Source organism: Helianthus annuus, chromosome 15, assembly GCF_002127325.2.
Source record: "Helianthus annuus cultivar XRQ/B chromosome 15, HanXRQr2.0-SUNRISE, whole genome shotgun sequence".
NCBI lineage: Eukaryota > Viridiplantae > Streptophyta > Magnoliopsida > Asterales > Asteraceae > Helianthus > Helianthus annuus.
Window position 1 is genome coordinate 154475479 of NC_035447.2, and position 72089 is coordinate 154547567.

At 36.6% G+C, this 72089-nt stretch overlaps 1 protein-coding gene and 2 long non-coding RNA genes across 10 annotated transcripts; all 3 read left to right on the plus strand.

The window, feature by feature from the left end:
• The first annotated feature begins 28748 nt into the window (after positions 1-28748).
• On the plus strand, positions 28749-31122 carry LOC110912828. 4 transcript variants are annotated; one of them, XR_002578177.2, is made up of 6 exons: positions 28749-29022; positions 29106-29181; positions 29382-29860; positions 29976-30061; positions 30165-30231; positions 30910-31122. It is a non-coding gene; the product is annotated as an uncharacterized LOC110912828 (long non-coding RNA). The 4 variants fall into 4 exon arrangements; XR_002578175.2 differs by lacking the exon at positions 29106-29181 and having other exon boundaries at positions 28754-29022; positions 29382-29611; positions 29758-29860; XR_002578176.2 differs by lacking the exon at positions 29106-29181 and having other exon boundaries at positions 28756-29022; positions 29382-29468; positions 29758-29860.
• A 4968-nt stretch (positions 31123-36090) lies between these two features.
• LOC110914431 lies at positions 36091-47505 on the plus strand. Of its 5 annotated transcripts, none has more exons than XR_004881203.1 (8): positions 36091-36404; positions 42562-43868; positions 44561-44828; positions 44895-45547; positions 45633-45833; positions 46380-46471; positions 46560-46741; positions 46916-47505. It is a non-coding gene; the product is annotated as an uncharacterized LOC110914431 (long non-coding RNA). The 5 variants fall into 5 exon arrangements; XR_004881201.1 differs by having other exon boundaries at positions 36092-36404; positions 42562-43947; XR_004881202.1 differs by having other exon boundaries at positions 36092-36404; positions 42562-43947; positions 44258-45547.
• Positions 47506-68633: 21128 nt separating this feature from the next.
• Positions 68634-69128, plus strand: LOC110914432 (uncharacterized mitochondrial protein AtMg00810-like). Its single transcript, XM_022159225.1, has one exon. It carries the CDS (start codon positions 68634-68636, stop codon positions 69126-69128), a length of 495 nt encoding a protein of 164 aa, XP_022014917.1.
• The last annotated feature ends 2961 nt before the right edge of the window (positions 69129-72089 follow it).

Consider the following 72089-nt stretch of genomic DNA (forward strand, 5'->3'; position numbering starts at 1 on the left):
GATGGAAGTGATATATGTATCACAGCCGCCCGGTTTCATTAATAAACAATGTCCTTGTCATGTTTATAAGCTTGACAAAGCCTTGTACGAGTTGCACCAAGCTCCTCGTGCATGGTATGCTACACTGACGGAGCATCTCCTCACACATGGATACACTCGTGGTATCATAGATCAAACATTGTTTATTCGAAAGGTGGGCGATGATCAAATCTTAGTGCATATCTATGTGGACGACATCATCTTTGGATCCACTAGTGAAGCACTGTGCAAGGAGTTCGAGGAAGTGATGAAGAAGCAATTTGAAATGAGTGCATTGGGAGAGCTGAATTCCTTTTTGGGTTTACAAGTTCGTAAAGATCCAAAGGAATTCTCATTCATCAAGGAAAGTATGTTGACGACATTATTTCAAAGTTCAAACTTGAGGATGCGAAACCTGCAAATACTCCTATGGCAGAAAGACCAGTGCTGACTGAAGATCTGGAAGGGGAAGCTGTTAACGAGATACTGTACCGATCGATGATTGGATCGTTAATGTACTTGACGGCCAGTAGACCAGACATCATGTTTGATGTGTGTCAGTGTGCATGTTATCTGGCTGCTCCTAAACTTTCTCATTTAAATGCTGTTAAGAGAATCTTTCGATATCTCAAGGACAGGCCTCAGCTTGGACTTTTGTACCGAAGGGAATCTCCATTTGACTTGTGTGCTTTCTCTGACAGCAATTTTGGAGGTACAGGTAGGGACATGAAGTCCACATCAGCTGGATGCCAGTTTCTGGGGGATCGCGTCATCTCCTAGCAATGTAGAAAGCAGAAGACTGTCTCACTGTCGACTGCAGAAGCCGAGTATGTAGCCGCTTTAGCCTGTTGTTCTCAGGTTATATGTATCCAACACCAGCTGGTAGATCACGGTTTGAATTTCTCCCAAACTCCCATTTATTGTGACAATGATGCAGCTATCCAAATAGTGAAAAATCCGGTATATTTTTCAAAAACCAAGCACATTGCCATAAAAATTCATTTCATACGTGACTCTTTCAACCAGGGACTTATTACTATGGATCAAATACATACTGACGACAATGTCGCATATATTTTTACAAAACCGGTTGATAAAGCACGTTTTCTTGCTCTTCTTGCACTTCTAAAAATGGTCGATTTTGAGGATTGAACTTGGTCACACAAAAATATTTTTCTTCGTTTTAGTAAATTTATTTCTTAAAATTGTTTTTCGTTTATTATTTTTATTTTCAATATTAAGCACAAATTTAAGGGGATGTAGTGTGACACCACACGAAAACGCTCAACAGAACTAGCTTCTTCGGTGACTGCTCGCTAAATTTTGGGACGAAATTTCTTTCAACTTGGGGATAATGTGACAACCCGGAATTTCAAGGTTAGCACCGTTCATTATTCGCCATTATAAATTCCGTTTTGTCATGTTTTACTTCTCGAGTCACACGAATAATTTAGATTAATTTATTTATTAAAAAGAAACCTTGATTAATATAAATACGTTAAGTTTAATCGCGAACGACTTAACTAGGTTCCGTCACCCGACTCGAAACTCTCGTGACCAAGCCCCAAACCCGACAACCTTGGGCCCAAGACATTTAATTATCCCAAGCCCAAGCCGCCCCCTTGTGTTTTCGGCCCAAACCCATACAAAACCCCAAGATCCTTATATGTTTTATTTTGTGAATGTGTGAGTATGTTATTTTAAAAAAAATAGCAAACCCTAATCATCTTTCTCCCACCCCTTGGTGCGACGGCTGAGGATTAAGCCCCCACCCTCTTAATCATGTGTTTTGATTTGAGTTCTTCGATGTCTTGGTTGCGTTTTTGTATGATGATTCATATTTGGTGTTTATGAAAATAATTATGATCTAGGGCTTGCTAGAAATTGTTGGTGCAAATGTCTGTCAACTTCTTCTTGTATCGAGGCTTGTATTTAGAATGATAGATCAGGGCACGATATTCGAGAAAAGTGAGAAAAATATAAGAAGTATCCATTTCACACGAAATGGATGTTGTGTCCATTTAGCACAAAATGGCACAAGCCATTTTGTGCGAGTCCATCTCGTACGGAATGGGATGACTATAAATGCGTGCCTTGTCCATTTCATTTGTAACGTTCTGATTCCGATGCCGAAGTGCTGCCGAAGTGTCTACAGGCTGTAAATCGTTGTTATATCAATAAACAAGACAATTAGAGTGTATATCAAGCTGTTTTAAGTCAATACGTTTGTTTTCGCCTCTCGTATTGATTAGAACTCTTCTGAACGACTCGTTTTGGTCGTGCAAACGATCCTACAAGTGGTATCAGAGCTCAGGAGGAAGAGTTCTTACCGAATTCAGCTTGATTTCATCAAAATTCTGATTTCTACACCTTTTTTTTCAAAATTAAACAAGAGTTTACGGTTAAAATGGGCTAATTTTCACATATAACGTGCGAAACACTGTTTTAACAAACCCTTGAAAGGATCAGACTTAAAATCAACCTAAAACCTGATCAATTTGTCAAAAACATGGCCAATTGTATGACATCAGCACCATTTCGCCCGGAATGAACCTAACATTTCGCACGGATTGAACATTGTGGTTCATTTCGCTTGAATTTCACCATTTCGCACCAAATTGCCTCCATTTCGCACGGATTGGTCATAGTAGCCTCCATTTCGCACGATTTTGATAACAGGATCCAATTCGTCTGAAAGTTTACCATTTTCGCACGAAATCATCCAGTTCGCTTGAAACATCATTCCATTTCTCACCAGAGTGTCCAATTCGTTTGAGACTTGATTCCACTTCGTTTGAAAGGCCGAGTTTGTGAAATCTTAGACCAAAACATGGAAGAAGAGTTTTACAACGCGTTTGCTACTGCGCCGGGTACTCCTGTTACCATTGCTCAGAGTGTGAACATGGAAAATGAAACAGGAACATTACAGAAACCTCCGAAACTAATGGGTATTGAAGAATACTATTGTTGGAAAGACCGGTTCGAAAATTGGGTTCAAGCAAATCATTTGAGGTCTTGGGAATGTATTGAAAAGAAGTATGTTAAACCTCGTACAGATGTGGGAGTTATCAAAACTATTTCTGAATTGTCGGATAAAGAGAGAGACATGTACAAGGCAGAAAAAATGATGATTAGCTTACTTCAGCAAGCTGTAAAAGAAGACATCTTCATATTACTTCAGCACGATGGTACTTCACGTTCGATTTGGGGAACACTTCGAATTAAATTTAAAGGAAGTACGGATATGATCAGGAGTAAAAAATCATTACTTAAGAAAGAATTTGATTTGTTTACTAGCTTGCAGGGTGAATCTACAAAGAAGCTGATATCGAGATATTGTCATTTAGTGCGTTCAATGTCATTGTTAGATATAAACAAAGATCGAGAAGAATGGGTTGACAAATTGGCTGATGCTTTACCTCAGAAAGAATGGGGTACATATCTGATGATCTTAAAGAACATTGGAGAATATGATAAATTGACAATTTCTCAGTTTATTGAAAAACTTGAAGGACAAGATCTTGAACAACAAAAGATTGCTAGAAAGAACAATCCAAGTGGTCAGCAAGACATCATGATGTATTACAAAGGGAATGTTCAGAATGTTGAAGCAAGTCCGAAGGTCCAAACCGCTTTCAGTGCAGAGAACTCATCTGGATCAGTTAATCAAAGTTCAAGTAACACTAGTGGTTTTTCTTCATATCCAAGTGTCAATCCGAGTGTCCAAAGCTCAAACAACAGTAATGGTCATGTGTTACATTGCAACATTGCGTTGCATCTTCAGAACGGTCAAAATTTCTCTGAAGAAGTCGCTAAAGGTCATATGGCGTTACTAGCTACAGTATTAGAATCATATGAGGGTTTGGTTGCATGAAGGATCGGAAATCCTATGCTAACAAAAGAGGATTACGATAAGATTGATGTTGAGGAAATGGAGCTTATGGATATTAAGTGGTGTTTAGCGAGTGTGTTGAGGAGAGCTGAGAAATTTAAGATGATTACAGGAAGAGATGACTTTCGTGATGCTAATGTTTCTACTTTAGGTTTTGATAAATCTAAAGTACTTGTTTTCGATGCAGGGAAAAAGGACATTTCAAGAGGGAATGTACCAATCGAGAAGCAGGTGGAGCTCAGAATCCGTTTGGGAATAATGATTATTATCGCAAAGCTATATATCAACAAGTTGCTCAACAACCGTTATCATCCCATGCTATTGAAGATGGAAAGAAGAAAGCTTACCTGGTTAATCAAGATGATGAAAAAATGCCAGAAGGTTTTAGCTGGGACAAATACATTCCGGCTGATTCAAAATTTGGAGCTTTCATTGCACAAATAGTTCAAGAACCAGATTTGATGAAAGAGTGGATGAATGTGTTTGTCAATAATGAGAAAAGTCAAGATGGAGAGTCTGTCTCTTCAGGAGAAAACTCAGAAAAGACACCAGTCTTTGATCAATCATCAACTGATAGCAGTGATGAAGAAGAAGAAATACAAATAAACATTGGAAAAACTCAATTATCTCCTGAAAGTTTTAAATTTTATTTTGCAGATAGATTGGAGAAGCTAAAGGAGAAACGAGCAGCAAAAGATCAGAAAAAGGTAAAATGTGAGAATGTTGCTCAGGAAGAGAAGTCTGAACAATGTGAAGAAGTTAAGGTTGCTGAGAAGGTGGTTGAAGTTGAAAAGATAGTTGAAGTTGAAAAGATAGTCGAAGTTGAAAAAATTGTTGAGATCACGAAACCTTGTCTAAAATGTTTGGAACCTTGCAAACAGTGTGAAGAAAAAGATGAGAAGTTTAGTGAGCTTGACAAGATGAAAGAAAAATTATTGTTCGATGTCAAGTATGTGAAAGAATCCTATGATGTGTTGAACAGAATGGTGAATAGTTTGCAAAAGACAAACTCAAAAAGAGAAGATGCCTTAACATGATGAATGCAGTGATGATGTCTAAGCAGAAGGCTATCAATCACTATATTGAAGAATGTGCAAAGTTGAAGCAGGAGTTGGAGACAGAAAAGATAGAAAATGAAAGAATCAGAAGATTGTTGCAAAGTTATTCAAGTTCTGATTATTTGATTGACAGAATTTATCCAACCGTTGCAGGTTTTGAAGCATTTCAAGATAAGAAGACCGAAGAGAAGGATACTGGTAAGAAACAAAGTGCAAATTATAACAAGTGTCCGCCTCCGATCTGGGAAGGTTATTCTCCCATAAAACCAAATGAGGATCAAGTCAAAAAGGCAGTCAATATAAAATTGAAGTCTGAAACAACTGATGAATTACCAGAAAACATTGACATCACGTTCACATCGTCTGACACCGATCATGAGTCTGAGTTAATAAAGAAAGTGGTCGATCAGGTGTTGGATAAAGATGAGGAGTCAGAGTCAAAGTCCGAATCCGAGAGTTCGAGTTCATCATCAGTTGACAGTCCAAAATCATCGGTCAAAAGGGTTTACAATAAAGAATTTCTGTTATCAAAATCTAATTTGAATGACGAACCAATCAAAGTGGCATATACTTTGAATGATTCTGACAAATTATATTCTGATGAAGAATTTCCAATAAGAAGTGTTCAAATTGAAAAGATAAAAAAGGTTTTCAAATTAACAGAAATTAATATTTCTGAAATAAAAGATGTAAATCTTAATGAAAAACCTAAAAAATACACTTCAAGAGTTCAATAAAGATTGAACAAGAAAAAAGGTTACAGTTCTGGTTCTGGTTTCCAAAAGAAACCAAACGATAACAGTAATTTCAAAAAGAAAGGTTTAGGTTTTACTTAACCCGAAAATCATAAAAATGAGAAAATTTCTAAAACAAAAACAGTATTTGTTTCAGGGTCCAGTTCTGAAGAAGAAAAGAAAAGCTCATTCTGGAAGCAGTCAAACAAAGCATTTCTTCCAGAAAAACAGAAGAATGAGAAGAATGGAGTTCCTCAGAGAAAGGAGACAAGAACCTGTTATAGATGTCAAGAATTTGGTCACATCGCCTGGAATTGTCCAAAGGCAACCAAAACAAAACAGGGAGTCTCTTATAAACTCAAAGAAAAAGTTGTTGACAAAACTGAACCACCAACTGAAAAATCCAAAGTGTTTAAAAATTCAAAATATGAAGTTGGTGAATGTTCAAGAAGGTTTTACAAGAGAAAAGTGAATCTTAACAACCGAACATGGGTTGTTAAGAAATCAGATGTGAAATCTGGCAATGAATCTGACTCGTCAAAGTGATAATTTAGTTCCGCCAATGGATGGTATCAACTTTCCACCATTGCGGGCTGAAAATTTAAAATCAAAAGTTGGTAAAGTGGAGATTTTGAATCAATTCTATTCTGAAAAGAAAGAATTTGATGTCGAAAAGGCTTTTAATGGAAAAGTGAAACATAGATTTGGGAAAATGGTCGGGGGTAAGGCCAAAGGGGTGAAAGATTTTTATGAATAAAAAAGAAATGTTCAAACCCCAGGAGAAACTGAAAAGGTCACACCCAAAGCTAGTCAGGCTTAGGTGTCTGTTTTCCATATGTAAAAATCCTGACTTCCCGGAGCTCCCAAGTTGGTAATCGTGGAGCAGGAATCGGCATCTTTCTCAAAACTAAAAAAATTGTCATATTTTGTTTTACAAGTGGTAATGTTGATATGTTCCTGCAAGTGAACCTTCAAGTGGTTAATCAAGGTCATTAAGTTGAACTTGATGTAACTCTCATATAAGTGGTTGAAAGAGCAAAGTGATGAATTAAACCCCGATATTACAAGTGAAATCAACAAAAAAAAATTTCCGAAAGAAAAACTATTTTGATTAAAACAAACTTAAGTGTTTTGAAATCATAATGGAAAAATAGTTTGTTGTCAGGGGGAGTTCTGATTGTTTAAGCCAAGTGGATGGAGATTTGAAGCAATTCAAAATATGTTTGTCACTTTATTTGTACAGTTTATTTTCAAATTTTCCTTGAAAATCAAAAATTGAAACATATTTTTGATTTTAGGGGGAGTAAAAATTTTAGAAATTTCGAAAATTTGAAAAATTCAAAAACATGATAAAATCTAAAAATCCAAAAACATCGAAAATTCAAAAACGAGTATTGTTGGAAAAAGATGAAATGATAGTATATCAGTGGACTATCACAACACGCTAAAGAATTGGAAAGTCAAATGTAATAAACGGTATCACTAAGGATATGCCAGTAGGTTTTTACTCATTCAGTAGATTGTTTTCGAGATATAAACGTAAATATCATAACTTACTTATTTCATGGGGAACATCTCTCGGATATATGGGTAACCCCCGAAATCTTGTTTGAAAGACTTTATATTTCTGACATACTAGGTCTTTGTGCGTGATGAGATCTGGGGTATTATACCTGGACTTTTGATTTTGCGGAAGCAATAGCCTAGTCCTCGTAATTCTCTTTATAAAGCCATGATTAGCATTTTTCAATGTTTCATCATTTTTTATGCTGAGGGTGGGCTTTATGATTAAAGCAGTGCAGAGTATTATACGAGGACTAGGCTATTGCTTCCGCAAAATCAGAAGTCCTGGTATAATACCCTAGATATCATCACGCACAAAGACCTAGTATGTCAGAAATATGCAATCTCTCAAACAAGATTTCGGGGGTTACCCATATATCCGAGAGATGTTCCATACGAGATAAGTAAGTATTTATATTTAGATTTATATCTCGAAAATAATCTACTAAGCGTGTAAAAATCTACTGGCATATCATCAGTGAGACCGTTTATCACATTTGACTTTCCATTTCTTTAGCGTGTTGTGATAGTCCACTGATGTACTATCATTTCCTCTTATTCACAACAAAACTCATTTTTGATGTTTTCAATGTATTTGGCTTTTTGATTTTATCATGTTTTTGGATTTTTCAAATTTTCAAAATTTCTAAATGTTTTACTCCCCCTAAAATCAAAAATATGTTTCAATTTTTGATTTTTCGTGAAAATTTGAAACTAAACGTAATAAACTATACAAATAAAATGACAAACTGATGTAAATTGCTTCAATTCTCCATTCACTTGGCTTAAACTATCAGAACTACCCTTGTCAACAAACTATTTTCCCATTATGATTTCAAAACACTTAAGTTTGTTTTAATCAAAGTGGTTTTTCCAGAAAATTAGTTTTGTTGATTTCACATATCATGGGGTTTCATCACATTGTTCTCCAATTACCACTTGTAAAATTTAACACTTGAAGGTTTTTCACAAACACATTTTTCAAGAATGATGCCGATTCATGCTCCACGATTACCAACTTGGGAGCTCCGGCAAGTCAGGATTTTATTTTTTAAAGAATCTCACCCATGCCTGATCAATCATGGGTGAACCATCCTCATTTGGTTTAACAATTTTTGATTCATAAAATTCTTTCACTCCTTTCACCTTCCCATCAGTCATCTTTCCAAAAATATGTAACACTTTGCCATTAAATGCTTTTTCAGCATCAAATTCTTCCTTATCAGAGAAGAATTGATCTGAAATCTCAATCTTATCAACTTTTGACTTCAAGTTTCCGTTTGACAATGGTGGAAAATTTTCATCATCCATTGATGGAACGTAATTCTCATCTTTTAGCACAACAGATGACTCCTTTGACTTTGACGAGTCAGATTCATTGCCAGAAACAACCTCTGATTTTTTAACAACCCATTTTTGTTTGTTTAAATTTGCTCTTCTTTTGTAAAAATGTTTCAAACTTTCACCAACTTCGAAAGTCGAATTTTTGAACTCTTTAAATTTTTCTATTGGTTGTTCCTTTTTATCAACACATTTCTCTTTCATTTTAGAGTTAGAAGAAACTCCCTGTTTTGTGTTGGTGGATTTTGAGCAATTCCAAGCAATATGTCCACCTTCTTGACATTTGAAACAGGTTCTTCTTTCAACTCTCGATTCAGATTCTTTCAAGATATTCTTTTTCCTTTCAGCGAGAAACTCCTTGTTCGACTGTCTCCAGAATGGTTTCTCCTTTTCTTCTTCTGAACTTGCACCTGAAACAAATTTGGTTTTTGGTTTATAAATTTTCTCATTTTTATGATTTTCGGGTGGAATAAAACCTAAACCCTTCTTTTTGAAATTATTGTTATGGTTTGGTTTCTTTCGATAACCCGAACCAGAACTGTAACCCTTTTTCTTGTTCAATCTTTGTTGAACTCTTGAAGTGTATTTTTTAGGTTTTTCAGTAAGATTTACATCTTTTATTTCAGAAATATTAATTTCTGTTAATTTGAAAACCTTATTAATCATTTCAGTTTTAACACTTCTTATTGGAAATTCTTCATCAGAATATAATTTGTCGGAATCATTCAAAGTATATGCTACTTTGAATGTTTCGTCATTCAAATTATTTTGTGACAACAGAAAATCTTTATTGTAAACCCTTTTGACTGGTGAACTCGAGCTTTTGTCTGATGAACTCGAGTTTTCAGATTTAGACTCTGACTTTGACTCTTCATCTTTATCCAACACCTGATCGACCACATTCTTAATTATCTCGGACTCATGATCAGTGTCAGACGCTGTGAAGGTGACATCAATATCATCTGGTAGTCCATTGATAGACTCGGATTTCAGATTCAGATTGAGTGCTTCAGCCACCTTTTCAAAGTCTCGGGGGGTATAACCATCCCACATTGGATTTGGTACTCTGTGATAATTCAAACCAGTTTTCTTACCAGAATTTTCTTCATTTTCTGTAAACTTTTGAGCTGCAATGGTAGGATAGATGCAATCAATAACATAATCTGAACTTTGATAACTTCGAAGTAAAGTATTCACTCTTTCGGTTTCGATCGTCATCGCCGCCAATTCTTGTTTCAGCCCAGCAATAGTCTCAATATATTTGTTGATTGCCGTTTGCTTTTGAAGAACAGTTGCTTTTAGAAGATCCTTCATCTGGATATCCTCATCAGTAGCTCTTTTGTACAAGTTCACTTTGCTACTTAGGAGATCATATGATTCCTTTCTCACATTGTGCAGCAAATTCTCTTTGAGCTTCTCCAATTCAGCAAGCTTTGTATCTTTTTCAGCACAATCGTTGCAAGGTTTTAAACACTTTGTACAAGGTTTTTCTACCTTTACAATCTTTTCCAGTTCAACAATTTTTTCAACTTCAACTATTTTCTCCACCACCTTTTCAAAAACAATCGGTTCTTTATCAAATTCTATCTTCACTTCATTCTCTTCAACCTCGACCTTCTCTGTCGGTTTTTCTTCAACTTTTGCCTTATCAGCTTCCATCTGAACTTTAGTATGTTCTTCAGCAACCTTTTTTGCTTCCATTTCTCTCTTCAGTCTAGCAGCCCTTTTCTCTTTCAACATCTCGATTTTATCTGCAAAAAACAAATTAATACTATAAGAATCCAATTGTTTTCTAGCTTTATTAATATACTCTTACTCATCATCAGTGTCTGTATCACTTCCTACTGACTTAAAAATCGGCTGTCTTCTCGGACAGTTCTTAGATTTGACTGATTCTTCTTCAAACATTCAAGCAACAAATGCTTTAGAAACTGAAGGTCTAGAAGGATCATAATCATCCCAATTGAAATCTTTCGGAATCCTTTCATCTTCTTGGTCTACCAAACCATAACAAGCTTTGCCCTTTGATTCTTCAATAGTACGTGAGTGTGAAGATTGTTGTTGATATGGTTGTTGAGCAACCTGATGATAAATTGCTTTTCTATGTTAATCGTTGTTTCCGAAAGGATCTTATCTTCTGGTTGCTTCTCTGTTTGTACATTCTCGTTTAAAATGCCCTTTTTTCTCGGCAACGAAAACATGTAACCTTCGATTTGTCAAAACCTAGCAGAGATGTTGCAGCTTCACGAAGATCATCTCTACCGGTGATCTGTTTGAACTTTTCTGGTCTTCTCAAAACACTAGCTAAACACCACTTGATATCCATCAACTCAAGTTCCTTAGAATCAATCTGATCATAATCCTCTTTGGTAAGCATCAGATTTCTGATTCGTCCAACAACTAAGCTTTCATACGATTCTAACATAGTGACAAGAGATTCCATGTGTTTCTTTGCAATATCTGGAGAAAAATTTTGACCATTTTGAATATTCAATGTAACATTACATTGCAATACTTGACCGGTACCATTTGTTGAATTTTGTTGTTGAGAACTTGGTGTTGAGAAATTTGGTTCAAAACTTGTATAAGACGAAGAATATCCACTGCTCTGATTTGTATTGTTTGTATTTGTTCCGGAAGTACCATCAGCACTGAACGCAGTCTGAATCTTCGGACTCGGAGTAGTCTCAACTTTGCTTCCTCGATAGTATAGACTAACATCTTGTTGAGCACCCGGACTTCTCATTGTAGCAGTTTTTCGAATTGCTAGCTCATGTTCTTCCAACTTCTGGATAAACATACTCAAATTCATATCTTCAAATTGTCGATTATGCTTTAAAATCAACAGGTATATTCCCCATTCATTCTGTGGTAACGCATCGGCTAGCTTATCAACCCATTCATCATCTTCTTTCTTGATGTCCAATCTTTTCATTTCCATGACAAGATGACAATATCTCTCAATAATCGTTCTTGTTGTTTCACCTTCAAGAGCTGTAAACATATCAAAAGATTTCTTTAGTAATGCATGTTTATTTTTTATCATATCAGCACTACCCTTAAACTTTTTAGTCAACGCTCTCCAAATTGATCTAGCAGTTCCCTCATGTTGAAGCAAAACGAAAATATCTTCTTTTACCGCTTGTTGGAGAATGCTAATAATCATTTTCTCACTTGTGTATTTTAATTTTTCATCCGGTAAAAATTGACTAAATTGTTTTTCAATTCCATGTTCATCTTTCGGTTTAGTGTAATCTTTCTCTAAAGAACACCATGCATCAAACTTGTTCGCTTGCACCCAGTTTTCAAAACGATCTTGCCATCCTTTAAAGTCCTCAATGTACATAAGCTGTAGGATCGTGTTCTGAACCGAATGAGTCGTTCAGAGGCGTTCTTCTCTGTTTCAGGTGCGGAATAACAAGAAACGGAGATAGAAATAGCTTGATCTTCACTTTAACTACTGATTTTATTGATTTGACAATGTTTACAGCTTAAACCTCACACCGGCAGCACTTCGGCATGGAATTCTCGAAAAGTTACAAATGAGATCCGCTTATGATGTATATATAGTGTTGGTAGGTCCCCACATATGGACATGTACGTATAAGCGGACCTAACCAAATAGGTTCCCATATACGGACATGTACGAATAAGCGGACCTAACTAAGTAGGTTCCCATATACGAACATGACACATAAGCGGACCTAACTAAGTAGGTTCCCATATACGGACATGACACATAAGCGGACCTAACTAAGTAGGTTCCCATATACGGACATGACACATAAGCGGACCTACTCTCTAAAACACATATACACTCCAGTTTTCTCGTAAAACGCGCCCTGATCTAACAATCTAAAACTAAGACTCGATCCAAGACGAAGTCGACAGATGTAGTGCACCAACAAACTTCCCCTCAGATGTTGACGGAGTCGTTCATCGAGTCTTTGACAATGTCGTATCTTCGCACCTTCAGTCTTGATCAGTCTTTGGGCTTCTCTCTCTCTTTCTTCATCTCTTACTCTTAAATCACCAACAAACTTCTTCTCTTGGATGTTGACATCTTTAAGTTCCTCATCTCCAACATGCACTCCCCCTCACATTCTGATTCTTCCTGCACAACAACTCTACCACAAACATAAGTTTTATGATAAACATTTAAGCATATAGACATCACTAATCACAAACTAATCAACCAATCAGATACTGATGAACCACTTGGAATTGTAACATTTTTCTTATCAAAACAAACACAATCTCCCAAACCAACTGTTCATCATGTTTAGCACTTAGAATTTTGAAAATCAGCTTTTCAATATCAGTCGTCGAAAATCTTTTGACTTTTCAAAAATTCATGCTAAAACACACCAAAAATCTTTTTGGATTTTCTGAAAGAAAATACATGCAGAAATGAACTATTTACAGACAATATTTTTGTGAGTTTGTGCTAGAGGATCATATCAGTTTTAAGACAAATCACTAACACCGTTAAGCTTTAAACATTCTCAGTTCTAAACAATTTACCTAGATTGTCAGTATATTGGTCCACTTTAAATTTTCACACAAATTTCAATCGAATCGAGATACTATATTAATGTCTTTAGAAACTTAAACTTAATTGTGTATCACTCCACTTGAATATACTCCTGTATCCAGATCCCAATGTTCAGTCTCTTACAGGTGAGTATACCACAGATGATATCTGTAAAGGGGTTATGTGCGAGGGCCGTGAGAGCTCAGGTCGATACTTCCGTATACGCAGAGAGATGACGGCTTCGACTTTTCGGTGTGTCCCCTTTAGAGGATCTTTTATTACAACAGCAGCGACTATCAATTTTATTGTTTCATCAGCTTGCTGAGGGCGATGTTATATTTCAAGCATTTTGCAGAAAGCATTATCCGGGGACTAGGTCAGAACTTCCATTCAGCAGAAGTCCCGGGATAATACCCCAGATATCACTGAGTATAAAGACCTAGTATCTCAGAAAGAGGGACCTTTCAAGCAAGATTCCGGGGGTTACCCATATATCCAAGAATAGTTACCCACAAATCAAGTAAGTTTGAATTTAGGTTTATATCTCGTTTCAATTTACTAAATGTGTGAAAATCTATTGACACATCCGTAGTAAGATCGTTTATCACATTTTGACTTTCCAATTCTTTAGCATGTTGTGATAGTCCACTGATGTACTATCATTTCCTCTTTTATGCAACAAAAACTCATTTTAAATTTTATCATGTTTTTTACTTTTTTCAAATTTTCTAATGTTTTTGGATTTTCTGAAATTTTCTACTCCCCCTAAAATGCAAACACATTAAAGAAATTTGAAAACTATCTAAGCTCTTGACCCACTAGAAACATGAAAGTAAACCAAACTATACAGAAATATGACAACTGATATCAAAACACATCAAATCGCCATTCATTTGGCATAAACAATCAGACCTCCCCCTATCAACAAACTATTTTCCCATTTAGATTTTAAAACACTTAAGTTTGTTTTAATCAAAATGATTTTTCCGGAAAATAAGTTTGATTGATTTTACCACTTGTAGGAACGGGGATGTGGTTCATCATATTGTCTCTCAACAACTTGTAGGAAAATGCATGTACAAATTAATGTCCTTGATTTACCATATGCAATCAAGCACCATCAACTCTCCTAACCACTTGAAATTATAACCAACAAATACCACTAGAAAGCAAACACAAACAAACATTTTACCTTTTGAATGATTGACATTACCGAATAAAACTCAAGAAAGATGCCGATACCTGCTTCTCGCTTACAAACCTAGGAGCTCCGGCAAGTCCTGAGACTTACTGTTCATAATATGTACCATTCCAGTCACAAACCAGGGATGGTTCAACCTTTTCTTTCTTTGTTTTCTTCTCATAAAATTCTTTAACCCCTTTGACTTTTCGATCAATCATCTTTCCAAAGATATGTTTTACCTTGGGGTTAATGACCTTCTCAGCATCAAGTTCCTGTTTATCATTATAAAATTGGTTAGAAATTTCTGTTTTACCAATTTTCTTTTTATAATTCTCAGCTCGAAGTGATGGAAACTCCTCATCATTCACAATCGGAACTGGTTTTTCATCTTTTAAAACAGCTTCACATTTTGAAACATCATGTGGCTCAACTGATTTTATGGAATCAGTTTCATCGCCAGAAGATAGCTCCTCTGATTTTGACCTATCAGAATCATCGCTAGAGCTTTCATCAACCTTCTTAACAACCCATTTTTGGTTGTCAGATTTAGCTCTCTTCTTGTAAAATTTGTTCGAACTCTCACCAATTTCAAATGTAGAATCTTGAAACAATTTTGTTCTATCAATTGGTGGTTCGAACTCAACTACTCTCTTTTTGAGTTTACAAGATACTCCCTGTTTTGATTGTATTGCCTTAGAACAATCTCGGGCAATATGTCCAACAGTGTTGCACCGGAAACAGGTTCTCGTATCCGTATTCTCCTCAGCCATCTTCTTCAATCCATCTTGCTTCTTTGCAAGGAACTCACTATTTGATTCCCTCCAGAAACTTGTCTTTTCTTCTTCATCAGTTGATGTGCCTGAAACAAAAGACATCACGAACATATTTTTCATTTTCTGTTTTTCTGTAGGAGTAAAACCTAACCCTTTCTTTTTGAAATTACCGTTATGGTTTGATTTCTTTTGGAAACCTGAACCAGAACTGTAATTCTTTTTCTTGTTCAATCTTTGTTGCACTCTTGAGGTGTACTGTCTTGGTTTTTCATTAAGACATAAGTCTTTTATTTCAGAAATATTAATTTATGTGAGTTTAAAAACCTTGTTTATCAATTCAGTTTTGACACCTCTTATTGGAAATTCTTAATCAGAATATAATTTGTCAGAATCATTCAAAGTGTATGCAACCTTGAATAATCAATCATTCAAATTAGATTTTGATAGCAAAAATTTTCTATCATAAACTATTTTGTCCTGTTTTTCTGTTTGACATGGAGTGCTTGACCCAGACTTTGACTCTGACGCAAACTTCGACTTTGACTCCTCTATGTCATCGTTTTCTAACACATGATCCACGACTTTCTTCATCAATTGAGACTGTTGATCAGTGCCAGTCGATGTAAACACAACATCAATACTATCTGGTAGATTGACTGACGACTCCGACTCCCACTGTAAATTTGTTGCCTTTTTGACTCTTTCATCGTTTGGGTACCTTGGCAAATATCCATTTTCCACTGGAGGTGGACACTTGTTATAACTGACACCTTGTTTCTTACCAGAATCTTTCTTGTCAGTCTTTTTCTTCGTGTCATTCTTCTTCTTTTCAGTAATCTTTTCATCAGCAATTTTTCCAGCTTCCTTCTCTTCAATTATCTCATCATCTTTCCATGCCTTCATACTTTCAACTGTCGGATAAATCCTGTCAATGACATAAGAAGTACATGAGTAACTTTTTAACAAACGGTTAACTCTTTCAGTTTCAATTCTTTGCAACTCAAGCTTTTGTTCCAAAGCAGCACACTTCTCGATGTAATTATTCACAACTTTCTGTTTGATCATGAATGCTCCCTGAAGTGTCTTCATTGCTGTTGCTTGTTCTTCACTTGATTGATTGTATTGATTTATGGACTTGTTCAGAACATCATAAGATTCCTTTAACTGATTTATGTTATTAATCAGTTCACTGTTTTTCTTCTTGAAAATCTCACAGTTTTCACACATCACAGGAATCTTTTTAGCATTAACTTCAGCATCAACTTTAAACTTTGGAACCTCTTTCATCTTATGCCTTCTATTTACAAAAATATCTTCATCATCACTGCTCACCGGTGTTTTGACCTTTTTCTTTTTCTTTTTAACTTTTTCATCATCACTATCACTTTCAGCGATCAGCTTCATATCAGCTTTGAATTTTCTTGCCCAATACTCAGTATCATCATCACTATCACTTTCAGCCTTTGCCATAAAAGCAGTATAAGCTCTAGTTTGATCAGGAATATAATCATCCCAAGTAAAATTTTCCCAGCTAAAACCCTCTGGTAGCTTTTCATCTTCTTGATCAATCAAACAAGCTTTTGCATTATCTGGAATATATTTATCCCAGTTGAATGACTTCTTTTCATCTTGATTAACCACACATGCTCTCTTTCCAGTATCTTCAATTATGGGTCTTCCATGTGCAGTTTGTGCTTGATGTTGATGTTGTTGTGATGGTGATTGAGCAACTTGATGGTAGATGGCTTTTCTGTAATAATCATTGTTGTTGTTGAAAGGATTTTGAGCTCCACTTGCTTCACGGTTAATGCACTCCCTCTTGAAGTGACCTTTTTCCCTGCAACGAAAACAAGTGACTTTAGATTTATCAAAACCTAAAGTAGAAACATTAGCATCACGAAGATCATCTCTCTCCCCGTTATCTGCTTAAATTTCTCAGCTCTCCTTAGTACGCTAGCCAAACACCATTTAATATCCATCAACTCCATCTCTTCAGCATCTATCTAGTCGTAGTCTTCCTTGGTTAACATTGGATTCCCGATACGGCCTGCAACAAAACAAGTATAAGATTCCAAAACCATTCCTAATAAAGACATTTGACTTTTGGCAACTTCTACAGAATAATCTTGATCATTTTCAAGATTTAAAACAATGTTACACTGAAGTTTTCTCCCATTTTTCGTAGCAGAAATGTTTGGATCAAAAGATGGAAATGATGTAAAACTTGTTTTACTGCTTGATCCTTTAGATGAGCTTTCAGATGATTTTTTTACACTGTAGGCAGTTTCAACTTTCGGAGATAGATTTGATGATTTCTCATTCACCCCTGCTTTATAGTATAATCCGATATCCTGTTCACCATCAAAATCCTTCATTCGAATAATTTTTCGTTGTTCCATTTCTTGAGCTTCGATCTTTTCAATGAACTTGCTGAGTGTCAAATTGCTAAAACCTTTCTTGTTTCTGAGCATCATAAGATATGTGCCCCAAGTCTCATATGGTAAAGCATCAACAAGTTTTTCGATCAACTCTTCATTGTTTTTCTCAATACTCAATCTCTTCTTGTTAGCAAGCAAATTGCAGTATCTTTCGATAATCTCTCTTGTGCTTTCATTCTTTAACCCACAAAACAAATCAAACTCTTTCTTTAGAAGCGAGTTCTTGCTTTTGACCATTTCTTCACTACCATGAAACTTTGACCTTAAAGCTTTCCAAATCGAATATGAAGTTCCATTGTGTTGCAAAAGCACCATAATATCCTCTTTCACTGCTTGTTGAAGAAGACTTAACATCATTTTCTCATCTTTGTATTTCTTTCTAGCATCAGCACCTAGATCTTTTATCGGAACAGGCTCTTCATCATCATTCATCGGTCGAACATATTTTGTCTTGACACATTCCTATGCATCAAGATAATTAGCTTGTACCCAATTCTCAAAACGACCTTCCCAACCTTTAAATTCTTCTATGTTCAACAGTTTGGGTGGTTTTTGCATTGTTCCCGTTTCGTTTTAGAACATTGTGTTTTGAGCAACAGTGATTGGGGTACTCGGAGTAGCGAATGCGTTGTAGAATTCCTCGTCCATGTTTCACACCTGTATCACCTGACGTACACAAACAAACAAAACACAATCAGTTTAAAAAAACACTTATCAAACCAACTGAATCAAACTGATACTCCGTGCGAAATGAATCACTCGAACTGATGAATATTCTGTGCGGACTGCTATGACCCGGATCAAAATCAAACGACCAAACTCACTACGTACGAACTGATGGACTTTCGAACAACCTGATAGACTTTTGACAATTTGAAATCCAAACCGTATGAACTGGAACTAACTTCCAAGCGAAATAATGACTTTCAAATGAATTGGATCCTTTTCACGCAACTTGACCACACTAAACGACCTCGTGAATAGTACGCGTGAAGTGAATAACCTGTTTGGGCCTTCAAATCTTATGCTGAAATACTGTTAAAAACAATTTGGCTTAACAAAATCAATTTTCACATGGGCCGAAAACAACATATAATTTCTTTTAGTGATAATAACAATGGCAACAGACAACACGATTTTTGTGATTGGGCCGACCAAAGAAATGTATCACATGTGCCGACAATTTTTTAAACAATTAAGTAGTAATTGGGCCTTTAAATGTGTCAAATCTTATTGGACCGTTATTTGAATGTTATAATATGATAGAGCCTTTCATTTGATGTTTAACAATATTCACTTTTTTGGTTAAAGTGGCCGACAAAAACCTTAGTTGATAGGGCCGCACTTAACAAAGGCCGCTTATATTGAATTTTATGTCAGACACTTTTAAAACTCAAAATATTCCTATTGGGCCTTCAATATGTAACTTGATAGTGATTGGGCCGTAACCTATTAATCACGTGATGATATGATGTCCTTAAAAGCGAACCTGCTGATATTGGGCCTTTGGAGCGGACCTATCAAATTAAGTGAACCATTGAAGCGGACCTATCAAATTAAATGAACCATTGAAGCGGACCTATCACATTAAATGAACCAATGAAGCGGACTTGACTTTGACAAATAAGCGAACTTCAATGATTTTATAAGCAATTTGGAGCGGACCTGCAATTTGGAGCAAACCTACTACAATTTGGAGCGGACCTATTACAATTTGGAGCGGACCTACTACAATTTGGAGCGGACCTACTACTTGTTCGAAAAAGTGGACCTTATTCGGAAGATGATTTCACCCATTTTTAGTCCGAATTTCAAACTCAAACTTTCAAGGGTTTATCTATGAACAATTACCTACAACCTGTGAAATTTTGAGCGGATTCCGACCGTTAAATCTCGTTCTGATGAAGAAAGAAGGTGTAGAAGTGAGAAATGATGATGAATTCCAGCTATTCTCTGTAGAAAACCTCCTCCCAAGCTCTGATACCACTTGTAGGATCGTGTTCTGACCCGAATGAGTCGTTCAGAGGCGTTCTTCTCTGTTTCAGGTGCGGAATAACAAGAAACGGAGATAGAAATAGCTTGATCTTCACTTAAACTACTGATTTTATTGATTTGACAATGTTTACAGCTTAAACCTCACACCGGCAGCACTTCGGCATGGGATTCTCGAAAAGTTACAAATGAGATCCGCTTATGAGGTATATATAGTGTTGGTAGGTCCCCACATACGGACATGTACGTATAAGCGGACCTAACCAAATAGGTTCCCATATACGGACATGTACGAATAAGCGGACCTAACTAAGTAGGTTCCCATATACGGACATGACACATAAGCGGACCTAACTAAGTAGGTTCCCATATACGGACATGACACATAAGCGGACCTAACTAAGTAGGTTCCCATATACGGACATGACACATAAGTGGACCTACTCTCTAAAACACATATACACTCCAGTTTTCTCGTAAAACGCGCCCTGATCTAACAATCTAAAACTAAGACTCGATCCAAGACGAAGTCGACAGATGTAGTGCCAACATAAGCTTTGGATGCTTTTGGAAAGTTCCCGTTTCATTCCCAATACCAACAGTTTAAGCAACTGTAACTGGAGCAGCCGGGTCAGTAGCAAACGCATTGTAAAATTCGTTTTCCATGTTTCAGTGAAAAGGTATGCAAAATCACAATGTTCAAACGAGCTGGGGTTTTGAAACGAGCTGGAAATCACAATCAGTACGAACTGAAATCACTCCAAACGAACTGACAACTTTTCAAACGACCTGGTATTTATAACACACTCCGTGCGAACTGGATGATATTTCACACGGTCTGATCACTTTCAAACGACTTGAACACCTACAAACAATTTGAACCTACTTCGTGCGAGCTGGAGCAAATTTTCACACGACCTGATAAGGTTTCACACGACCTGACAGATTTTCACATGATCTGAAGATGATTTCAAACGATCTGAACACTTCGCACGACTTGGATGATCAATTCGTGCAATCTGATCAAACTTCGAACGATCTGATATGATTTTCACGCAGTTTGGCCATTTTTATCAAGATTTAGGTTGAATTAGGTCCTGATTTGTTCACAGATTGTTTAAAACTCAATTTTACGTGTTATATGCGAAATTCAGATCATTTTTCCTGTGAAAACGTTCTGATTTTGAAGAAAATGTGTAGAAGAATGAGTAGAAATCAGACTAATCGGTGAAAACAAGCTGAAATGGGAAGAACTCTTCCTCCTGAGCTCTGATACCACTTGTAGGATCGAAGAATCGACCTAATGAGTCGATCAGAAGAGTTCTAATCCAAACCAAAGGCGGAATTCAATGATTTGGACATGATTGCAGCTTGTTTAACACTTAGAATCACTTTAACTGTCGATTAGATTGATATGAAACTGATTACAGATCGTTCGACACTTCGGCAGCACTTCGTCTCCGGAATAAGAATGTTTCAAATGAAATCTCAAGACCACCTATTTATAAGGATGCCCAGGTCGCATGAACCTCCTCACACGATGTGGTCCACTTCGCACGACCTGGCCAGGTCGCACGAACTGGTCACTTCGGGTGAAGTGGCTTATTCAGACCTGTTTCCCGTTTTTCTCGTATAACGCGTCCTGGTCTATCTATTCTATTACAAGACTCGATACAAGACGAAGGCAACAGACATATGCACCAACATGACGATAGATATTGATGCGGGGCACTAAACATAACCAGTGTCAGTAGTCGGTATGGTAACGGTTTAGTAGCTTATAAAGGTGGGGTAGCTCCCCATAACATGTTTTATAAGAACAGAGTAATTTAACAAACTTATGTTTTTGTAACTACACTAAACAACTGTGAACTCGCCAACATTTTTGTTGATACGTTACTACATGCTTTGCAGGTCGTTAGGTATTTGCTGGAGCTTGCAGGGAGGAGTGGTCGTTGTGGGAAATGAACTGTTGTGGGGTTCGTGACAAACTTTATAAATTTTAAACTTTTTACTTTGGTTTTGAAGTTAATGCTCCCGCTGTTAATTTAGACTTTGTTTGAACTATTGGACACTAATCATATTGAGATACGATTAGACTAGATAGAGCGTGTGTTGAATATTGTATAGTTGAGATACGAACACATGACTTTGGAGAGGACGAGAGAGGTTCGTACGGATGTAACACATGCGTACGGATGTAACCCATTCATGTGGATGTAATTTCGTACGAATGTAACACTTTTGTAAGGGCTCGATCACGTCTTGAGGACGTGGCCATATAGTGTGTTAGGTTCCCACCATATGTGTTGTACGTGCTTGCGTTAGATGAAAGTGGTGGGTAAAGTGTCGTATGATGTGATTGTTAAGGATTTGAGTTCTTGGTACTTGTGTTTGATTTGTGTGGTAGCGAGACGGGTATAGATGAGTGGTCGTTTGCAACTGCAAGTGCTAAGTATGGGAGCAAGTGGGTAACGGGTATGAATTGGTTGAGTTTGGTAATGGGTCGGTTTGGTTGGAAACCTCCACATAGGCGGTTCTCCGGCTCGGGTGTGTTATGTATTAAATGGTTTGGGATTTAAGACATGCCTTATATAGTCGTGGTATCTTTAAAACCTAAAGTTTCTGGTGATAATCTTTAAAACTCAAAGTTTCTGGTGATAAAAAATAAAGTGTTTTGATTTCAACTTTATTATTTAAACTTAATTGTTAGAACTCACTCAGCGTAGCTGACTTTTGCGTGTATGTTAGATTGTTTTGCAGGTGTGTGATTCGAGTCGGTGTTGATCTGGCTAGCGAGTGGGATTACTTATGATAGGGTGAAAGGCATTCAGGTTGTTTATGATTGAATAATATTTTTAGTTTAAAAAAATTTATATTATTTTTAATTGAAAATTTCCCTGCGTATTTTGAGTAAAGGCTTATTTATAAAACAGTATACTGTGATGTGACCAGACTGTAGGATACCCGGTTTGTGGGCCTTACATAAATGAAGACTTTCATTTAAGTAATCTATTCATTCTCAAATGGTGTATATGGATCCCTCAAATGGTGTATATGGATTCCTAGCAAATGTAATATTTTTGCTTGGTGGTTAGAGATGGATCGGCTCCCGACTAGGGTTAGACTTAGTAGAAGAAATATTCGGATGGAATCTCATGTTGCGTGCTATGTGGTGAAGACTCATAAACAACAGGTCACTTGTTCACCACATGTGTGGTGGCTATAATAATTTGGCAAGCAATCAATTCATGTTGCCAAGTTCCTCAATTTTATGTGTTTTCGGTCAGATATCTACTCGAGCTTCACATATGGTACAAGATGGGAAATTTATAGAAAGAGGTATTTCATGGGATTATAATTATTACGTGTTGGAGAATTTGGAAGACTAGATAAGAAAGATTTTCTGCAAACAGGGTTGTCAAGATAGAAGAAATTGTTGGGGACGTGAAGGCTTTGGGATTTCTTTGGTTTAAACATAGGTCTTAAATAAAGAACATTAAATGGGACGAATGGTGTTGATTTAATCTAAGAGTAAATTGTCATTTTAGTCCATGAGGTTTGGCCCAAAATAGTACTTTAGTTCAAATAGTTTTTTCCTCCCTTGGGTCCCAGACGTTTTCAATTTTTTTGTCATTTTTGTGACAAATGGCACAATCCGGTAACTCCCGTACCATTATATAATTATTTATTTTCTGCAATTATGTGATTTAAATGCCAACATTACATGTTTGCATGTTATAGTTCTTAATCATGCATTTCATTCCGCATTTTGAAACAATTTAAGTGTTGCATCAAAACAATTAGTAAACTCACAGGTTAGATAGGCTGTGTCAGCAGAGCCTTAGTACTCAGCTAAATGGTAGATTTAGGACTTAGATGTAGGTCTGACATAAAAAATATATCAAATTCCAAGTGAGAAAACAAGTATAATTGCTAACACTTTCTGAAAAGTTAACTAACTTTGAAAGTGTTCGTTTTAGACCATAAATGACATTTTTTTCGAAGGATTTAGAATCCGACAAATTATACAAGTCCAGAAATGTTATTAAACATCAAAACCAACTTAAAAAGGCATTGGGGATATCATTAAAACACAAAAGCATATCATACCTCATAAATTACATAACTTAACCATTTAGCGAACCGACAACGAAAGAAGCACCGAACAATTATTCGAACAACACCAAAACACCAAATATCGACTAGTAACATTGTTTTAATGTTGTAACACTAATATTGGCCATATAACACTTTGTTAAACATAAAAACATTTAAAATCACTTAACACTTAATTATACCTTCAATTTACCTACAAGTCCCTTCACTATTGAAACTTGACACAAACCCCCTACCATTTTGACGGTTCAAATGGGGGCCCCACAAGCCCCCAGGATGTCTCATGCTCATGAAGGTTGTTTGTTGGGTAATTGGGTGCATGATGGAAAAATGGACATGGATTGTCACACCCCGAAATATCAGAGCTTGGCGTGACTGGACCGGTATCTTCATTGCACAGCGGAAGCAAATAAGCTAAGACTTCAAGAAAACGAACGCCCACTAGGTACTCGAATCTCCAATGGTTCTCCTATTCCAACCGTGCCATAATTTGAGAAAGTAACCTGAGAAAGAAACATGCGAAAAATCAACATAAAGTTGAGCGAGTTCATAGTTTGTTTGTAAAAGATTTGAAATAAATCTTTTGGATAACCAGTTTTTGAAATATGTTTGAGAAAACAAAATAAAAATCATTTTCATGGCATGTTATATGAAAACTGTGAGTCTAGCCCACAAGTGTCTTTGTGCATTGCACGAGAGAGAATAGGCCGAGCCCAAAAGAGTCTTTGTAAGCAGGGCCATCCCGTCCTCTTACTTATACATAAGTTAAAAAAAACGTTACCAAAGTTCTTAATCCATGTGTTATGAGTTTGCGTCAAATGAATCTTAAAAAAAACATTTGAAAGTTTTGAGTATCGAAAGTTGGTATATAAGCATCTATGAACCTAATGATCATTAATGTGTAGCTAAGACATTAATATGTGTGCCGAAATAGGAAGCACTCAACCCGGTAGACGATTTTAAGTGTCGATTAACCTCGAATGTGAAACAAAAGCACCCTAAGTGGTCTCACATGGACCGGAGAGTGGGTCTCCGTACCCGATAGATCTACCCCTTTTGTTCATTGGTCCTTAAAAGGATTTGTAACATATCAATTTTTTTTATCATTAAAGAATTATAGATTATTTAAATTTATTAACCACTACTAACTAGTTTATTTTTTTATATAACTATTCGACCCAAATAGTTTTAAAAACTAATTTATATATAGTTGGTTGTAATATTATACTAATTAATTTGCCTGTATATGGGTGACCTTTCTATTAAAATAAAAGTATATAAAAACTTATATTATTTGACAGGTAGATTTCGGGTAAGTTGACTGTTAGAAATATGAAGTATCTAGACGGGCCTAGAAACCGTTTAATAATTAAATTATAAAAATACATTATATTTGAACTTACTCCGTTTTTAATGAAACTTAGTTCAAAATGTAGATACCGATATTCTCGTTCTAATGACATATTTATTGTTTTATAAAACATCATATTTTAAAAGTTATAGGCACCAACTAAGTGAAGCAGCTGAATTAGTTATAATATATAAATAATAAAATTAAAATCAAACAATTAATTAATTTCGAATAATACATGCTGTACACATTTAGTGATGTGTGCACACATGTCCTACAAAATTGTGAATAACATATATATGGTGTATACGTGTAGTGTGGAAATTTACTACACATGTATTAGTTGGACATATGTCCTTTGCTTTACGTAATGCCTCAAAATTTTAAACAATTATATATAGAGAAGAAGGATTGAGCTTTCTCTTGCGCCTCTCCCTTTATCCCTTTATGCTTTTCTATAATCTATAAATTTCTTAGAGTATTATACCTATTATACTTTAAAGCCCTGTCTCGTTTTAAGTGTTTTAACCCCATATCACTGATACTCTTTCCGATTGATCTGGAGCCCCATAACGCATGTCAAGGCTCTGCCCGACTAAGTTCGTTGGGGTTCTGTCTCGTGACGTAGGGATAAAGTTGAACTGGGTTATTATATTTAACGCGAGTGCATTATATATTTTATTAAATAGCTCGGGAGTTATACCCAAAATTTATATCAGGAGGCATTCTAGTTGAAACCTAAAGTTATAAACTGAGTCCATTCTCTTTTCTCACAGTTTTATCACCTTTTTGTGATACAATTATATTTAAAAATGTTTTACAAAATCCTAAATGTTTACCGGTTATACTTACAGTGATTAAATTTTCACTAGTACAAAATTGAGCAAAAGATGCTATGGGTATTTTCAAAAGATGCGGTTCCCCTCTCTAACCGCATCTTATGGATGCTTTAAAAAAGATTTGTTTGTTTTAAAAAAAAAAGCATGGGCCAAAAGATGCGGTTTTTATGTAACCACATCTTATGGGTGTTTTAAAAAAGATCAAAAGCCAAAAGATGCGGTACTAGAACCGCATCTTTTGATATAACAGTAATAAACAAAAACTAATAATAAAAAATAGTATTAAGTAAATTCTATAATTAAATAAAAACTAATTATAAAAATAAGTATATAGTAATACGATTGATTTTTTTATTCATGATATTACATAACAAAATATAAAAAAAAAAGTTTTGATATATAGTATTCTATACCTATATCAATTTGCAACATAACTAAGAAACATGAGATTAACGGTGACGACATTTATACTTGATTATTCTGCCCAAAATCCAAAACGCTTCAAGTTAATTGTTAAGTGTTGGTATTGGTGATGAACCAACATGATACCATCTAAACTAAATATCAGTATTAATTAGGTTACGACCGAGCATCGGTACGCGTATCAATACAAACACTCGCGCGTAGCGCGAGCTAATTCACTTGTTGATAATTAATAATAATAAACAAGTAATTTTCTTAGGATAACCAAATTAGTTTTTTCACGATTACAAATATTTATTTTTTATTTATTCATTTATTGTGTATACATGTACGTACTTATATATTAATATGTATTATGTATGTATATATATATATATATATATATATATATGTTAGCGTAGGGTAGGGTTCCAGCGTGAACAACCTCCCAAGAGTGAACTGCGTGAACAGATATGGACCCTTGATTTCCTTTTTATTTGTTAAGGGTAGGATTGTAATTATATAAAAAATTAGATTTAAATCATTATTTTAATAATTGAATTAAGTTACATCTTTCCTAATTTAAATTCATTATCCACATTATGTTTATTTATTAATATGATAATTATCAAAACAAACAATAAATCACCAGATTTCAATTTTAATTTTAATTTTTATTTCAGATTTCATCACCAGAATTCAAATTTGATTTTTAAGATCCACGTAACCTTCATATTTCAACCGTATACACATGTGTACTTGGATATAAATAGAACAGTACACATGTGTACGCAGTATGGTACATATGTGTACACTAATTCACAGGTGTACATCAATATTTAATACAAAAAAATTCGAAGATATCATAAAAACAGACGATATACACATGTGTACATCACATTAAAAAAGGGGCAAAATCAGAATACACATGTGTACATCGCATTTAAACAAATAATCATTTTAATAATTGAATTAAGTTACATCTTTCCTAATCTTTGATTTGAATTTGTGAGAGATTTATGCAATCAATTTAAGAGGATAATTGATTACTTGATTTGAGAGAGATTTATGCAATCAATTTAAGATTGAAATTACACATATACCCTTTTTGTATTTAATTAAATGGAAAAAATTAACCAAATAATTACCATCATGCCACTCACTTTAATCTCAAGAGCATAAAAATCAAGGGCCCAGATCAGTTCACGCAGTTCACTCTTAGGATTTTGTTCACGTTTGAACCTAAATCCTGTTAGCGTATGTATATGTGTACATATCGATGTATCGTTAAATGATTAATAAAATAAGGTTTAATCATATATCAACAATCACGTGCATGTCGCTTAAACATAGAGCGGTAATGGTCAACTAAGGTTGTTCATGCTACATTTTTATCAATGAAGGTCGTTTAGGATGATTGATATGTCAATTAGGGACAATGGTGCTCAAATAAGGTTGTTTTTCTCCGTTTTTGTCAATGAAGGGATTTAAGGATCATCAGTGGTTTATTAGGATGATTAATGGACCAATAAGGCCACTAATCGTCAACTAGGGTTGTTCATGCTAGGTTAGTGTCAATGAAGCTTGTTTAGGATAATTAATGGTTGATTAGGATGATTGATAGATCCATTAGAACATGGTGGTCAACTAGGGTTGTTCATGCTACATTTTAGTTAATGAAGGACATTTAGGATGATTAGTAGTCCATTAGGATGATTGATAAATTAATTAGGGGTAGTGGTGGTCAACTAGGGTTGTTCATGTTCCATCATTGTCAACGAAGTGTGTTCAAGATGATCATTGGTCTCTTAGGATGATTGATGGGCCAATTAGGGTCAGTAATGGTCAACTAGGGTTGTTCATGCTATATTAGTGTCAATGAAGGCAGTTTAGGATTATTAATGGTCCATTATAATGATTGATAGATCAGTTAGGGACAATGGTGGTAAGCTAGGGTTATTGATGCTACATTTTTGTTAATGAAGCTCGTTTACGATGATTAGTGGTCCATTAGGATAATTGATAGGTCAATTAGGGCCAATGGCGGTCAACTAGTGTTGTTCATGTTCCATTATTGTCAACGACTGGCGTTTAGGGTGATTAATGGTCCACTAGGATAGTTAATGGGCCAATTAGGGTCAGTGATGGTTAACTCCTTCGATTTCTAACCAATGATTTTAGTTATTGTTTTATTTCAATATATTGTAAGTAAAATAATTCGACCTAAAGGAGCCAAGCTAACGAGTGGGCAAAACCAAGATCCGCCAAGCTAGCTTGGCTCAGTTTCAAACCGAGCCAAATCAAACGAGTTTTTTTCCCGAGCAAACTTCGAGCCACGAGCTTTTTGAACAACCGTACTTCAGTTTATCCATTTATTTTCTATCTTTTATAAACAGTTTATAATATACCATATATATTACAAGCTTTAATAGTATTTTTAATAGTTTTATATTTATATCAAAATATTATTTTACCTTGATAAAAATAACTTTTATTTTGATTTCCCTCTATCAATTTTTTGAAAACAACATTTCCCCCTAAAAGTTATTCATTTCTCTTTTAAACTTTTGCTTCCCTCCACTAGGTAGGTTCCAAATCAACCTCAATAGAAAATTATCGAAAAAAATATGCTTTCCATCAAACCTAACTGCAGTCCGCAAGAACTATATGATTCAAGAACATCAGACGGCGATTGCGAGAATGGGTTGTGACGATTCAGAAATATCAGGCGGCCATCGATTCCCAACCGAATTGTTTCTCCTATCTCTCTGCGAACACTCATCAGGTGAACTCCTGGACAGCCTTCTTCTTTCGATCACATTCAACTTTTCTTTATGAATTCAAGTTTCTCATTTATTGCCGCTTCAGTTCTCATTAGGTATCTCATCACGATTAAGCATAAGGTGGATTGACTCTCTCATGAGATTCCCATTTTAATTTCGTGGTTAGGGTTTCTTAATTTGGTGTTTGAATTTCCTAGGATGATATTTTTTAGGTCCCTTTTGAGCGATTTTTAGCTATTCTTGTTTAATTAGTTAAGTTTAGTATACACATGAATTATTTTGTGTGTTGTTTTCTGTATTTTTTTATTGTTTGATAATTGACCCTTACATTAATTTTTAACTATTATGCCTTGTTCTGCAGTTATCAATGGCAGCCTCTAAGCTTGATAGAAGATCATTAAGAAGTGGGTGAAGTAACTAAAGAGGCCCGAAAGTGACTGGAAAATATGTTAGTGTACATTTTGCTGATTTAATCATTACTCATTTGATAACAAGTTTGTTCCTTTAACACTGTGACACAATCCTGTAAAAGTATTTATGGGGAGTCAGTTATTTTGCTGTTAAAGCTTGTGATATTTGCAGAATTATATGGTTAGTAGGCCACAATATAGTTCACATTTTGCATTCTTATAAAGAGAAAAAAATACTTGTTTTGGTGTTCTGTGCTGCAAATATTGTATTGGAATTAGTTGGAAGATATGGTGAGTTGTTGACTTTGGAGTTCTTGAACTGTGAAGATTCTCCTTAGGAAGATATTGCTTGTGACTTTGGAAAACCGGACGCCTTCTTAAGCAAAATCACCTTCAACTTTTGGCAAAGCTGGTTATATTATTCTTGCAAGTAATTATCTGTAACTTAATTCTTTGTTTTTACTTTCGTATTTAGAACAGTTTTCTATGTTTTTGTTGGAAGGATTTTTACATTGAAGTTATGTTTGACAAATCCAAATTTGAAGTTGATACCAACAGAGATGCATCAGATAATGGGACAAGGAGGTATTAAATGGAATATTGGACAACTTGCAACAGGTTAAATTAAATGGTATGAAATGTTATTTATGCATAACTTTTGATTGTTGATTCTAAAGATAATATTGAGGAAACCACTATTTTAATGCAAGTCGGGCATTAAATTAACACGATAGGTGGCAGAGACGCGAAGGACAACACCAGGGGAGCTAAGAAGAGATGCGGAGGACAATACCAGGGGAGGTAACTTGTATTTTTTCAAGTTAATCTTTTTTTTGTGGGGTGGGGTGGGGGGGGGGGGGTATTCGTGTATGGGACTTTTGCGTTCGTTCTCTCTTTTTTTTTTTTAAAAAAAATTTCAACTCAAATTGAAATACATGAATTTGATCTGAATATGAATTATATTACCACGCCTGAATTTTTAAATCTAGCAGCCAACTACAAAAATCTCTACCAGTAGCAACGTTTTACTTGATTACTAGTTTAGAAGGTTATTTTAGTTGTTTTGTCTTTTTTTGTTTACTTATTTTAGTTAATAATTTATAGTAACAGTAATCAGTTTTTGTTGTTTAAATAAAAGTCAAATAAACTAAAAGATATACAAATATGCAGATAGCAACAACTTGACCTCCAAAACTTGTAATTATATAAGAAATTAGTTCATAGTATCTTGCTTGTTTTAACCTGTATGCTGCAGTATGTATTATTACCAGTGATGGATTATGGTCATGTTTGTTTGTTTGTTTGTTTGATGTACACCAAGTGCTTGATGAATTGCATAAATGAACTTTTTTATTTGAACGCTATATTTGTTGCCTTTTGTTTTAACGTTTAAAAACTTTTGTTTAGTATACATTTCTCCGTGTATCCATTTATAGTGTTTAAGCTTCATTATATTAATGTAACGTTATGTTTTGTTAGGCAATTTCTACTTTTCCAGTTGTAAGTAAGATGTGAAGACGTTGGTTTGGGTTGCAAGTATGAAGACATCGGTTCCGAAAGTTATTGTATATCACTTTCATCTTTAGAGATATGTCTTTGCGTTACTTTGAAACTTTTGCAATTTTGTGTTACTTTGAAACCTTTTGTAATTTATATTCTTGGGTTAATTTATATTGGTTTTAATTTAATATAGTTTTTTTTTGTAAATTTTATTTTCATTTTTAGTTAATTTGTCTATAATAAGAAATTATTAGAAATATTTAACAAAATTCTCTAAAAAATGAACCAAAAAATATATTTTCGTTTAAACACCAAGAGATGCGGTTCTAAAACCGCATCGCTTGAATATATTGGGAAAAAATAGTTTTTGCTTAAATTATCAAAAGATGCGGGTCTAGAACCGCATCTCTTAGAACCGCATCATTTGGCTTATAGCTATAAAATGCTATGCCATATGATGCGGGTCTAGAACCGCATCTAATAGCTAATTTAACCGCATCATTTGATCACTTTTGTACTAGTGTTTTATATTCTGTAATAACTGCTGGTATGGGAGGTTTTATACATTACTTGACCCTCGTTGCTATTGGCCAAAAAGTTAGCCAATAGTAGCATGGCCACCAACACGGGGGAAATTGTGCCCCAGTGGGCATAGCCTATAACTAATATTATTTTTACATTAAATAATTAATAAATTTAGTGTATGATTGAAATAAATCTAAATAGTGTATATATAAAATAAAGCTTTGTAATATACTGAAACATTATTAAACATTAAACATATTGATATATAACAAATTAACAGGTTTTAATATAACATTAAAATAAATATATATATATATATATATATATCTATATCTATATATCATGGTTATTTTCTTAGCATAATTTCATTGAGTGCTAAGATGATATATATTAATTAAGAAGTTTCTTATCATGTTTAAGTTATATCACATAAAGTATTGAACATTCAATATTAATACAACTATAAATGTATTTATTAAATACACGTGTTAATTTATAAACTTATATTGAACATTAAATGTACACTATGTCAAATTAATCATATTATCACTCAAAGTTGTTAAAATGTAATCAATATAACATTAACCAATATATCACATAAACAGTCACGTCAATATATTTAATTAATATATTATATTTAATAAAGTTATAGCTATTAATTTGATAGAAAATGATATATTGGGCTAATTGGTTTTATGCCATAGAAAATATATTTGATAAAGTAATATCATGGGGAGTCACTAATTGAGAGAATGATCAACAGTGATAGGACCAGAATCACTAGTTGAAAGAACGATCAACAGTGATATGACCACAATTACTAGTTGAAAGAATGATCAACAGTAATATGACCCGAGTCACTAGTTGAAAGAATGATCAACAGTGATATGACCTCCATTACTAGTTGAGAGAATGATCAACAGTAATATGACCCGAGTCACTAGTTGAAAGAATGATCAACAGTGATTTGACCACCGTCACAGGAATCGCCTGGTGACCAATATAATAGTAAGATATACTATATATCTATTACTTGATAAATTCACTATTGGACGAAAGTGAGCCAATGAGTGATATGACCACTGTCACATCGGAACTGCCATCATGTGACAAATACTGATCGAATTTTGGATAAATATAAACAAATATAAAAACCCTTAATGCTGTAAGGTATAACAATATATTTTATAAAAATGGAATGAACTCGCCAGTAATTATTACTGATAAAAATGTTTTCAAAATGTGTTTCAGGTAATTTGCTGTAAAGATAATAGAAGCCAACTATGGAGCACTGAAGGCTTAAATAAAGTGGCTATAATTACCTGAATAAAAGAAGAAATTTATGTTTTATTTAATTGGGTTTATCCCCATAAAAACAATTGAATGAAATACGGGTTTTAGCCCATTTGGGGGCTGTGACAGAAGGTGGTATCAGAGCCACTTGTTTAAGCTATTTAGGTGTTCTTTTAATACCTAAACTTAAACCATAAAGTTAGGAAATTAGTACAAAGTAACATATGTGTTATTTTTGTAGATTTAAATATATGAATATATATATGTAGATATGCACATATGATTCCTGGAAGTATTATTTTGTTTTAATTATTCTGGGATATTAATAATTGAAAATGTTTATAATTCAGATGTCGAATGAAGTATCACATAATCCAGAAGTTCATGCTAATAATGAAAATCATTTGGATAAAAATGCTATCGAAAATATGATAGCCCAAAGAATAGCCAATGCTATACCTTTAATAATTAAAGCTGTTAAAAACCTCGTAGAACCCACCAAAGTTGTGAGTAGCAAGCATACTCGCGACGACAGTTTTAGCCATAGTGTCAATGGAGACAATGATGATATTATCAAAACCCCATATCCCAAGAAAATGAAGGTGATGACTCTCGGGTGTACCTACAAAGAATTTCTAGCTTGTAAACCAACGGAGTTCGCAGGCAGTGAAGGAGCTACGGCTGCTCTACGATGGTTGGAAAAGACGGAAGCTGTTCTTAAGATCAGCAAATGTGCCGAAGAAGATAAGGTGATGTATGCTTCCAACCTCTTTAAAGAAGAAGCCTTAGAATGGTGGAATACAATTCTTCAGGCAAAAGGAAGTGACATGGCTTATGCCATGAGCTGGGAAAAATTCAAGGAAATGACAGAAAGGAAATTTTGTCCTCCTTATGAAAAGGAACGAATGGCTAACGAGTTCCTAAATCATAAAATGATAGATGTAAATTGTCGGGAGTATACGACGACGTTCTTCGAATATGCAAGAATGGTACCAACTCTGGCTTCGCCAGAACCCGCACTAATTTCTCGTTATATTTGGGGATTAGTTAGTGAAATCCAAGACATGGTCAAGGCCACTAGGCCACAGACTATTGAAGAAGCAGTTGAACTAGCTAACATGCTGACAGATGGACTAATCCGCACAAGAGAAGAAAACAAGAAGAAAGAGTTAGCCCAGAAAATTTCTCAAGAATTCAAGAAGAAAGGAACTGAACCGCCATTGGAGCAACCTACCTGCAGAAGTTGTAACAAAAAGCATTCAGGAAGATGTCGTTTTAGGAGAACGCCCTAATGTGACTTTTGCAAGATGACCGGGCATATAGAAGAAGAGTGTAGAAGGAAAACTAATATTTGTTTCAATTGCAGAGAAATGGGACACATCAAACCATATTGCCCGAAACTGACTAAAGCACCTGACAACAAGGCAAAAACAACCGTCGGAGCTAAGAAGAATGCGCGAGCATTCGTACTTACTACGCAAGAAGCAGAAATGATTCCAGACGTAATCGCTGATATATAATATCTAAGTTAAGTTATTATTTGACCCTAGTATAAATAAAAGTTTTTAAATAAATGCATTATGTAAAGTACTTCATCTATTCAAAACCATAACAGACTTGTTTGGTTTTCCCTTTCATTGAATCCTATTTTTGGTTACGACACCTTGTGGTGGCGTTTTCTTTAATTTGAAGCTTGCACTAATCTCACTTTCACACCTGATGTACAGATTTATTTATTTAATTTCTGTTGGTTCATTATCTTAAACAGTCTTAATACAATTATGTGTTAAGATAAGAGTACACAAATTCGTATTATATTCCGGTGTACCTCTAAAATTTCTTTCATCATTGATCGAAATTTCTATGATATTCATTTGGTCTTTCATTATCAATTGAAAATCCTATAATATTTATTTGAAATGAATATCCAAATTTACTTCATTAAAACTTTCAGTTAATTACGAAAACGGTGAAATTGTTCGGTCACCGTAATTATTGAACTATTTCGATCCTTACGACACCCTGCGGCGTCGATATAAACTTGTAGCTTGCGCTAATCATAATCATACGAATCATGCAAAACTACGTATGTATTTCCTTTGATTCATCATTCAAAAGTAGTCTTGATTCAATTATGCACTAAGATAATGATACACTAAACTCTATTGTATTTCGGTGTATCCTTACAATTCAATAAATGTCAACACACTGATTTTTCTCATGTCATGGTTCGATAGTTGACAAATCATTTTCGTGCTTTTATTTCATTTTGAGCTTGTTGATTCTGAGTCTTCCTCAGTTGACAATCAAAGTAAATTTTCTTTTTGACAATGAATTCTATTGTTTCTAAAGTCATTTACAACTTGTAAACATTCAATTTAGATGACTAATGATCATATATCTTTTTTGACTTGAACCTAATTACCTTGGAAATTATATCATTTCATCTCATTCGTTTGACATCGATTTCTTGAATTAATTCAGTTGAACCATTGAGTCTTATTTATTGTACAACTCATATTCACAAAATTTGATGTTTTAATTCTGTGTCATTTACCTTAATACTGTTCTTATTGACTAAGACGTGACATAACTTTAAGAAGACATCGTAACCCAAATCTCGAGGACGAGATTTAAAATAAGGTGGGGAGGATGTAAAATATCCATCTTTATCATTAAAGAATTATAGATTATTTAAATTTATTAACCACTAGTAACTAGTTTATTTTTTTATATAATTATTCGACCCAAATAGTTTTAAAAACTATTTTATATATAGCTGGTTGTATTGTTATACTAATTAATTTGCCTGTATATGGGTGACCTTTCTATTAAAATAAAAGTATATAAAAACTTATAGTATTAGACAGGTAGATTTCGGGTAAGTTGACTGTTAGAAATATGAAGTATCTAGACGGGCCTAGAAACCGTTTAATAATTAAATTATAAAAATACATTATATTTGAACTTACTCCATTTTTTAATGAAACTTCGTTCAAAATGTAGATACCAATATTCTCATTCTAATGACATATTTATTGTTTTATAAAACATCGTATTTTAGAAGTTATAGACGCCAACTAAGTGAAGCAGCTGAATTAATTATAATATATAAATAATAAAATTAAAATCAAACAATTAATTAATTTCGAATACATGTTGTACACATTTAGTGATGTGTGCACACATGTCCTACAAAATTGTGAATAACATATATATGGTGTGTACGTGTAGTGAGGAAATTTACTACACATGTATTAGTTGGACATATGTCCTTTGCTTTACGTAATGCCCCAAAATTTTAAACAATTATATATAGAGAAGAAGGATTGAGCTTTCTCTTGCGCCTCTCCCTTTATCCTTTATGCTTTTCTATAATCTATTAATTTCTTAAAGTATTATATCTATTATACTCTAAAGCCCTGCCCCGTTTTAAGTGTTTTAACCCATGATCAGTGACACCATTTCCGATTGATCTTGAGCCGCATAACGCATGTCAAGGCTCTGCCCGACTAAGTTCGTTGGGGTTCTGTCTCGTGACGTAGGGATAAAGTTGAACTGGGTTATTATATTTAACGCGAGTGCATCAAATAGCTCGGGAGTTATACCCAAAATTTATACCAGGAGGCTTTCTAGTTGAACCCTAAAGTTACAAAGTGAGTCCATTCTCTTTTATCACAGTTTTATCACCTTTTTGTGATACAATTATATTTAAGAATGTTTTACAAAATCCTAAATGTTTACCGGTTATACTTACAATGATTAAATTTTTATATTCTGTAATAACTGCCGGTATGGGAGGTTTTATACATTACTTGACCCTCGTTACTATTGGCCAAAAAGTTAGCCAATAGTAGCATGGCCACCAACACGGGGGAAATTGTGCCCCAGTGACCATAGACTATAACTAATATTATTTTTACATTAAATAATTAATAAATTTAGTGTATGATTGAAATAAATCTAAATAGTGTATATATAAAATAAAGCTTTGTAATATACTGAAACATTATTAAACATATTGATATATAACAAATTAACAGGTTTTAATATAACATTAAAATAAATATATATACCACTGTTATTTTCTTAGCATAATATCATTGAGTGCTAAGATGATATATATTAATTAAGAAGTTTCTTATCATGTTTAAGTTATATCACATAAAGTATTGAACATTCAATATTAATACAACCGTAAATGTATTTATTAAATACACCTGTTAATTTATAAACTTACTAGTCTAAGTTCCCGTGTGTTACACGGGTGGCTAAACAGGAAAAACTAAGTCCCTTAAGATTGTGAAGTAAAAATTATAATTTTATATACGTTGAATTATTAACAAAAATGTTAGAGAGTACACGAAATAATTGAAATACATGAATAGGACAAAAAAATCACAACTAATTGAGGATCTCTTTATAAACAACCTTAGTTGTTTTATTCATAGGTTTACCGTCGTTGTCAAGTATTAATAGCTTTACTCCATCTCGATTTTTAACTATTGATAAAGCAACATACAATTGACCATGATTGAAAACGGGTTGTCTCAAGTACAAACCAACTTTTAATAGCCTTCTCCAGATGCTCCAGCCTCCAAGCATCAAGAGGCAGCGGGGGCTAACCCGTCTTCTCAAGCTATATCCGTCCCTGACCAGAGTGCTTATGTTTGCTAAAACTGGTTCTTTAAATTCATCTCAAATCCTACAATCCACAAAAGTACCTGCATTTCACGTTTCATCTGATAAATCTTTAACCCCATTGCTTAAAAATGATCCAAAAGTTCTAAATACACGGATTAAATAATATCCAAAGAGCTATTTAATGTGAAAGATAAACTTACATGGGAGATTCTCAAGGAACTGCAGACAACACTTGTATTACTTCAAATATACCTAAAAATTTCACTAATTTAGTAGTTATCTACTTTGAGTCGGGTCACATAGGGGTCAAGGTCAAAATGGGTGAAGTGAAAAAAGATTCAATTAGGTTCGATCAGGTTCGGGTTAAAATGTGTCTTAAAAAACTATCAAATGACCAAAATTAATAATCATAGTATCCTAAGTTATTAAACAGATTATAAACTCTTGTCTTATATGTGTGAGTATAACTACATTTTGAGATGCCAATTACTTAAACTTACGAAAAAAGGTTGGGCATATTACAACTTTAGTAACCTGTTCTTAATGGCAATCCAACTTCAATTCTCCATGTTTGGTGTGCTTCTGCGAATGATTGATAGAATTTTACGTTAGTTTGTCTCATGAACATTTATACAAACACATGGTGTGCATATTTTTTATGTAAAATTTGATCCTTTTGAATCCATCTTTATTATCCAATATCAAATATTGGGGAAGCAATCATCCAAAATGATCGTCTTCTCCAGTGAGTAGTCTGCGTCGCCGGAAAACCCATATTGGTGAACAGGCTATAATACCAGTTCTCATCTAGACACCAAAGTTCCACACAAAAGACCTACAGATCAAAGAGAATGCAAATTTAACTATTAACCCTTTCTCAAATCCAAAAATCCCATGAATCAAAAAAATAATAATAATAATCCAAAATAAGATTTTTCTTCAACAATTCATCATCAAGATTAAAAATTTAACTATTACCCCTTTCCCAAATCCAAAAGAAGATACGATAAACACAAGACCAACCTTCACCACACTCACAGAATGCTCTAGCTACTGCAGAGATCTCCAATGGCTGTTGCAAAGCTGTCTCACTGCAACAACCTAAAAAAATTAATCTAATTTTCTCAACATCCGTAAACAAATTACACAAGATCTTGAATCCTAAAAGTCCTAAACAGGCCCGGTTTTGAGTGCATGATCCAAATCAGCAATCAGATCATCCACATCTTCAATACCAACAGATATACGTATCAAATATTCAGTTAGGCCCCTCGCCTTACGTACCTCTGCTGGTATGACTGAATGTGACATGAAACTCGGCAATGATATGAGTGATTTTACGGTGCCTGCCACAACACAATTCAGTTATAAAACATAATGGGAACTTCCCGGGCAGAAAAAAATTAAATGTCAACGAACCCAGAGAACTAAATCAAAATGCACAGCCGTGAACCAAAAATAGATGATTCAAATCAAAGGCATAAGGAAAAGTAATACAAAATAATATTCAAGACCCAAATACGCCTACCAGCTACCTAAATTAAAACACAAAAATGAAGTTGAAAGATCCAAATACACATACGAGGGAGCTAAATTAAAACACGAAAATGAAGTGGAAACAATGTTGATCCAAGAGGATTCAGTTTGTTTGAGGAAATCAGCAAAAGAAAAGATCAATAAAAGTCACAAATAAAATACATAAAGTGAAATTATTATAGGTGATTTAATCATGAAATTACTTTATATGAATTAATCGTTATCCATATTATACGTGGAAGCCGCATAAATATTTAAAAAAATGGCCATCACCAACCATTAACAACCTAAACTGACCACATTCATGTTGAACTAACATCATAAGTAAAATTGCAGTTGTTAATAAACATAAATATATGCCTTGTACACAACATTTGACGTTTATTTTCTAATCATACTATCTTTATCTAAAATTAGTAGTTTCAATACGTCTTTACTCTTGACTTTCATGAATCAAACTCATCCTCTTGGTGAAGCTTTCGGCTATGTCCGAGTTGTTCTCCTCAATTGGATCTAGTGTTCTTCAGCTGGCATATATTCAAAATCAAACCACAGGGGTTAGTTTAACTATATTGCTTACTTCTAACAATCCAAAAAAGTAACCAAACATCTATTAGTTTAAGTGTAAAATAGATAAAGTACATTGATGTTAAAAAAAAAACTTTTCGTTTAGATTTTCTCTTTTAAACCAAAATAAATGATTAAGTTAATAAATAGAATCCTAAATAAGATTAAAGATATGTTATTATGACTAACAGAACACAAAAAAATACAATATGCATTAGGTGGTTGGTATCATCCCACACTCCGTTTATGAACTTTTGTGTACCCAACACGTAGAAAGTTTAGAATTTCAACCTGAAACGGGTTGCGACCACTCCACCCACAAGATTTTCATACTCGACCTTTTGAAACCCAGCATCTGCGATCATCAAAGCAAAAACCTATTGATACAGCACTTGGTGGTAAATGATGTATTCCCCTCATTCATACATATGCTTATCTGCCATAAACTATATTGGTCAAAAGGCGGACCACAATGTTTTTTTATAGTAATGTTAGCTTCTTAATCAAGTAAGTTATATATGAAGACGAATGCAATGCATATAAAACTACTCATCAAAATTGCATACTTGAACAGTCCCTTGGCAATATGGAATGTGAAAGAAAAAGATGAAGATGTGGTATGCTACTGTTAGATGCCTCTATTACATACAAATACAAATCCGATAAAGATGTGGATATGCTATTGTTAAATCATGATATGCATTTATCATGCTTTATTTTGAAAATATAGCTCATAACAGCTTGAAAATATAACTCATTAATCATAGTCAAATATACGAAGAATAACAGAAGCATCAAATCAAATTAAAAAATGGGTTTTTTTGTTTAATTTAAATTTCGGTCGGTTCTCGTGGTTCCATTTAAGCACATGTGTGTCGAAACCAAACCGACCCGAAAGTAATATTTCAAACAAACCTAGAACCGGAAACGAATCACTATTAATAAAACAGTCTGTTTGGCGGTTTTGGAGGGTCGGGTCCAAGGTTCTGGTGGGTTGGAAACACTAAACGCTGATCCCTAATTTCCAGCGGCAGTAATCACTCCAATTACAAATCTAAATCACACGCACCAGTAGCTATATTTCAGGCCAAATAAGTTAATATCAATTTTGCACTCAAAAATGCAATCCAGCGATGGACTATAAGACACCCAACTCAACCTAAAAATAACAAAGAATGCAGTCCAATTGAACCTTAACACAACAAAAAGTGCAGTCCAACGTTTATTAGAGGCAATAATAGAAAGCATATGTTTGTTACCTGTGATGCAGTAGTTCCAAGCATAGATGAATTAAGGACATTGTATAATCATCCAATCCCTTCGCTTTGTATAACCTGATATAAGCATCGAACCACGGAAGTATAATCCTCCAATCCCTTCGTGTCGTATAACCTTCATTAAATCACCCCGCCCGACGACATTAAACCTTATATAATATATAAAGGGTTTTGTACTCCAAAATTAACGATTAGAGATTTAAGAATAAGTAAATGGAAAACCAACTTCTTGAGTATTCATTGTTTAAAAACCTAAAAGATGAAAATAGGAGGGTGAGATATCAAGATTAAACATGCATTAAACATAAATCATGAAAGAAAGATGCATGTAGAAAATTACAGGTCGATAACAAACTTACCTGTTTGCTTTAATCGCAATTAAAGATATCTACGGTTCGTTGAAATTGAGAAGATAAAACTGTTTTAGAAGAAGATAAATGAAGATGAAACACATATTAAACACGAATAATCAAACAACGTATAGAAGAGTACAAATCGAGAAAACAAACCTGGTTGATTCAAATATTCAAAATCGAGCTTGAGAGATTAATCGCCAAAGCGGAATCTCGCAATATCTCTCAATTTCCTAAAACTTCAATATGGAATCAGGGCCGGAAACCAAAACAAAAACCAATAATCAGCCAAAAAAGGTCACTTAAACATATCATCAAACAGCAAATCTAAATCTTAACAGATGAGAATGGCAGAGATCTAGGGTTTGGAATGTTGTTGAAATCGAAAAGACAATGTATCAAACGATATGTGTGTGTCAAAATCCATCATTCCATTGGACTGAATCAGGAATCCTCGAAGAACTGGCTTATATTCCTTCCTCCAGGGTTTATAAGCGATAATAAGGGAAACATATTGTAGAAGATTTTGAACTAATTGACATAACTGATTGGGGTTTCCATATGAAGAACAAATGAGCGGTTTTCTCAAATGAAGTTAAAGGAGAATTGAGAGAATAGGCCATTGGCGCCCAAATTACAATTATCTACCTAATCACATATGCTACATCACATGGTCAAATGGTCAACATTATTTTGCTTTAGTAATAGAGATAGATATTGAACATTAAATGTACACTATGTCAAATTAATCATATTACCACTCAAAGTTGTTAAAATGTAATCAATATAACATTAACCAATATATCACATAAACAGTCACGTCAATATATTTAATTAATATATTATATTTAATAAAGTTATAGCTATTAATTTGATAGAAAATGATATATTTCATGTAATGTCATGGGACACTACTAAATCCAGAGTCACTAGTTGAGAGAATGATCAACAGTGATAGGACCAGAATCACTAGTTGAAAGAACGATCAACAGTAATATGACCACAATTACTAGTTGAAAGAATGATCAACAGTAATATGACCCGAGTCACTAGTTGAAAGAATGATCAACAGTGATATGACCTCCATTACTAGTTGAGAGAATGATCAACATTAATATGACAGGAGTGACTAGTTGAAAGAATGATCAACGGTGATTTGACCACCGTCACAGGGCCTGGTGACCAATATAATAGTAAGATATACTATATATCTATTACTTGATAAATTCACTATTGGACGAAAGTGAGCCAATGAGTGATATGACCACTGTCACATCGGAACTGCCACCATGTGACAAATACTGATTGAATTTTGGGTAAATATAAACAAATATAAAAACCCTTAATGCTGTAAGGTATAACAATATATTTTATAAAAATGGAATGAACTCGCCAGTAATTATTACTGATAAAAATGTTTTCAAAATGCGTTTCAGGTAATTTGCTAATTTGCTGTAAAGATAATAGAAGCCAACTATGGAGCACTGAAGGCTTAAATAATGTGGCTATAATTACCTGAATAAAAGAGGAAATTTATGTTTTATTTAATTGGGTTTATCCCCATAAAAACAATTGAATGAAATACGGGTTTTAGCCCATTTGATCAATATTAAAAGTTTCGGTGTTTTACAAACTCTGAAAATCATTTCCTAACTACGATCCTGATGAAAAATTTTCCGCTGCATATTTAATAAACACCGATACCATCTGACTGGCTCGCAGCTCCCGCTCCCAGGGTGGGGTCGGGGGCTGTGACAGGATTAATGGTGCCTAAGTTAGCGCCTATTCGCACGTGATCCAAGGATTCATTCCCTAGCTTAACATACCCTAGTTAACATGTATTTTAAAAGAAAAGGGGAACATAAACCCATTGGATTGACTCGTTGTTCGTACGCAGACCAACCCAGTCCCGTTGTTGTAACTAGGATATTCTCGTCACTAGTCATGAAAATCATGCATGTTTCGTAAATACGCGTGGATTTTGTAAAACCGGTATGTTTAGTATGATCTTTTTGTAAACCATTTGAGTTCTTTGAAAGCCATTCGTAACATAGTTTAGTAATATGAGTTTTCGTTCATCGAAAAGTTGTTTGCTTTTGCAAAACTTGCATGTCTTTCCACCCCGAAAACATTTATAAAAATGTAAAACCGTAAAAAAAAGTGGGGGTTATGAGGATTTCCATGTGCAAAGCCAGCTAAATACAACTTCGTGATGTCGTTTCCAAGACGTGACTTGCTAGCGTGCATTCTATAATATCCCTAACACGAAATTCTCCTATATATTAAAAAAAGGAACGCTTTGAACAGCAGAAGGCTTTTTTGGTAAATTACATAACATATTTGTGCCCTCAAGCCCTGCCCTACACCCACCGTTGAAAGAGAGATACGCCAACCAACAATATCACAGAACCCCCAAATGGTTCAATCACAGAAAGAGAGAAGCGCATAGAACCGGAAGAAATCCGGCAAGTGTGAGAGAGGAAGAGTGATGCAGCAGAGATCCACATGTGGAAACGACGGTGATACCGGGGTTTCCGGTCACTGCAGCGGCGGTCAACAGTGGTGGCTAGGGTTTCGATTGCGGTTTCAGGAGGGATCAGCGGAACGCGATAAGGATGAAGATGGCCGGCGAAATACCTAGGGTTTCGGCTAAGTTCCGGCAGAAGGATTAAAGCTTGCATGCTCCATTTTCAAGTAGATCGGTGACGGATTCATCTGCATGTGTGCTTCTCCGATTATTAAGGTATAACCCATCTACCTCACCCTATCAATCTCATCACAACATCTCTGCCTCTGTCCCCGGCGACGTCTGGCGACCAAAGGTGAGGTTTATTGTTGGGGTTTACATCATCCTATATGTTCGCCGTCTTCTCTTTGTTCTTTTGTTGTAGATGACTGAGTTTAGCCATGGGTTTGATGCTCTTAACTCTTTAGGGTTTTTAGAACTTTGTGGATGAGAATAACCTTTGAAACATTGTGTAATTTGGTTTTCGTAAATACCTTTGATGTGCTTACAAAAAGGAAAGTGGTTCTGTTTCAGTTAGTGTGATTATTTTAGATCACAAATCAGCAATATGGATCTTACTTTTCGATGGATTAATTTGATTTGAAGCTAATTGTGGTGGTCTATAGTGTTGGAGAACATCAAAGCGGAAACCTACTGGTGTATGGTGAAGAGGAGCAGAATTGATGGTCTCAATCTGGACAGTTGGAATAAGTTTTAAGAGCCTGGAGTTCGGATAGGAGTGTTCCTGTTTTGGTTGTGGTCCGAATAAACAATATGCTATTGAAATATTGGAAGGCAAAAGGAGTTCAAATGCAATTATCCTTATATTAATAAACCAACGAAATGAACAGTAAAGTAGAGAGGGTATTTAAGGGGTTTTTTTAACACATAAACAAATCCAGTTATAACCGCTTACTCCGCCGTTTCAGGTTAGAGAAAGAGAGAGCATGAGAGAAGGGGTGGAGACGGTGGTACCATTGCGTCTACTCTGCCATTGCGCCGATGTGTAAACCAGCTGTCTCTCAAAAGCGAGGAACTCTCCGGTGATGATGGTGACGGTTCGGCGAACCTAAGGTTCTGCCATGACCTCATATGGCGGTGCCGTGGATGGTGTTCTGAGCAACCAGCACTGATGGTTAACAGATTCAACGGAGATAAAGACGACTGCCATACGAGTTAGTTCCGACATATATTCCGGTGAGTCTTCGGAAAGCCTCTTTTCTTTTGCATGTCGTTTTTTAACCAAGATCGGTGTTTTTGAAGGCGTTTACGCGGCAGAGAGAAGATGCTACAGTTAGGTCGGGGTCATATGGCTCTTAAACTGATGATATTTGTTGATTCAGTAACCGTAGGTGCTCCGCTGACTGATTATAGTCTCTTGCGAGTTCCACACCAGCTATGTAGCACGGGGACTCCATTTATGTGGCCGTACCCGTCTCGGGTACTTGTCGGGGACGGAAACACCATGGGTACTCGTCGGGGACGTTTCCTAAACGTTTCCAATGTCGGGGACGTATCTGGTAGAAGTATCCAGCCCGTTTCCATTTAGTTTTAGGGTTTTTACCCTTTCAAATTCCACAACCGGCCACTAAATAAATAGACCTATCATATTCGGCTTCTCTAATCTCTAAACTCTCAAGTCTCATCATCTCTAATTCTCTATCGATTGCCGATCTCTCACTAGATGAACCGGAATTTGAAAATGATTTGATTATTGATAATTAATTACCTTTGGAAGATGTAGTATTTTTGGAATTTGTTTAATGTATTTTTATTTTTTTATATTTTTTATTGCCGTACCCGTATCTTGGAATTTTGAGTTTTGCCATTCCTCGTTCCCGTATCGTCCCCGTATCCCGATCCCGTACCCGTTCCAGTGCTACTTAGCACACCAGTGTAGATCGATAACCACAAAGGTTAGTTTTTTGGGCTCTTTACTCATTTTCGTTGTTTCAAGTTACTGATCATGATTCCGACAATTATTAATGTTGGCGGTTTTAGGGTTGCACCATGGTGAGTGGCTGGTGACGGGTAAAGGTGGTCCCAGTGATGAAGTTGTGGTTGTTGACGTTTATGTGGGTGGTCTGCAATAATGATCACCTGCGACGGAGATGCCTCCGGAACAAGTAACAAAATCGAGTGCACCTTATACAATTGGGTATCTTGTATGTACATTGCTGCTAACTGACTTTTGGGTATCTGGTATGTATGTTGCTGGTCATCTTAATTAATTTTATATGGTTAATAATTAACTTTATTTTTTAATCAGCGGATATATATTGTTAATTTGATTGTTAATTGTGTATTACGTTTAATTACCACCATCGTCTTTGAGGTTTATGGATTCCGAGATGATGCGGCATATAGTCATATACTATTAGGTCAAAGTAATTATTCGAGTACAGTTGTCAAATTTGTTGGATTGTGGATTTAGAAGGATGAATTTTGGGGTTAAAGAGGGATAGATATGATGCATGACTTTTTCTGCAGCTGTTTTTGTTGAATTTTGGAAAATATGTGATAGATTGTTAAGATTTTGTGATTTTTTAATGTAAGTTATTAGATCCAACAAATCTGAGTGTTTTAAATTTTGGTTGACTTTAGTTTGTCCAACAAGATGAAGATAATATAATTAGAAGATTGAAAAAGCTAAGATTAAAAATTCAGTGATCACTATATTATTATGGTAGATAGTGATCACTATATTATTATGGTAGATCTGATTATTTATTTTTATGTATTATATAGACAGGTCTTCATCTACATACAGCGAATAGGGATCAATCATCTGTGGATGATGGAGGTTCATCATCAGTGAAGATAAACAAGGAAAAAATAAGGTAAAAATAGATTTAGTTTAGTTTTTTTCTTTCATGTAGATTTTGATTATAAGAACTTTGAATATGATTTTTTAATGGTATGGTTCAGCGGAAAACCCCCAGGCTGGAGAAACCCAAGCCCACGAGTTCAAATCCCCCCCGGCGCACGAACGCTACCTTCCGGTTGGACCGGGCTCGCCCCTGTGCGGGAAACCCACTAGGCCCGGGATCGAACCCGGGACCTGTGGGTGAAAACCCTCACACCTCAACCGCTGAGACACGACATCATTGGTAACTTTGACTATGATTTAATACAAACATTTATTTAATTGTATTATTACTCTATAATTAATAAAGAAAACTATGTGTTGATTTAATGATGGAAGATAAAATTTAAAGTTCTTATAAATTAGTTAATTTACAAGTTTTGTGAGTTTGTTGATTTTTCAGTTGAAAATATTACAGTTTGAGCTAGAAAAGAGGAACATAGAGAATCAAAGGTTAAGAGGGATGCTTTCACAAGTGACCAACAATTACACGGTGTTGAAATTACATGTGGCTAATGAAATGCAAAAGCAACAAAATCAGAAAGTTGATCATCATCAGGAAATGGTTGCGAAACAACTTATCGAGTTAGGTCCGACTTCTCATGATTCTTCATCGGAAGAAAGAACTCAATCGGGCTCGACTTAGAATGGTGATCATAAAGCTGGTAAAAGAAACGGTCGGGAGAACACCTCGGATTTGGATGCTTGGATTGCTAACAAGGTACCAAAGTTGAATGGTTCAAAGATCGTCGAGCAACCAAATGAATCTAGCATGCGTAAAGCTCAAGTCTCGGTCCGGGCTCGGTTAGAAGCACCCATGGTAATTTAGTTATTATAATTTTTGTATGTTACAATACAATAATTTTGGCTAAATGCTAAAAAGTTTCCTTGTATTTTTACTACAGATTTGATCATGTTATGAGTTGTGATGTAAAATATACACACCAAGAATGATTTGGTTAAGCGCGCCGCAACGCGGCGCTGCGCATAAAACTAGTTAGCTTAAAACACCATAGTTTTTTATATAGAACTCTGTCCTATGGTACATCAAATGATTCCGTATGGATTAGACAAATTATTAACGATCTTTGTTTGTATATTTTGGACCTAAAACTAGAGGTGTTAATTCAATCGAATATCAAATTTTTGAATTATTTGAATAATTTTTATTTTCCCTTGAATTCAAATTTGATTAAAACCTACCCAATTCGAATTCGTATTCGAATAAAAAACCCAATTCGTATTCGATTAAAATTCGAATAAATTCGATTTGATTCAAATTCTTTTAAAACATGTACAAAACTATCAAAATTAAACATACATTTTAAAGCAGCCATTAAGCACAATATCACATTAAAAAGTTCCAAATAAGGTATCATAAGTCTAAAATTCAAAACGAGATGTAGGAAATAAGCACTTCACATTACAAGTTAATATTTTTAGGGTTAGAAATCTATTGATCGATTTATTACTTAGGTTTTAGTTATGGGCTATGTAGTGGGTTTGGTAATGGGTAATTTTAATACATAGAATAAATTTTGAAATAATTTATAGTATAGCCCAATAAAAGTTATATATGTATTATATATCAAAATAATAAATAAAAATATATATAATTGTTATTCGATTTTCGAGTCGAATCGAATTTGAAATTGTAAATTCGTATTCGATTTACTTGACTCGAATTGAATCGAATTCGAATTCTTTTAATCGAAACGAATTCTTAATAATCAAATCGAATTAATCGAACTTTGAATTTTTTGATCGAAACGAATTCTGAACACCCGGACCTAAAACACAATTTTGAGGATGAGATTGTCCACTGCAAAAAAAAAAAAAAAAAAAAAAAAATAGTTTCTGGCGTATCACATTAGTTTGAAATTATAATAATCCAGTTTGTTAAAGCTACTATCAAATTTGTGTGCATAACTAATAAATAATCATAAACAGATTATAAGTATTAAATGAGTTCATGAGTTACCAACCATCCAAAATTTAGGATAAAACCTTTGTAGAATGCTAGAGAACGTAAAAATTTACAAAGGCTAAAGATTAGTCATGGTTATGGAATCAATAAGTGATAAATTAACACTCAAAATTTCAGCTATTTTACATATTATTCATTTATTTTATGTTTTATCTTAAATACACTGAAAGTTAGCCAAACTCTATTCTTTGACAATAATTATCAACGGTCTTTTTTATATATTTTTGGACCTAAATATCACCATTTTCAGAATGAGAGATTGTCAGTTATAATAGAAACAGTGTAAAAAAAAAAATAATTTTTGAAGTATCTCATCTTCTAGAAATTATAATAATCCATTTTGTTAAAGCTACTATCAAATTTGTTTCTTAAGCAACTATTAACTTTGTTTCTTTAACCAATAAATAATCAGACAATCATAAACAAATGGTAACTTACATGTGTTCATAAGTTAAACCATTCAAATTTAGAATAAAGCCTTTTGTAGAATGCTAGAGAGCGTAAAAATTTGTATCTCTCTCCACTACACTTTGTACTTCTCACATTGATTGTACCATATATACACACTTGAAAAACAAAAAACCTTAATGACTTCGAAGAAAAACAACACCACAAATGTGTTGATTAAAGATAAGGTAAACGAAGTTTCAATGTTTTAACTAAACGAGATTGGATTGAATGCCATCACCAGGCTCAAACCCGACAATGATTAGGACATTAAAGGAGAAGAAGAATTTTAGATTAGTGACCATATCTGAGAAGAAAGATTTTGTTAAAGCGTCAACAAAAATGCACCTACATCACCAAATTTATGTTTGCACTCCATCTTCACTCTTTTTTTTTGAACGAAAATTGTATTCCTACTCTAATTTACACAAATAATTCTAAATATATTTTTTCTCAAGTTTAAACATGGGCCATCCCCACTAAAAGAATGCAATGCGTTACAATTTTTAATTAATAATATTACAAAAAAACAAACAAACAAACAAACACCCCTCTCTACCCTCAGTATTTTCTTCTTGTCCTCACCGGCCACCAACACCAACTAAATTGAAAGGTGTTTTGTATCTATATATATCTTTTATTTTCTAATCTTAAGGGGTAAAATGGAATTTTAACATTGTATTTGAATATATAAGATTGTAGTTTCATCCTTTTGTCTAAACCCCTCTCTTTTCATCTCTAACAATAGAAAAAGTTCAAGTTTGTGTTTCCTAAAGATCATGAATTTCAAGAGCATGGAGGAATTCTCGCCTTTTTACATGAAACAACACTCTAAACCCGCGACAAGAAGATGGCATTTTGCCGCTACACTTTCTAGTATCTTATAAGTTACTAAATAATAGCGGTAACTAAACTACGTGTCACCGAGCTCTACCGAATCGTTAACCGAACGATTCGACGGTAAGTTGTTAACTTAACGAAAACGGTCAAGTTAAGCTTGTTAAGTCTCGTTTAATGTCGTTAGTTAACAAGTCATGGAAAGACTTAGTTCTCGAGAGCTTTAAAATATGTAAATATTTATATAAAAATATATAAATATATCGTTAGATGTCCCGAGAAATCGTACGTGTATGTAACGAATAATATACAACGAACTCGTATTATATATCGCGTCTCGTATGATATTTGTCAACGTATATGTATATGCTGTTTAGGCGTTTGAAATAAATATAAAAGGTTATATTTATTTTATGAAGTTTACGAGTCGTTTAATGTTTGAAATAAATATATAAACTATATTTATTTTTATAAAAGGAATTCGTGTTATTTGATATTTGAAATAAATACATAAACTATATTTATTTTATAAAACGAATTCGTGTTGGTTGGTATTTGAAATAAATATATAACTATATTTATTTTTATAGAACGAAATCATATTGTTTGATATTTGAAATAAATATAAAAACTATATTTATTTTATAAAAGAATCGTCGTGTTGTTTGGTATTCGAAATAATTATACGAACTATATTTATTTTTATAAAAGAAATCCAAGTTATTTGATGTTCGTAATAAATATATAATCTATATTTATTTTTATAAAAGAATTGTCGAAATTTTGAAGTTTAGAATAAATATAATAACTATATTTACTGTCGTAATTAATATCCGAATCGTCGTTTTCATATGTCGTAAAGTGCCGTCGAAAGTAAGTACGCATTTGTATTTGTTTTCTAAAAGTTTATTTGAATTCGTTTGTTTGGTAATAAAACACGTTTTGTTTTACGGATTTTCTAGAAAAACGTGTGACAACTCGTACTTTAGACTTACCTTGTGTAACGTTACATGCTTATGTGAACCATATTATTTGAATGAATACATGATATGTTATGGTTATATGCTATGTGTTGAATGTTAGAATAGTAATTGAGCCCAAACCGCACCACGCTTCACAATCAATCGCACAAGCCCTTTGGGCCGTGTTGCTTGGAATCGGACCAGAAGGGGGCAGCCATGATGGGCCGGCCCACTTCTCTTCTACGCAAACAAATAATCACCCTTGGGGGTTGTTTCCTCACTTGTTGCAAAATCATAACACACACAAATTACAAACCCTACACGCTCTCTTTCTCTCCACACGAAGCCGGCGGCAAGCATCCCCTTATCACTCGAAGCTTTTCTTGTTCTAGACATCTAATCGGTTAGTGTTTTATGATCTTGTTAGATGATATTATAACTCCTATGTGTTGCATGAATAACTAGTAATATTGTATGATTGGTCGTGATACAACCGGCTCACATGTGCACTTTGTTATGAATAGGATTGCATGATATTGAATCAAAGCTGAATAGATGAATTATCGGCTGCCATGACTTGTTTTCGGATTGTTTATATGATGATTTGAGATCGGTTATATGTTAATAATTCAGGATTTATGATAATATGTTTTAGGAGTTTGATGTTTGTTCATGTTGAATCGAATTAGGGTTCTTAGGAATCGGATGATAACTATCTTGTTTGATCGAGTATTGGCATGCTAGAAAACTGTTAATATTATTGATTGATAATCATAGATATGGAAACTATTGATTTAGTCAAAAGAATTAATGGAAATTTGTAACTGGTGGCATGTTTCACGGAAAGTTTGTTTCGGATCGCACAAGACCGGGTCGCACAAGCTGGTCCGATCACACAAGCGGATCCAGTCGCACAAGACGTTGCCCAGTCGCACAAGGGGTAATGTCGCTTAGCTGTTGGGCCTTAGAAGCCCAAGACACAAACGCACAAGCCCACACTGATCGCACAAGTCACTTATACACTATTTGGACTGTTTGTTATTGGGTCACTTATGTTTCTGTTTGGGCCGAATGATATATTGGGCTGGGTATTCACCGGATCGCACAAGGCACGCATGTATTATTTATTTTGGGCCGGATATGTTAATAGATTGCTTATGTTGTTGGGCCGGGTGTCATGTTGGGTTGGGCTAGTTTGGATCGCACAACCCAAAGGGTTCGCACAAGACTAAGGTACTAAATAATTGGGCCGGGAACTGTTGGGCTTAGATTTATATCGCACAAAATGGTTGGGCTCGCACAAGCTCAACGGCCCAACCATCCGAGACGCACAAGTGTGATTTTGATATGCTTTTGACTGTTAAACGTGCTATACGTGTTTGCTTTGATTCATACGTGCATTACTTGAACCAAACTTGACTTGTGTGGTAACCCTGTTAGGACGTGGTTGACCACTGTTAGTTCAAGAACCCTCTTCTTTGTGTATCTGCCGAGCAACCCAAGGTGAGTTCACACAGCCAAGGCATGGGGTTCCCAGGGTGGGAATGGGATTGAATGATTATTTCGTACGTACATAGTTAATGGAACCTGATGATATAGTCCTCAGGGTGAGGATGGTAAATGATAAGATATAGCTAGACTAGTATACCTACTTGAACTGATCTTCGCACACACGCCAAGGGTTGGCTGCGATATTATGACTGATCTTCGCACACATGCCTTAGGGAGGCTGTGAACTATACATACTAAACTTCGCACACATGCCAGGGTGGCCAGCGATACAAATATACATAGTCTAGGATATTTGGGAGTATTAACCCAAATCTTCGCATACATGCCGAAAGGGCCCGCGATGAAAACCAATACTATACATGAACAATGAACGAACTAATACGATACATGATAGATGAACGAACGCAATGCTTGCTATACCATTTCTATTACTGAACTTACTTTCTGTGAACTCGCCCAACTAGTTGTTGACTCTCTGCTGCATGCCTTGCAGGACCTTAGGTATCATATGGAGCTTGCACAGGGAGGAGCAGGCCATTGTGGGCAAAGGATCGTGAATGCTATTTGAACACTTATGATGTTTCACACTTTAATACTTATGTTTGGGTTTACTTAAATGCTTCCGCTATACTTAACTATGTTGGTTTTGATAAACACCTTTTGTATTGATGGATAACTTTCACTATATACTTACATGTTCAATATGATTGGTGGCTTGATCCTGGTCAGTCACGCTCCCAAGCGGTGGTACTCCGCGTGTGGGATTTTGGGGGTGTGACAGATTGGTAGCAGAGCCATTGGTTATAGAGAACTTGGTTTTAATATGGGAAAACGTTTTTATTAAAACCAGACTATAACCAGAACAATGCTCTCAACGATCCACAACGACGCTTCGCTCCACGTGCAAGACTCGACATCCTAGGTAATAAGGTTTATGTTTATTGCCTGTTAGCTAGAACTACTTAGAACTTTGCTCGCATTACACTTAGATACACATGATACTATTACATGAGAATACCTACGTGCTTACACTTTTCTGTCATCGCCCTACTCGCGAACCACTCTCACTTACGCTACTTTTACTATGAAGATCATGTCTGGACGGATTAACATGACTCAAGCCCAGCTAGAGGCTCTCGTTCAAGCTCAAGTTGCTGCGGCACTTGCAGCTGCTCAAGCAGGTAGTATATCCTGTAGTCATAACTTACACTAGGATCTTTAGATCCTACACTCCTAAACTAGCCCTCGTATTTAAACTTTGCCCTATTCGTACACAATAGGTCAACCAGCGCAGCAGCAAGTTTGCACCTTTAAGAACTTCATGGACTGTCGTCCAAGTACTTTCAGCGGCACAGAGGGGGCAGTGGGACTCCTCCACTGGTTTGAAAAGCTCGAGTCTGTATTCGAGATGTGCGAATGCCCAGAGGCTCGCAGGGTGAAATACGCCACTGGCACGCTAGAAGGAATAGCGCTAACTTGGTGGAACGCCCAAGTTCAGATCTTAGGGTTGGCAGCTGCTAACGCCACACCCTGGAACGACTTCAAGGAACTCATTAAGAGAGAATACTGCACGCGCGATGACATCCACAAGTTGGAGAACGAACTTTATCACTTGAAAATGACGGGGTCAGAGATCGAAGCCTATACGAAACGGTCAAATGAACTGGCCATTCTGTGTCCAACTATGGTGGACCCTCCAGTGAAGCGCATTGAGTTGTATCTCAAGGGACTTGCGCCAGAGATCCAGAGCCATGTTACATCGGCAAACCTCGACAACATCCAAGACATCCAGCGTCTTGCTCATCGACTCACAGATCAGGCAGTAGAACAGAACAAGCTGCCCAAACGCGTCAGTGCAACTACTACTCCAGCTGCTACTTCTTCTACACCCAACGACAACAAACGGAAATGGGATGGGGATTCCAGCAGGGGATCAGTTTCCGTTCAATCTCAAGCACAGCAGCGCAGGACGAACGACTACCAGAATTCGAGTCAGCAATCATCTGGCAGTCAGGGGCAGGGTGGATACCGGGGAGTTCACCCACTATGCGACAAGTGTAACAGGCACCACAGTGGAAGGTGTCGCAAAGAACGTTGTCAGAGATGTCTCAAGCTAGGGCACGAAGCCAAAGATTGCAGAAGCTCACGGCCAGCAAATCAGAACCAGCAACTTCCACCACCAGCTCCTCAGAACCCACAGCAGCAGCAGCCACAGCGTGGAAACCGGGGGTGTTTTCAGTGTGGGGCAGAAGGTCATTACAAACGCGATTGTCCTCAGTTGAACCAGAATCAGAACCACAACAACAACCAGGGCAACGGGAACAACAACAACAACAACGGGGGAAACAACAACAACAATGGCAACGAGGCAAGAGGTCGAGCTTTCGTGTTAGGACGAGGAGACGCAATGAACGACATTTGAACTTATAACTTATTTTGGGTTTTCTTTATTATGTTTCCACTACTCAAACAAAGTTTGGTTTGAACCTCAATCGTATTGGGTTTTATGAATTATTTTTAACTACTCTACTTTATGTTTGATATGATGGATGGTTTGATATTATTGAACGCACCTGCCGTATTTATGGACCTTATGAACAGGGTGTGCAAACCCTACCTAGACAAGTTCGTCATAGTATTCATCGACGACATTCTGATTTACTCCAAGAGTCAGGAGGAGCACGAGCAGCACTTACGCCTTATTGGATCTCCTTCGAAAGGAGCAACTGTACGCCAAGCTTTCTAAATGTGACTTCTGGTTGCGTGAAGTCCACTTCTTAGGACATGTGGTAAACAGGGATGGGATCCATGTCGATCCATCCAAGGTAGATTCGATCAGGAACTGGCCTGCACCGCGTACACCGACGGAAATACGCCAATTCTTGGGTTTGGCGGGATAGTACAGACGATTCAACAAAGACTTTTCGAAGATCGCACAGCCGCTTACTATGTGACAACCCGAACATTTCAGGATAGTATCGTTTAACCTGGTGGTCTCAACGTCTCATTACTTCTCTTTAAACGTCACACGTTCTGCGTTGTATGATCCGGTAACCATATATTAACTTAGTGCATCGGGCCCACACCATAGTGTTCATGTTCGAGTGGGCCGCACCCAAAACCTAAGCCGGATATGAGGCCCAAACACCTAAGCCGGATCCCCCACCTCCCTTAATTGTAAACATAATTTGCTTGCTAGTTGGGCAGCCTATTATATCTGGGCTTAAGCCCATATCGGCCAAGAAAAATGGAACTGGCCCAACTTCTTTGCTGTTCGCATAGAGCAGCCCAACACTCTTATCCTTATAAGTTCAGGTGTACGAATCATAATCTAAATCAAACTCTAATTTAGTATAAAACTGTAACAAACCCTACCCCTCCTCATCTCTGATTCCCTGATCGCACAGTCTCAGCAGCGGAAACCCCCCCCCCTCGAGAGAGAGCATCTTGTGCGATTAAATCCTTTGGTTAGTATATCCTCCTCATTACTCGATTTACATTAGTTGGACATATTAATTTTATGTGATCATGTATTGATGTGTATTGATGTGTATTAATGCGATTTGTATGAAGACAGTATATATAGTCGATTTAATTGGTAATGATTTGTGATGCTAATAATCAAAGTTATACAAGAATTCCTTGTTATAATATATGCACATGGATGTTTCATACCATGGTAAATTAATTAAAGTAGATCAAGATCATCACGTGGATATGTCAGGATGTTGTTTATAAACATTGAAACTTGCTATCAAAATTGAGGTCCAATTAAATGGCCACAACAAATAACTCATCAGTTTGCTATTTGATTTGTATATGTGCTATTAGATAAGTGTCACTCCATATTGGCAGCCATTATGTTCTTGATTGCATGTGATCGTATATATATATGAAATTGTATTCTTGATTTCCATCGATCCAAGTGCACATATAGGCAAGTGACGGCTATGTGAAATCATGATTACTATATTATATTACATAGATGGATTGCTTGTATATATGTTATTGTTAATGGTTAACAGTTGGAGTCCATGTCAAATAGATAAGGATCAATTATTAAATTGTTGGCATGTGTAGGATTATTAAGTGTTGTGTGCGAATGACTTGTATAAATTGTGATGTTAATAGTATACGCTACTAATGATTTTAACGTTAAACTTGGCTGATCATATGATGCTTGAGTTATGACTTATGGTATTAAGATTATGGGTAATCGTTGTTAGTCAATGACTAGGATATATATTATTGTTGATTTTTGGGTGCTACTGTTTGATTTTGTGAAGCATAATAATAATAATTGGCATGATAAGTTGATATGTTGTTATGAAATGGCAATATGATAATATGAAGATAGGGAACCGATTGGTTAAATAAATGGTGGGGGAATAAATATTGGAAATAAAAGAAAAGAAAAACAGAATTGTTGGCCCAAGTTTAATCACGTGAGCTCTTGATATTGGCCCAATAGGATACAAGTCTAATGGGTTTTATTAAAAGATTGTCAGCCACCGATTTCATATTTTTTTGTGCATTTGAGTGTGAAGTTTAATGTTGTGATAGACCATTACGTGACTTAGATAGGTTCATTAATTAACACGTAGTTAGCGGCACAATAATGACAGTCCACTAAGTGAATCGGTCCAATAGAAACATCGGAATGCATTTATAAGTTAATATTTGAATAATAATTATGTGGACTGTTGTTCACCTAGATGGTAGCTAGGATTCATGTGAACAATGAGAAACTAATTAATGGAAAACGGGCTGGGTAACTTGATGATGTTGAGCGGGTGTGGTATGGGTTGCAATTCAGCAAACCTTGTGTCTCTTGTTGATTGGGTCATGACTTGTACTGGGCCGCATCTCACAAAATTGAACTTGAGAAACCACGGGGTCGCACATCTTGTATGGGCGGCGTATTGGACTGAGTCACACTATGTAGGTAGACCGAATGATGACTTAGTGAAACCGCACATTACATCAGGCTAGAGTATGTAACGGTCCGCATAGCTTCATGATATGAAATAATGGACTGTTGGGTGGTTGTCGAATATGAACAAATAATGTGACTTCATGCGTGACCTGAATGTGTACTGTGTGAATATATGATGATGGTAAACTAGTGTGTCGCATGACTTACTGTTGTGACTTGTATGATATTATGTGAAATATGTGTACACTACAAGTGTGTTATGTATAGAGTATACGTGTTTTATGTGCATATGAAATTGACTGTTACTGGTAACTACACTAGGGTTTTGTTGATCAATCGAAGCGGGTAGTGTAACACAACATACCGAGCACTCTAAGGTGAGTTCATCTTTCTTGAGCATGCGTCCCGGTGGTTGGGACAGTCAGTGGGTATTCCTGGGAGGGACAAGTCTTTTGGGTTAAAACGGGAATGTTGGATAATATACTCTTCCTATCACCTTTCAAGTCCCTCCGTGTTGTTTGGTTACCTGGAAGGTAACATGGTATTAGTTAGTAGCGCTACTTAGGTTTGGCAACCTCACCCCGTATCTGGGAGAACGGGTGTTGAACTAATGACCTAGTCATGACCAATGCTTTGATAGGAGCATTGGAGAAAGGGCAAAATAATCAGAAGCCGTCTTGTATTGGGGTATTATCAACATTGTTTTCATCATTACTTCTGGAAATAACTTCAATGGATTAACTACATACTTGGTAAACAACGTTTTCGTAAAACTATGAACTCACCAGCGTTGTCTGATACACTTGTTGCATGCTCGCAGGTCGTTAGGTATTTTGGATTTGGGAACTTGCTGTTTGGAGTAGCTGGAGTGGTCATGGGTCGACAGGAAGGATTTATGTGACTGATTTCTGGATATTATACTTGGGTTTTGAAACAGTTTAACTTCGTTTACTATTTGCTTCCGCTGAACTTATTGGTTTTCGTTTAAACTTATTGAAGGTGTTTTTATTAATAATGGGGATTTTAATTATAACTTGTATGGGTTCAATGTAATTGGTGGCTCGTTATTGGTACGTCACACGCCTATCAGGGACACTCCCTAGGTGGTATTTTGAGGGTGTGACAGTTTGGTATCAGAGCCATTGGTTATAGTGAACTTGGTTTTAAAACGTTTTCATAAAACCAGACTATAACCGAACAGTACCGACATCGACCATGACACTCAGCTCCAGACTGCAAGGTTCGTTTCTCATTTACGATTACATAGTATATCTAGTGTACACTTATGTATAACATTACATGTGAATGCACACTTGGCACAACAACACGAGCCCTTATATTACCAACCCCTGTCATTTGAACTGTTAGTGTGACACGACCCTTTGACTATTGTGATTTTTGATCCTGTAAAACCTTTTGTTGCTATTTGAATGTGGGAAACCTTTTAGCGCAAGTTAAGAGGCATTGAGATAAGCATGCAAATTACCTTATTATTATGGGTGCACACATAATAATAACGCGAGGTGCATGCAAGTCCCAGTGAGGCTTAACGAGCGTGGGAAGGGTTCTGCCCTATTGTGTGTAAACTTGGTAGTTTGTAGATTTCAATGTGATACTCGACTTTTACCTCATTTCGATTGGAGTTATGTGCCTCAGGGTTCAGTCGTCAGTTAGGACTGACTCCCACCTTTGTTGTAAATAAGCATGTAGTAGAATTAACTGATAGTAAATCGATAGAAGCTTCTCATGTTCTTTTTGGTTGTAAACTTGATCTCGTGGGTCAAGCGTTCGACATTGACCTACTTCCCTATATTCTTGTAAGTTTTGACGTAGTCGTTGAGCGAGGATTCTCTGTAAAGAGAAAATCATGCGTATCCCTCTTCCTAGTGGGGAATCCTTATCAGTTCAAGATCATCATAATTGTGCCATTGTTGGCATCGTCTTAGTCATGAAAGCCCAGAAGTGTCTACTGAAGGGCTACCCTGCTGTTCTAACTCTTGTCACCGATTCGCCACTTTAAGAAAGAAAGATCGAGTATCTTCATGTTATTCGTGAAATTTTTGACATGTCTTCCAAAGAGTTACCTGGTTTACCTCCACATCGTTAGGTGGAATTTTAGAATTGACCTTATGCAAATCCCGATTTCCTTCTGGGGTACAGCAATCCCTTGGATTCGCTGGACACTATCACAACTTCATCATAGGACTTTCGAAGGTTTCGCAACTTCAACCTCCTTAGCATAGCGGGGAGCTGTGAATTCCTGAGAAATAAAATCGGGGAAACGTCTTCTCAGCTTTTGAAACCCAACCCTACAACACGCGGAGCATCACTTCTATCCGAGGGTACTGATGATCCAGCGGTATACCATGATGGTGTTACAGAGAGGAACTGCACAACCTACAATCTCCGGTGGAAACCGTGGTCATTGGATTTAAGTGGGAGGCATTACTTGGACGGTACCGAATGCACCAATTGGACCGATCACAAGGGCCTCCAGTGCACCCTTGTTTCAATAGAGCTAACCATGTGATGGCATCGCTAGATGGAACTTCCGAACGAACACGGGATTAGGAGAACTATACCCACGCATCCCCGTAGACGAACTTTATCACTTTCACTTGTCATCGCCGCTAGAAGTGAAGCAGTCACAGTTACACGCGTTTGTCGTTTTGCAACACTAATCTTTACCCACCAAACTCTGTTTTGGACAAATGATACACTCGCGCGACCGCAATGTAACGAACCTCCCTGTTGTGCCATGCCGCCATGCACCACTACTGGAAATTATTTCTAGACAACAAATTTGCTGGCCAAACCCTTCGGATGTTTAATGGACCCCTGTTTCGCTCGATTCTTTGTACGAACCTCATTAATTCCCTGTTTCTTTGATTGACAATTGATATAACAAAACGCTAACAACCATACCATGATTTCCACCGATCACAAGATTAGCCCCCAGGCGTTGTAAAGTATCTATAGATCGAGTTCGTCGGAACTCACTTCAAGCCATTGTTTTAGATCAATTTTCGGGACGAAAATTCTTTCAAGTAGGGGATGATGTGACACCCCGCGAAAACGCTTAACAAAACCAGCTTCCTCAGTGACTGTTTGCTAAATTTCGGGACGAAATTTCTTTCAAGTTGGGGATGATGTGACAACCCGAACATTTCAGGATAGTATCGTTTAACCTGGTGGTCTCAACGTCTCATTACTTCTCTTTAAACGTCACACGTTCTGCGTTGTATGATCCGGTAACCATATATTAACTTAGTGCATCGGGCCCACACCATAGTGTTCATGTTCGAGTGGGCCGCACCCAAAACCTAAGCCGGATATGAGGCCCAAACACCTAAGCCGGATCCCCCACCTCCCTTAATTGTAAACATAATTTGCTTGCTAGTTGGGCAGCCTATTATATCTGGGCTTAAGCCCATATCGGCCAAGAAAAATGGAACTGGCCCAACTTCTTTGCTGTTCGCATAGAGCAGCCCAACACTCTTATCCTTATAAGTTCAGGTGTACGAATCATAATCTAAATCAAACTCTAATTTAGTATAAAACTGTAACAAACCCTACCCCTCCTCATCTCTGATTCCCTGATCGCACAGTCTCAGCAGCGGAAACCCCCCCCCCCTCGAGAGAGAGCATCTTGTGCGATTAAATCCTTTGGTTAGTATATCCTCCTCATTACTCGATTTACATTAGTTGGACATATTAATTTTATGTGATCATGTATTGATGTGTATTGATGTGTATTAATGCGATTTGTATGAAGACAGTATATATAGTCGATTTAATTGGTAATGATTTGTGATGCTAATAATCAAAGTTATACAAGAATTCCTTGTTATAATATATGCACATGGATGTTTCATACCATGGTAAATTAATTAAAGTAGATCAAGATCATCACGTGGATATGTCAGGATGTTGTTTATAAACATTGAAACTTGCTATCAAAATTGAGGTCCAATTAAATGGCCACAACAAATAACTCATCAGTTTGCTATTTGATTTGTATATGTGCTATTAGATAAGTGTCACTCCATATTGGCAGCCATTATGTTCTTGATTGCATGTGATCGTATATATATATGAAATTGTATTCTTGATTTCCATCGATCCAAGTGCACATATAGGCAAGTGACGGCTATGTGAAATCATGATTACTATATTATATTACATAGATGGATTGCTTGTATATATGTTATTGTTAATGGTTAACAGTTGGAGTCCATGTCAAATAGATAAGGATCAATTATTAAATTGTTGGCATGTGTAGGATTATTAAGTGTTGTGTGCGAATGACTTGTATAAATTGTGATGTTAATAGTATACGCTACTAATGATTTTAACGTTAAACTTGGCTGATCATATGATGCTTGAGTTATGACTTATGGTATTAAGATTATGGGTAATCGTTGTTAGTCAATGACTAGGATATATATATTATTGTTGATTTTTGGGTGCTACTGTTTGATTTTGTGAAGCATAATAATAATAATTGGCATGATAAGTTGATATGTTGTTATGAAATGGCAATATGATAATATGAAGATAGGGAACCGATTGGTTAAATAAATGGTGGGGGAATAAATATTGGAAATAAAAGAAAAGAAAAACAGAATTGTTGGCCCAAGTTTAATCACGTGAGCTCTTGATATTGGCCTAATAGGATACAAGTCTAATGGGTTTTATTAAAAGATTGTCAGCCACCGATTTCATATTTTTTTGTGCATTTGAGTGTGAAGTTTAATGTTGTGACAGACCATTACGTGACTTAGATAGGTTCATTAATTAACACGTAGTTAGCGGCACAATAATGACAGTCCACTAAGTGAATCGGTCCAATAGAAACATCGGAATGCATTTATAAGTTAATATTTGAATAATAATTATGTGGACTGTTGTTCACCTAGATGGTAGCTAGGATTCATGTGAACAATGAGAAACTAATTAATGGAAAACGGGCTGGGTAACTTGATGATGTTGAGCGGGTGTGGTATGGGTTGCAATTCAGCAAACCTTGTGTCTCTTGTTGATTGGGTCATGACTTGTACTGGGCCGCATCTCACAAAATTGAACTTGAGAAACCACGGGGTCGCACATCTTGTATGGGCGGCGTATTGGACTGAGTCACACTATGTAGGTAGACCGAATGATGACTTAGTGAAACCGCACATTACATCAGGCTAGAGTATGTAACGGTCCGCATAGCTTCATGATATGAAATAATGGACTGTTGGGTGGTTGTCGAATATGAACAAATAATGTGACTTCATGCGTGACCTGAATGTGTACTGTGTGAATATATGATGATGGTAAACTAGTGTGTCGCATGACTTACTGTTGTGACTTGTATGATATTATGTGAAATATGTGTACACTACAAGTGTGTTATGTATAGAGTATACGTGTTTTATGTGCATATGAAATTGACTGTTACTGGTAACTACACTAGGGTTTTGTTGATCAATCGAAGCGGGTAGTGTAACACAACATACCGAGCACTCTAAGGTGAGTTCATCTTTCTTGAGCATGCGTCCCGGTGGTTGGGACAGTCAGTGGGTATTCCTGGGAGGGACAAGTCTTTTGGGTTAAAACGGGAATGTTGGATAATATACTCTTCCTATCACCTTTCAAGTCCCTCCGTGTTGTTTGGTTACCTGGAAGGTAACATGGTATTAGTTAGTAGCGCTACTTAGGTTTGGCAACCTCACCCCGTATCTGGGAGAACGGGTGTTGAACTAATGACCTAGTCATGACCAATGCTTTGATAGGAGCATTGGAGAAAGGGCAAAATAATCAGAAGCCGTCTTGTATTGGGGTATTATCAACATTGTTTTCATCATTACTTCTGGAAATAACTTCAATGGATTAACTACATACTTGGTAAACAACGTTTTCGTAAAACTATGAACTCACCAGCGTTGTCTGATACACTTGTTGCATGCTCGCAGGTCGTTAGGTATTTTGGATTTGGGAACTTGCTGTTTGGAGTAGCTGGAGTGGTCATGGGTCGACAGGAAGGATTTATGTGACTGATTTCTGGATATTATACTTGGGTTTTGAAACAGTTTAACTTCGTTTACTATTTGCTTCCGCTGAACTTATTGGTTTTCGTTTAAACTTATTGAAGGTGTTTTTATTAATAATGGGGATTTTAATTATAACTTGTATGGGTTCAATGTAATTGGTGGCTCGTTATTGGTACGTCACACGCCTATCAGGGACACTCCCTAGGTGGTATTTTGAGGGTGTGATACGCCAATTCTTGGGTTTGGCGGGATAGTACAGACGATTCAACAAAGACTTTTCGAAGATCGCACAGCCGCTTACTATGCTGACACAGAAAGGTGTTACCTACCGTTGGGGAGATTCCCAGGAAACCGCTTTTCAGTACTTAAAGGATAGGCTTTGCAGCGCACCTATCCTCTCTTTGCCAGAGGGCACAGATGACTTCGTGGTTTATTGTGATGCATCCATTCGGGGACTTGGATGTGTGTTAATGCAGCGCGACAAGGTTATCGCATACGCTTCTCGCCAACTTAAGATTCACGAACGGAACTACACGACGCATGACTTAGAGCTGGGAGCTGTTGTTTTCGCGCTTAAGATATGGCGACACTACCTGTACGGTACCAGGTGCACGATTTACACCGATCACAGGAGTCTCGAGCATATCCTTAAGCAGAAGGATTTGAACATGCGACAACGACGATGGGTTGAACTACTGAACGACTACGTATGCGCTATCAAGTACCATCCAGGCAAAGCCAACGTTGTGGCTGATGCCCTCAGTCGGAAAGACACTTTACCTCGGCGCGTGCGAGCGCTACAGCTTACGATTCACTCTAGCCTTCCTGCACAGATACGAGATGCTCAGGCAGAAGCATTGAAACCAGAAAACGTCAGGGCTGAAGCCTTACGCGGCTCACGACAACGAATGGAACAGAAGGCAGACGACGCTTACTATGTAGCGGGGCGTATTTGGGTCCCACTTTATGGCGGTCTACGCGAACTTGAATGGACGAAGCGCACAAGTCTCGCTACTCGGTACATCCAGGGTCGGACAAAATGTACCACGACATCAGAACTACTTATTGGTGGCCTAGCATGAAGGCCCACATCGCTACCTATGTCAGCAAGTGCTTGACCTGTGCGAGAGTCAAGGTGGAATACCAGGAACCAGCGGGCCTACTTCAGCAGCCTAAGGTACCGCAATGAAAATGGGAAGAAATTTCCATGGATTTCATTACAGGTCTACCTAGATCCCAGCGGGGGAATGATACTATATGGGTGATCGTGGATCGACTCACCAAGTCTGCACACTTCCTAGCTATAAAGGAAACGGATAAGTTCTCCACTCTCGCAGACGTCTATCTTAAAGAAGTTGTTTCGAGGCACGGAGTGCCCACATCCATCATTTCGGATCGCGATGCACGATTCACGTCAGAACTATGGCAAGCGATGCACAAATCTTTTGGCTCATGGTTAGACATGAGCACAGCTTATCACCCTCAGACGGAGGGGCAGTCTGAGCGAACGATTCAAACACTTGAAGACATGCTTAGGGCATGCCTTATTGATTTCGGCAACGGCTGGGAAAAGCATCTCCCTTTGGTGGAGTTCTCGTACAATAATAGTTATCACACCAGCATTCAAGCCGCTCCATTCGAGGCATTGTACGGACGTAAATGCCGGTCACCTCTCTGTTGGGCAGAGGTGGGGGATAGTCAGATTACGGGTCCAGAGATTGTAGTGGACGCCACAGAAAAGATTGCACAGATACGACAACGCATGGCGGCAGCACGCGACCGTCAGAAAGCCTACGCGGACAAGCGTAGAAAGCCTTTGGAATTTCAGGTCGGGGACCGGGTTTTACTAAAAAGTCTCACCCTAGAAGGGTGTAGTTCGTTTTGGCAAACGGGGCAAGCTAAATCCGCGATATGTCGGACGGTTCGAAATCATTGAGAAAATCGGCAAAGTAGCCTACAGATTGAACCTACCAGCTGAACTCGGGGCAGTTCACAATGTTGTTCACGTGTCGAATCTGAAGAAGTGCCTATCAGATGAGACCCTTATCATTCCTTTTAAAGAACTCACTATCGACGAGCGGTTACAATTCGTCGAGGAACCAGTTAAAATCACGGACCGGGATGTGAAGGTCCTCACAAACAAGAGAATCCCTCTTGTTCGAGTACGTTGGAACTCCAAACGTGGCCTAGAGTACACCTGGGAACGCGAAGACAGGATGACAGAAAAGTACCCCCAGTTATTCGGAACCAATGCAACCACTACTGAGGCTGAAGCTACTACTGCGGAATTTCGGGACGAAATTCCAGATCAACGGGGGGAGGATGTGACACCCCAGGAAAAGCCAGTGAACGATTGAACTTACTTAGCTTCCTCAGTGAGTGCATACCAAATTTCGGGACGAAATTTCTTTTTAGTTGGGGATAATGTGACATCTCGTACTTTAGACTTACCTTGTGTAACGTTACATGCTTATGTGAACCATATTATTTGAATGAATACATGATATGTTATGGTTATATGCTATGTGTTGAATGTTAGAATAGTAATTGAGCCCAAACCGCACCACGCTTCACAATCAATCGCACAAGCCCTTTGGGCCGTGTTGCTTGGAATCGGACAAGAAGGGGGCAGCCATGATGGGCCGGCCCAGTTCTCTTCTACGCAAACAAATAATCAACCTTGGGGGTTGTTTCCTCACTTGTTGCAAAATCATAACACACACAAATTACAAACCCTACACGCTCTCTTTCTCTCCACACGAAGCCGGCGGCAAGCATCCCCTTATCACTCGAAGCTTTTCTTGTTCTAGACATCTAATTGGTTAGTGTTTTATGATCTTGTTAGATGATATTATAACTCCTATGTGTTGCATGAATAACTAGTAATATTGTATGATTGGTCGTGATACAACCGGCTCACATGTGCACTTTGTTATGAATAGGATTGCATGATATTGAATCAAAGCTGAATAGATGAATTATCGGCTGCCATGACTTGTTTTCGGATTGTTTATATGATGATTTGAGATCGGTTATATGTTAACAATTCAGGATTTATGATAATATGTTTTAGGAGTTTGATGTTTGTTCATGTTGAATCGAATTAGGGTTCTTAGGAATCGGATGATAACTATCTTGTTTGATCGAGTATTGGCATGCTAGAAAACTGTTAATATTATTGATTGATAATCATAGATATGGAAACTATTGATTTAGTCAAAAGAATTAATGGAAATTTGTAACTGGTGGCATGTTTCACGGAAAGTTTGTTTCGGATCGCACAAGACCGGGTCGCACAAGCTGGTCCGATCACACAAGCGGATCCAGTCGCACAAGACGTTGCCCAGTCGCACAAGGGGTAATGTCGCTTAGCTGTTGGGCCTTAGAAGCCCAAGACACAAACGCACAAGCCCACACTGATCGCACAAGTCATTTATACACTATTTGGACTGTTTGTTATTGGGTCACTTATGTTTCTGTTTGGGCCGAATGATATATTGGGCTGGGTATTCACTGGATCGCACAAAGGCACGCATGTATTATTTATTTTGGGCCGGATATGTTAATAGATTGCTTATGTTGTTGGGCCGGGTGTCATGTTGGGTTGGGCTAGTTTGGATCGCACAACCCAAAGGGTTCGCACAAGACTAAGGTACTAAATAATTGGGCCGGGAACTGTTGGGCTTAGATTTATATCGCACAAGATGGTTGGGCTCGCACAAGCTCAACGGCCCAACCATCCGAGACGCACAAGTGTGATTTTGATATGCTTTTGACTGTTAAACGTGCTATACGTGTTTGCTTTGATTCATACGTGCATTACTTGAACCAAACTTGACTTGTGTGGTAACCCTGTTAGGACGTGGTTGACCACTGTTAGTTCAAGAACCCTCTTCTTTGTGTATCTGCCGAGCAACCCAAGGTGAGTTCACACAGCCAAGGCATGGGGTTCCCAGGGTGGGAATGGGATTGAATGATTATTTCGTACGTACATAGTTAATGGAACCTGATGATATAGTCCTCAGGGTGAGGATGGTAAATGATAAGATACAGCTAGACTAGTATACCTACTTGAACTGATCTTCGCACACACGCCAAGGGTTGGCTGCGATATTATGACTGATCTTCGCACACATGCCTTAGGGAGGCTGCGAACTATACATACTAAACTTCGCACACATGCCAGGGTGGCCAGCGATACAAATATACATAGTCTAGGATATTTGGGAGTATTAACCCAAATCTTCGCATACATGCCGAAAGGGCCCGCGATGAAAACCAATACTATACATGAACAATGAACGAACTAATACGATACATGATAGATGAACGAACGCAATGCTTGCTATACCATTTCTATTACTGAACTTACTTTCTGTGAACTCGCTCAACTAGTTGTTGACTCTCTGCTGCATGCCTTGCAGGACCTTAGGTATCATATGGAGCTTGCACAGGGAGGAGCAGGCCGTTGTGGGCAAAGGATCGTGAATGCTATTTGAACACTTATGATGTTTCACACTTTAATACTTATGTTTGGGTTTACTTAAATGCTTCCGCTATACTTAACTATGTTGGTTTTGATAAACACCTTTTGTATTGATGGATAACTTTCACTATATACTTACATGTTCAATATGATTGGTGGCTTGATCCTGGTCAGTCACGCTCCCAAGCGGTGGTACTCCGCGTGTGGGATTTTGGGGGTGTGACAGATTGGTATCAGAGCCATTGGTTATAGAGAACTTGGTTTTAATATGGGAAAACGTTTTTATTAAAACCAGACTATAACCAGAACAGTGCTCTCAACGATCCACAACGACGCTTCGCTCCACGTGCAAGACTCGACATCCTAGGTAATAAGGTTTATGTTTATTGCCTGTTAGCTAGAACTACTTAGAACTTTGCTCGCATTACACTTAGATACACATGATACTATTACATGAGAATACCTACGTGCTTACACTTTTCTGTCATCGCCCTACTCGCGAACCACTCTCACTTACGCTACTTTTACTATGAAGATCATGTCTGGACGGATTAACATGACTCAAGCCCAGCTAGAGGCTCTCGTTCAAGCTCAAGTTGCTGCGGCACTTGCAGCTGCTCAAGCAGGTAGTATATCCTGTAGTCATAACTTACACTAGGATCTTTAGATCCTACACTCCTAAACTAGCCCTCGTATTTAAACTTTGCCCTATTCGTACACAATAGGTCAACCAGCGCAGCAGCAAGTTTGCACCTTTAAGAACTTCATGGACTGTCGTCCAAGTACTTTCAGCGGCACAGAGGGGGCAGTGGGACTCCTCCACTGGTTTGAAAAGCTCGAGTCTGTATTCTATGTGGACAACATCATCTTTGGATCCACTAGTGAAGCACTGTGCAAGGAGTTCGAGGATGTGATGAAGAAGCAATTTGAAATGAGTGCATTGGGAGAGCTGAATTCCTTTTTGGGTTTACATGTTCGTAAAGATTCCAAAGGAATTTTCATTCATCAAGGAAAGTACATTGACGACATTATTTCAAAGTTCAAACTTCAGGATGCGAAACCTGCAAATACTCCTATGGCAGAAATACCAGTGCTGACCGAAGATCTGGAAGGGGAAGCTATTGACGAGACACTGTACCGGTCGATGATTGGATCGTTAATGTACTTGACGTCCAGTAGACCAGACATCATGTTTAATGTGTGTCAGTGTGCACGTTATCAGGCTGCTCCTAAACTTTCTCATTTAAATGCTGTTAAGAGAATCTTTCGATATCTCAAGGACAGGCTTCAGCTTGGACTTTTGTATCGAAGGGAATCTCCATTTGACTTGTGTGCTTTCTCTGACAGCAATTTTGGAGGTACAGGTAGGGACATGAAGTCCACATCAGCTGGATGCCAGTTTTTGGGGGATCGCCTCATCTCCTAGCAATGTAGAAAGTAGAAGACTGTCTCACTATCGACTGCAGAAGCCGAGTATGTAGCCACTTTAGCCTGTTGTTCTCAGGTTATATGGATCCATGTAGAATCGTTTTGCGACCTATATGAGTCGATCAGAGTCAATACTAAGCTGTTTGAAAGGCGGAAACAGTCAAACAACTATGAATCAGTGATAGAAAGGTGTAGAAACAGAGAATTATACTTAATACCTAGTTTTCATTGATATTCAACTTGATTACACGGTGAAAACTGGGCAGAACTTCGTTACACACCAACTGATTTCGTACCAAATGAAAACCCAAGTAGGCAACTGATTTCGCACGAAATAGCCAGGTTTGATTTCGTACGAAATGACCAAATGCCATTTCGTGCGAAATCACCACAAACATACATAAACTTTATAATTTGACACTTTATACCCCTATACAAGCTACCGACATGACCTAGACTTTAGACGTAAGCTATAGACATTATGCACCAACAAACACCCCCTTGGATATTGCCGGAGTCTTCAGTCAGGTCTTCAGCGCTTTCTTCACAACGACTTAAACTTTTCTTCTCTTGGCTTAGGCTTTTTCAGCAGCAACTTCCTAAGCTTTTCATTCTCTTCAACCCTTTTCTTTTCTTCAGCAGCCATTCTTTGTACAACTGTATGCCTTAACATGTTATCTCTTTCTTCGCGAGCTTTTCTTTCCTTCTCAGCTTTCCTAGCCATTTTCTTCTCAATCTTTCTCCACTTTGATGACCATTTACTTTTAGCATTTATTCCTTTCTGGAAACAAATAGACACAACCTTCTGAAATTGCATCGCCTGCTCTCTATCTTCAGCTTTAAATCCAATCTTGTTAAAGAACAAACATTCTATGTCTTTAGCTGAGCAGTTAACCAACCACAAAGGATCATACACAAAGATGTGTCTAACTTCATTCTCGACTCTGTAAGTGATTACAGCCTCAGTGGACAAACAACTGTATACCCAATATAAGAATCCTTTATGAAAATCCTGCTCCATTTTCGGCACAGGAATATTCTTCATCACCCTGGGTTTCTTAATCTGTAAAATAGTCTCTTCAGTGCCAGTCACTGGATCAACCCTCTTCACTTTCTTCGGTTGATATGGCTTCCAGTGTTTAAAATCTCGAAAAGCTTCAAACTTCATTAACCCCCAGGTAGGCATATCATGCTTTCTGACAGGATAATTCAATGTTCTGACTTTAGAAAGCTCTTCAACGTCCCACCAAGGTAAAGACATGATATCCTGTATGTATTCAAAATACTGCACGCCATATTCTCTCCTGATTGCATAAGCGTTTATCTGTGGCAAGAAACCCCAACTGATAATATCCCCAAGTGACACATCCCTGTCTCTCTTATAAAACTTCAACGGACGTTTGAATTTTCTTTCAGTACTCTTTCTAAACCACTTCTTGCGTTCTTCGCGCTGTGCATCTTTCACTGTTCCATCAAAGTTTTTATCTTTCAGACATTCTTCAACTTTCCGTCTCAATTCATCAATATTTTCCTGACTGAAAAATTCTACCAGCATTGGAAAGTTTGAAGTATCTTCATTCACATTTTCTTTGTCGCTGCAGTCTTCAACCTCAACACTATCATAGATATCAGCTTCCTCAACATACTTGTACTGATACTCGGGCTGCTGATTGACATCGAAATCATTCGATTCTTCTTCAAAGTCAAACTTGAAGTTAGGATCATCAATACGCGTCATTTCGATAATATCATTCATTGTGTAAGTATGCATGATTTCTCCTTCCTCAACTTCAGGCTCAAGACGCAAAATCAACTTTTCTCTTTTATCAACGTTCTGATCATCAACGTTCTCCCCCTCACCTGTAGCATCCTCAGGCTCTTCATTCACATCATCATGAAGATAATCATCGACATTCTCTTCATTAGATACTTCTGTAACTTTAATGCCTGTACTACCTTGATCATTGTCATCATTATCATCATCACTATGGCTATTAGCAGAAAATACACCGTCTGCATCATCTGTCTTATCTTCATCAACATCCTCTTCTTCATCATCCTCTTCAACATCTTCCTCATCATCAATAACATCATCAAGTAACACATCCTCTTCAAAAACACCAGAAACAGCAGAGATAAGACGAGGATTTGGAACAGGAGATTCAAGTACAGTTGATGGAATAATTGATCTTTCAGAAACTTCAGGAACACCTTCAACACCTTTGCCCTTATTCTTCATCTCAGCATCAATTTCAGTTTGTCGACAAGCTCTAACTTCCTCAACCTGAATTTCTTCAAATTTTTGTTCAACAAACATACCAATCAAATTCTCTAGCACCTTGTTCATCATGTACATCTTGTGATCTTTCTGTGCATTGGCAGCTTCTAATTCTTTGTTCTTCAGTTTGAAATATTTGTTCTGCTCATCTCTGCATGCTTTCTCTTCTTCCAACTCAGCAATTTTAACTTTCATAATATCAATCTCAATCTGATCTGATTCGACTCTTTGCAACAACGAAGAGTTTTCAGTTTTGACTGTTTTTACACGCTTCTCAAGCTTTTTCTCACGATCTAACAACTTTTTGTTTTCAACCAACACCTCTTCTACTTTCTTTTCTAACCTCTTCACCTGTTCATCATTAGCAAAACCGAAATCTCCAATATCCTTAATAGGAATATTAAAATGGTTTTCTCTGTTGATCCGTTCGGGCGAGTATCCGATGCAGATTCTTTTCTGGAATATTTGGAAAGTGTTTGTATCCATAAGAACCAGGAGTGGTTTGGACAGGTGGTTGTGTGGATGGTGGTGTTTGAAAGATTTTCTGGGATGTAACAACAGGTTGTTCATGTGGTGGTGAAAGATGTGGTGGTGATATATGTGGTGGTGATTGGATTGGAGATGGTTGATGTGGTGGTGATTGATGAAGTGGTGAATGAATTGGTGATGGTTGATGTTGTG

What these genes read in the sequence shown, in the direction of transcription:
- LOC110914432 (XM_022159225.1), top strand. Translation starts at nt 68,634, where the DNA reads ATGAGTGCATTGGGAGAGCTGAATTCCTTTTTGGGTTTACATGTTCGT.